General features: G+C 43.2%; 1 protein-coding gene across 3 annotated transcripts; it reads left to right on the top strand.

Annotated features, from left to right (window-relative positions):
• The first annotated feature begins 41489 nt into the window (after nucleotides 1-41489).
• Nucleotides 41490-69200, top strand: TBL13 (TRICHOME BIREFRINGENCE-LIKE 13). Of its 3 annotated transcripts, none has more exons than XM_087698479.1 (6): nucleotides 41495-42080; nucleotides 66832-67009; nucleotides 67762-67876; nucleotides 68171-68236; nucleotides 68403-68537; nucleotides 68632-69197. In XM_087698479.1, the coding sequence occupies exons 1-6, from the start codon at nucleotides 41606-41608 to the stop codon at nucleotides 68923-68925; spliced, it is 1263 nt and encodes a 420-aa protein (XP_087554605.1). In that variant the 5' UTR covers nucleotides 41495-41605; the 3' UTR covers nucleotides 68926-69197. The 3 variants fall into 3 exon arrangements, with proteins under 3 accessions (XP_087554606.1, XP_087554605.1, XP_087554604.1); XM_087698478.1 differs by having other exon boundaries at nucleotides 41500-42080; nucleotides 67762-67902; nucleotides 68116-68236; nucleotides 68632-69187; XM_087698480.1 differs by lacking the exon at nucleotides 68171-68236 and having other exon boundaries at nucleotides 41490-42080; nucleotides 68632-69200.
• The last annotated feature ends 2889 nt before the right edge of the window (nucleotides 69201-72089 follow it).

Here is a 72089-nt window from a genome sequence, read left to right as displayed (position 1 = left end):
ACAATAAGAGGTTGACATTTGATGAGAGAAATTTACAAGTGGAATTAAGAGAACTAATGCAAAAAGTGTTGAGAGCTGTAGCTTCCATTTGGAGGCCAATGGAGCCTTCTATATATGATGCCAGGAGGCATATTCCACGGTGGATTCCGTGCCACGGTGGATTCCGTGAGGTTTTACGGTGGATTCCGTAAACTTAGATGACCGGGGCTCATACACAAAGAGGATTCTTTGTGCGAGAAGTTGATGGGGACGCCTGTCCTTTTCGGGCGTTTCATTAATTTAGTGTGTACATGGGTGATTCCATAGCGGGTGATTCCGCAAAATGCATATTAAATTAATAAACGTTTATGAGTTTAGAGTGCGCACTCGTAATAAATTAAGGTTAGGATTTATTTCTAACCAGTTGATTTATTTATGTAGCTGAAGACTGCTAGGTATTCACTTTTGTCGATTTAATTGTATTATTTTACTAACGATTGTGAATGCTTCAGTTGATGTGTAGAGATAGCAGCAGTGGCGGAGGAAAGCATTGGAGTCTAGCGGGTATTCGACATTTGGACTATATTTTGATAGGCACCACGCCTATATTTTGTTATGTCTATTGAGACATTGATTATTGATTATTATTTTGTATGCGCCTATGCGCACGGATATGTTATTTCTATTTGGACATTGAGATTGGGCGTGCCAGACTCTATGGGCACCGTCCATTAGCTTTATTTTCCTATTTTTGTAAAAAGCAAACTCAAAAGCTAAAAGCTTGTCATATTTTTGTAAATTGGGCTATTATTGAGCATGAAGATTGGAAATATACATTAAATACATGCTTTGTGAAGCGCTCACACAAGGCATGGGGGAGATTAAACCCAATTTGTCTCTTGCCTCTTGTCGTGCATGCTTTTACATTGTTTTTTGTGCAAAAAGGTAGAGTTCTTTGTTCTTGGGGACCTTCCGGGATTCACCACGTGAGCTATCTGTGACCGATCTGCGCACCAGTGGTATCAGAGTGGAGCAGAGATCAAGAGCTTCCAATCGCTACCAATCTCGGGCGAAGGCGGAGCTCCAGGAACAAACGGGCTCTACAGTCAATCTCATCGCGAACCGTCGATACAGGCAGACTTCTGGCGATCAAGAACCCATGTTTCCACTGTCAGATCGCGAAGGACCAAGCTCTGCAGGCGGAGGACCACGCATACATCTCCTTCAACAAGTCGTTGAAAAACAGTGAGACAATTCTTAATCTTCTCAATTAAAAGCTTAATTACAAAGCTTTAAAAGCTTAAAGGAAGCTTAAGGCTTCTTCAAATCATCTCGGCGTGTCAGAGAGTGGCCCGAAATTTCCGCGTGAAGAAAAAAACGGACCCCCCCTCACGAAATCGACGCTGCCTGTTTAGTCCTTCCTTAAGCTTAATAAGCTTAAGCTTAATCACTCAAGCTTAAGGCTTTCTGCAAGTTACACAGGTCAGACAAGTCGGCAAACTCCGGGTCTCGCACTTCTGAAGTTAAGTTCCGCAAGTCGACGGTAATCAAGTTCTGCAAGTTCTGCAAGTCGGCCTAAGTTCAGCAAGTCAACAACTCTGCAAGTCTGCTAAGTCTGCAACTCTGCAAGTCAGACTAAATCAGAACTGACTAGTGTTTAAAACTCCTAGAAGACTTGTTCGTATGCAAAAACTCTGAACTGGAAAGTTGTTCGCAGCAAGCTGTTCTACCTATTTACAAGTTCGTTGAAGTACTTTCAGCAAACGGATACAGAAATATTGCAGATTTTCTGAAAATATACAAAGAAATACCCAAAAATACATAGCCTTGTAACCCCGAATTTGAGCTACGCTCATCCCGCTAACCTGATTTTGAGTGAGAAAGGTTTATTGAGTTTTACAGGATGACTACCCCACATATGGATGATCCTATGGCTGAAGACGACTTACCTGAGCCTACCATGGAACAAAAGCTGGATCTAATCATGCTACAACTGGAAGAAGAGCGAAGGGCTAGGCAAGCATTGCAAGCGCAATTGACAAAATTACAAAGAGCGTCCACCGATAAAGAAGAACCTCAAGCTGAAGATTTGATTCGACGTACCATCGACGCCACTCTTGAAGCACAAACCATTCGCAAGGAATCCAAGATAAGTAAACGAAGTTTCAAGTTTCGCACTTTCAATGGCATAAGAGAAGGAAAGACTGTTTTATCATTCATTAGCCAGTTTGATGACTATTTCCATGAGGAAACTTATCCCGAAAAAGATAAAATCAAGTGTGTTACTAATCATCTGATAGACAGAGCATCACTTTGGTGGACTGTAGTCCGCAAGAGCATAGAATGTCCTGCTACATGGGAAGATTTCAAGAAGAAGTTCATGCAGAATTTCCTTCCACCGCAATTTCATGAGAAGGCTATCAAGCAATGGGATTTACTTCAACAACGGGATCGCGAGCCTATTCCACAGTATACAGAGCGTTTTTGGAATGCACTCCTACAGCTACGCATGCTTGAAGATGTACCAGAGACGACACTTAAGCAGAAGTATATGTCTGGACTTCTTGGACATTACTACGCTGAAGTGAACATGTTCAAGCCTGCTACCCTTGAAAACGCCATCTCCTTAGCTCACGACACTGAAGATAAGTTACGCGGAAGAGACAGACAACCACAGCAATTCCAAGCCAACGGTAATTATGGATCTAAACAATTCAATTCCAATTTTAGAAGGTTTAATTCAGGTCGTTTCTCATTACCATCTTTCCGCAAGAATTGGCCTAAATCACCTGCATTACCATCCACTGCCAATCCAAATCCTAAACCTATTCCACAAGCAAATCCAAATGTACCCAGACTTCCAGCCATTGCAAATAATGTAACAAAAGCCAAGCCAATAGTATGCTACAAGTGTCACCAGCCAGGGCATCTCGCAGCAAATTGTCATTCAAAGAAGCCATCAGCACATATCAACTACCTTGGAGCCATGGATGAAGACGAGCATGAGGATATGCCGGATTTCACTGAAGATGAGGATGATCCTACTACTACTTCCGACACTTTACCAGGTATGCCTACTCCACATTCATTGTTAACTATGAAATGTATGGTGTATGGAAAAGAAAGAACTATATTGCATGATGACGGTAGTACCCATGACTTTATTTCAGCAAAATTGGTAAAGGAATTGAAATTACATACAGTACCTACGCATTATCGCATAAAAGCTGCATTTTTAGGCACTAGGTACAACGGCACACAAGAAGTTCAAGATTTAGAAATTCAAATTGGTTCATATATTGAAAGAAGAAATTTCTTAGTTGTCCCACTACAGTCAAGTGACATTATTCTAGGAATGCCATGGAGACACCAGCATAATCCAAATATAGATTATTCTACGCACACAATGAATATTAATTTTCAAGGAAAATCTATTACATTATACGGTATGCATGCATCACATATTTTTCCACTGCTTTCGCATACTCAAGCAAAACGTGCATTACGCAAGAATACTAAATCATATCTCATTTGGGTGAATGAATTGCACACAAAGGAAAATCATATGCATCCTAGACATAAGGAATTTCTTGCATATTTTAAGGACTGTTTTGCAGAAGACCTACCACCAAGTTTACCTCCTTCACGTCCAAAAGACCATAAGATTGATCTAATACCTGGCACACAACCACCTTGCAAAGCACCATATAGGCACAATCAAATAGAGAAAAAAGAAATACAGAGTCAAATTGAAGAATTACTAAATAGAGGCTTAATTCGACCTAGCAGTTCTCCATTCGGTGCACCTGTACTCTTAGTCAAGAAAAAGAATAATACCTATCGTATGTGTATTGACTACCGAGCATTAAATAAGATCACTGTCAAGAATAGGTATCCTATACCTAGAGTTGATATATGGACAAACTGCAAGGATCTTCTATATTTAGTAAAATTGACCTTAAGTCTGGATATCATCAGGTGAGGTTAGATAAATCCGACATATTTAAGACTGCATTCAGGACACAATTTGGCCATTACGAATTCTTAGTCATGCCATTCGGATTAACTAATGCACCTGCTACTTTCAGTAGAATGATGAACCGTATCTTTCTGAAATATCAATATTGTGTGATTGTTTTCTTTGATGATATTTTGGTGTTTAGTCAAAGTGAAAAAGAGCATTATGAGCATTTATCATTAGTTTTTCAATTACTGAAAGAAAATCAATTGTTTGCAAATCCTGAAAAGAGTGAATTCTTTAAGACAGAAATAGAATATTTAGGTCATATTGTATCAAAAGAAGGAATTAAAGTTGATCCTAAGAAAATTGATGCAATATTGCATTGGCCTATTCCTAAAAATGTACATGAATTACGCTCATTCCTTGGTCTTGCTAGTTTCTATAGGAAGTTTGTACGTAATTTCTCATTACTTGCTTTACCATTAACCAAACTTCTTAAGAAATGAATTGTTTATCAATGGACTGAAACTCAGCAGAAATCCTTTGACTTACTGAAACGTGCATTAACCAATGCCCCTGTTTTACAATTGCCTGACTTTAATAGACCATTCTTTCTAGTTGTGACCGATGCTAGCGGATCAGGAATAGGAGCCGTATTAATGCAAGACAACCATCCAATAGCATATTCTAGTTCTAAGCCGAAACCCTCTGAGCTCAAATATTCCACTTATAACAAGGAACTATTAGCAGTTGTACAAGCATTAAAACAATGGAAGCATTATTTAATGGGTTCAGAATTCATGATAAAGACTGACCAGCAAAGCATTAGACATCTACTTAGCCAACCCCAAATTTCTGACCGTCATATCAAATGGGCTTCCTTCATTCAAAGTTTTCATCCTATCATTCAATACCAACCTGGAAAAGAAAATGTAGTTGCTGATGCATTGAGTAGAAGACCTGCAATTCATAATATTTCTATCATATCTTTTGATTCTTTGATTGCTATGAAAGACACATATCACCAGGATATTACTTTTCATTCTGATTGGCAAAAATTAGTTCAAAATAATTTCATTCCTGTTGATTCATTGTCATATAATGATGGATTTATGTTCTTTGAAAAGAGACTGTGTGTTACTATTCCATTCCGATCTTTTGTTTTGAATGAAATTCATTGTCCCCCATATCAAGGTCATAGAGGTATCATTTCTACATTACGCATGTTAACTGAAGATTTTTATTGGTCGCATATGGATGCAGATGTATCTAATTTCGTTTCTGAATGTTTGATTTGTCAAAGAATAAAGAGACATCATGGTAAACAGTATGGATTATTAATGCCTTTGTCTATTCCATCTAAACCTTGGGAACATATATCTATGGATTTCATTACTGGTTTACCAAATACTAAATCTAACCATGACATGATTTGGACAATTATAGATAGATTTAGTAAGCAAGCATATTTCATTGCATGTAAGAAAACTTTAACAGCATCACAAGCAGCACAGTTATTTTTGAAAATTGTTTTTACTAATCATGGATTGCCAAAAGTGATTATTTCAGATCGTGATTCTAGATTTTGTAATAATTTTTGGATTACACTGTTTGCAAATCTAGGCACAAAGATTGATTTTTCATCTGCATTTCATCCAGAAACAAATGGACAAACAGAAGCCACAAATAGTACTATTTTAGATCTTTTACGTGCATATACTATCTCTAAACCTCAGACATGGGATACTCATTTGCATTTATTACAGTTTGCATATAACAATACACCGCACACATCTACAAAGAAAGCACCTTTTGAAGTTATTTATGGATATAGATTATCTACACCTGTTGCATCTTTGTCTAATAGAATTCAGAGTGCTGATGATATTGCTGTTATGCATAATAGTATTTTTGATGAGGTTAAGGATATGATTGCTAAAGCCCAACAATCATATACCAAACAAGCCAACAAGAAAAGACAAGCTATGAAATTCAAAGTTGATGATTATGTTTGGCTTAGAATAGAAAAACGTAGACTGCAAAGTGTAGATAGACATCCAGTTGTCAAATTAGCTCCTAGATTCTATGGACCATTTAGAATCATTCATAAGATTAATGATAATGCATTCAAGTTAAAATTGCCATCTCATTGGAAAATTCATAATACATTTCACATTAGTTTATTGAGACCATTTAGAGGCCAATTACCTATCCACCCTGTTTATGAAAACCCACCTTTATTAGAAGAAGAGACTGAAATACTTGAACCAGAAGCCATCATAGACACTAACTACATGACCACTAGAACTGGCCGAAGGTATTCTAGATATCTAGTAAAATTTAAGAACCATCCTGTAGAGGAAGCACAATGGATGCACGCTAGAGACTTAAATGCTTTCCCCACTCTGTTAGCTCCACATTGAGCTAATAGCAATTGAGGTCAATTGCTATCCCACCCCGGGGGTATGATGCCAGGAGGCATATTCCACGGTGGATTCCGTGCCACGGTGGATTCCGTGAGGTTTTACGGTGGATTCCGTAAACTTAGATGACCGGGGCTCATACACAAAGAGGATTCTTTGTGCGAGAAGTTGATGGGGACGCCTGTCCTTTTCGGGCGTTTCATTAATTTAGTGTGTACATGGGTGATTCCATAGCGGGTGATTCCGCAAAATGCATATTAAATTAATAAACGTTTATGAGTTTAGAGTGCGCACTCGTAATAAATTAAGGTTAGGATTTATTTCTAACCAGTTGATTTATTTATGTAGCTGAAGACTGCTAGGTATTCACTTTTGTCGGTTTAATTGTATTATTTTACTAACGATTGTGAATGCTTCAGTTGATGTGTAGAGATAGCAGCAGTGGCGGAGGAAAGCATTGGAGTCTAGCGGGTATTCGACATTTGGACTATATTTTGATAGGCGCCACGCCTATATTTTGTTATGTCTATTGAGACATTGATTATTGATTATTATTTTGTATGCGCCTATGTGCATGGATATGTTATTTCTATTTGGACATTGAGATTGGGCGTGCCAGACTCTATGGGCACCGTCCATTAGCTTTATTTTCCTATTTTTGTAGAAAGCAAACTCAAAAGCTAAAAGCTTGTCATATTTTTGTAAATTGGGCTATTATTGAGCATGAAGATTGGAAATATACATTAAATACATGCTTTGTGAAGCGCTCACACAAGGCATGGGGGAGATTGAACCCAATTTGTCTCTTGCCTCTTGTCGTGCATGCTTTTACATTGTTTTTTGTGCAAAAAGGTAGAGTTCTTTGTTCTTGGGGACCTTCCGGGATTCACCACGTGAGCTATCTGCGATCGATCTGCGCACCAATATATAACCATGAGAATACATTTAAAAATTACCTTGAATGATTTTTTCAATCATGCAACCATTACTAGAAAGCAAAGTGAGGGAATAGCAACCCATGGCCTCCCCTTTTTACCTTTCAAATACCAAATCTAGAGTTTGGCATGCATGCAATCCTTTGGTTCTTCCTCGTTACATGCCCAAATCTTAACTTAGAGTCTTCATATATATGTTGTGCATTTGTTTAATATATTTTCTTTTGAAAATGTGCATCTAATAATCTAAGATGGATTGTCAAACACACGAGGTTGTGCTTGATTGAGATGAGCCAACCAATTTTGACCTTGGAGTGTCTCAATTGATCAAGTGGAATGGGAGAGCATCCCAATTTATACCATAGATACCTTTGTCTTGCCCATGCATCACCTTCAAAATTATGTATTAGGGGAATTGAGCAAAAGTTGGATGATAAAAATCAATTTGGATCAATTTCACTCAATGTGTATGATAAGGAATCGTGCATATTTATGCTTTTTTTTTTAATACAAGAAGTCCCGAACCTTAAAGAATCGCTATACACTAAAGATTCTCAACGGAGACATTCGAATGTGTTCCACGCCTGTGGCATGACATTGTCACTTGACAGTTCAAAATTCAAAATTTCGAAGATCTGCAACCTTCTTTTCTTCCGGGCAGCTTGAAAATGTGTTGTTTTTATCAATTTTTTGGAATCACTATTGACCATGTGGTAGGACGTTGACCATGACTGTGTCGCGTACTATAATAGGACGTCACGAGTCTCGATTGTAACAGGAGCTCTCTCTCTCTCTCTCTATGCAGCGCGCGTTAAGGCCTCAAGCAGCTAATGGCTTCCTCACTCGCCACCCGCCGCTCAGTTCCAATCCTACTGCTGATCAGCTGTCTTCTTGTAGCAGCGTCGTCTATGGGAGCTAGCGCAGCAAGAGCCGCCATGAAGAATGACCAATATTATCATGGTCGACTAATTCAGGAAGGAGACCTGATGCACACGAGCCTGACGCTCTACTTCCGCGACGTGCTCAACACCACCGACTACCAGATCCTGCAGGGCATCCCCAACACGGCCTCCCTCACCCCCTCCACCTCCACCTTCGGCAGCATCTTCTGCGTCCCGGATTCCGTCACCCTCTCCTAGGACTTCGATGACGAGGATCAGGTCGTGGGCACCCTCATGGGCACCTTCACCTCCCTCGCCTTCGACAGCCTCACATGGTTCCTCTAGCTGGCCCGCTAGAGTGGTTAATACCTGTTGCTGCTCATTTGATAAAAACCATAACTGGTTTCTTTCTCTTAGTTTCTGAGCGAGCTGTTCTTCAGCGATCCCTCTTGCTTGATCAACAATGATGAGCCTGTGGTGCGCTTCGGCCAAGATTTCTGATTTCTCTTGTACCAACTGTTCTAGGCTCTGGATTTCAGCGCGGAGCAGCCTCTTCTGATTAAAGGTCATGGTCATGAGGGCTTCCACGTCTTCCTGGGAGGTCTCCAGCGCATCTTGCAATCTCTGCACTTCATCCTGTAGTCATTTTACTTCAGCTGCTGCTGAGACCCCCGGCCCTTCATTTTTCAGGAATTCGATTTCCTTGATTAGTCTGTTCTGTTCTTCTTGCTCATGCCATGACTGGGGCTCTGCTGCATGTTCTTGTGGAACAATGGCTTTGCCTTCCTAAACCTCCCGGTAGAGCTTTTCCACTTGGGCCACCCTTTGTTGGAGATCGATATATTGCTGCATCAAGAGTTTTATGTTCCTTTGTTCCGCCACCAGGCTCTGCTCCTCATCCTCCAGCCTTTGCCTAAGGCGGCTTTCATTGGTTTGGGCTTGCTTCGTTTTCTCTTCTAGCTGGTCTTGCAGGGCCTTTATCTCTCTCCATCTGTCAGCTTCCTGCCTTGAGACCTCTAGCCTGAGGGCCGCTGATGTCTCCTTTTCTTTCTCTAGTTCCAGCAGGGCCACCTTCTTTTCTTCTTTTGCCTTGTCCAGTTGTGTCAGTAACTTGGCCACATATGTGTCATAGTCTGCGGCAGGTATGGGAGTGTTGGGCATGGTGGTCGATGCCTCCAGCCTTTGTCGTTTGGGGTCGTTTGGGGTCTTGCCATGGCATTTTCAATCGAGTTTCAGGGATAATTTCGGCCACCTTGCTCACGAGCATCTGCATCACGGTCATGAGCTGTGCCGCGTCAAGAGGAGGCGTGGTTTGTGCCGCAGTTGCGGTCGTAATTTCAACTGTTGTTGGCACAAAGGAGGGAGGGAGTGGATGTAGGAGGGACTTGCCCTTGCCTACGACCACCGGTGCTGCTTCCACACTTGCGCTGGCTTCGGCTTTATGGCCAGGGCTTGTGGGTTTGAGTTCTCCGCCGCCATGGATCTCTTCCACCGACCTTCGGGTAGCTTCCGCCAGTTCGGCTAGTTCCTTGAGTCGCTACTCCTCGGCTTCTTCCTCTGCCCTCCTTTTCATGTCCTCTTCCACCTTCTTCGACTCTTGTCCTATTCTGGCGAGCTCCTCCTCCTCTTTCCTCCTCCTTTCTTCCTCGGCCCTTCGAGACTCTTTTTTAGCTTTTTTGATGTCAGCCCGTTCTTCCTTACTTAATTTCTATTTTTTCTCCTTCTGTCTCCTATCACTTTTGCTTTGTTCTGCGGGTTTGGTCACTAGGCGGCACTTCCTGCCCTTCCTTGTCGCTTACTGTTCTTTCGCTTGATTCCCCTCCTTTGTGGTGAGCTGAGCTTTGATGCGCCGCTTCCTCCTCCATGACGTCCTCATTCTTTATTGCTTCGTCTATGATGGCTGTCAGGATGCTCCCGTATCTGATTGTAGCTGCTTTTGACGCAAGTTTCTTCCTTGCGGAGCGCGCTGTTGAGGCAGGGGACTCTCCTTCTGCTGGTGCTTCTGCCGGAGTGAGGAGGGCAGCTGAACTTTGAATGGTCTTCTGTACGAATCCATTCTAGTCTATTTCTTCAGGGGCTCCTGCTACTATGCTTTCCAACAGTGGGACCCCGATCCTGTTCATCAGCGCATTGTAACGTTGGCCCAAGAAGAGGGTATGGATCATTTTTGCTTGTAGTTTCACCACTGGGTCCGGGATGTCAGCTAAGCTGATTCCATCCACAGTATGCACCGCTTCTTTCTTGACCCCCAGCATGGTGTAAACGTCTCGTCTCGGCATTCTCTCTTTCTTTGGCACAATCCCCAAGGCCTTTTCTGTGATCGTTGCATTGAGGGGCACTTCGAATCTCCTTTCTTGCTCCCCTGTCCTTACTGTGACGGTGCCACAGTTCCTGCTTTTGTCGAAATTCCTCAGGAAATCTGCGCACATGCTGTAATCCACCGCCTGCCCACCTTCTCCACGTACTTGTGGAGATGGAATCTGTCCACTAAGTCTTTGATCGCGGGTTCCTCCATGATGTCTTCGTCCAGATTCAGTGTGTGCTTGAAAGTGAAGTGATTGAATCTGCGTGTCTCGATGGTGATGCCGAATTTGGTCATTTCCTCTTCTAAGAATGGTAGTTTGCCTCCTTTGTCCTATCCTGCCATGGTGGTGAGCTGTCAACACACCATGCCAACATTAATGCCTAACAATCGGCCTATTTCTAATTAGAACTAAGTTTGAAAGAAAAATATATGGGCCCAAAGTGGGTACACTTGCTTAGAGGCTTGACCATTGCTATTGTTTTATTCTGCAATATTCTTCCATAGAAACTTTCTTAATTATAACAATCTGCTAGCTAGATAACATAACTTTTCATGTTTGCTCTGCCCTTGCTTACCTTGCTCTGATCTTGCTCACCTTGCTCCCCCCTCCGTCAGGAATCTTTCAAAGAATCCTTCCTAGGATTAGCACAAGAAGGGCGAGGTAAGCATTGTTTCGCGTGGGTTGACTTACCTAGCCAATAGCCAATCATAGAAGTTTGGGTTGTATTCGAGTTGGGCATGACAATCCAAAGTAGATGGTTGGATGGAGACTTGGGAAATGTAGGTCAAAACGTCGTGGAAGAGATCTCTAGTACTGAGGCGACTGGCAACATGTAATTCCTCTTTGGTGAGGAATTGGTCAATGTAGGGGTGGGCGAGTACATGGTCGTCCAAATGCTAATCATGGGTGATGGCCAAGACCCTAAACGAGATAGGTGCCACATAAGTGGGGTCATATTTGATAGTTTTGATTGCCCTGCATTGCTCAGCATTGGTTATTATGCGACAACCTTTTTTCTCCCATTGGATCCTTAGCGTAAACCACTGTTGCAAGAATGTGGAAGGTGAGCTTGCCATCTGTGTGAGCTCTTGCAGCTCCTGTTCCGGAGTAGAATGCAGAGGCTTACGATAAGAAGTGATAAGTCTTCTGAGTGTAGCCTGATCCTTCGAGATTTCATCGTTTGCTATCAGTTCAACAGCAATTTTGGGAACTTTAGTGGTCATAAGTTCGTATTCCTCCCAAGTGCATGGTAATGCACGAACATCCGAAGCAAGCATTTCGTCAAGAAGATCTAGGTCTAGCCTCTCGTAGCTTCTAGCAAATGTAGTGAAAGTTTCATCTAACATTTTAATGCAGGTTATTAAATCATCCCCAGAAGTTGCGGCAAGGTCCTTAGCCAAAGAGAGGAAAGGTCGTATTGCGTATGAAGGTTTAAGACCCTCTGGTGGGGCTGGTGCAATTGGACAAGATAGTTCTGACTTCCTCATCGGTGTCATGGGTCGGGCGTCACAATGGGAAGCACTTTGAGATGTTGTAGGAGGCTCTAAAGGCATGGGGGTTGTACTCGGTTCTGAGTGAGCAGTCATCGTGGTTTGTAAGTTCTCAGGATTAGATAGGTTTAAGGCCTTGGGCATTTGCTTTGGTCGATAGATGAGCTGAGGCTTGCTAGCCACCGCTGGCCCTGGCCTGCTAATTGTGTTTTGGGCGCCACTTATGCAAACCTCTCTCGTTAGGGTGAGATTGCTTCTAGATGAGCTTCTTAGCTGGCCATTTTTAGGCACCCAAATCCAGGGATTGCCCTTGTGGTATCCTTGTGCCCGCAAGAGGTCTTTGGGAATCCAACGCGGCGTGGTTGTGTGTCTACGGCGATAGCGCCTAGACTGCCTCTTGGGTCGGGACAATTGATAATTTGGACGTCTAGGATCATACTGGGGTGGTGTACTCGGATGTGGTTTTTGTCGTTTCAGCACCCATAGAAACTTGGACTCTTTGGCCTTGTGAGTGCTCCTGGTGGGCGTGGGTCTGGGGTTGAGAATTCGGCATGAGGCCGTAGTTTCCGTCTGTTCAGACTCGGGCTGAAACGTGGTCGTAGGGGTTTCTACCAGTGGCTTCGTAAAAGTGGGGGAGTTAAGACAGCCCTTGCTGAAGGTCGTCACTATGCGCACATTGCCGATAGCAACATGTATGCGATTTAGGTTGTAATCCAAATTACAATTGTTTTGTTTCTTGAAAGTGCGACCTAATAGAGATATATTACCAGCTTCCTTAGTGTCAGGTAACACATGGAAGAAGGCTGGTAAACTTTCAGACTCGATGGAAACGACCACCTTGCATTTCCCTAGGAGTGGGTATGCGGTACCCCCAAACGGGGTGAGTTTAGCGTTAGTGGACTGTAGTTGCGGTTGACCCATGCGTGTCCAATGGTCATGTGTTAGGATGTTGTAGTCAGCACCTTCATCAATCAAGGCGTCGAAAGAATACACCGCTCCTGCTGCAACTATGATCCGCAGGTATGCCGGTGCCACTGCTTCTTTGTCTTGATCTATCAGGTCAGTTATCATAGCCATGCGGGCGTTCAGTGGGGGTTCTAGCATGGGTGGCTCATGTAATGGATGTGAAGGAGGATAGTACTTTTTAATGCGGCTGCCATTAAAAAAGCCTATTCCCTCACCGTCAAGTGCCTCCAACTCGACATTCCCGGTCCTACCGATCACGCGTACTCTAAAGGGCCCTAGCCCCCGAAACTTCATTTTTTGTTTATGTCCTTTTACCGAGTACAGCAGAACAAGGTCCCCTTGTTCGAAGTCTCGCTGCGTGACATGCTTGTCAAACCACATCTTTTGTCGAGCCTTTTCACAAATCAAAGAGTGAGTGGCGAGGAGTTGGGTCTCCGTTAAGCGCTCAAGTTCTACTAAGCGGTTGGTCCAAGCCTCTCTTCCCTCCCAACGCTGCTGGACTACTAGCCTCAAACTAGGGATGAAGAATTCTACGGGCAAAATGGCTTCAGTTCTGTAAGTCAGCCTAAAGGGCGTCTGTCCTATAGCCGTTTTATAATATGTACGATAGGCCCACAAGGCTGCCATTAGCTTGTTGTCCCTGTCACTTCTCGAAGTAGGCATGACTTTTGTAAGCACATTGACTAGGATTTTGTTTGTGGATTCGGCTTGGCCATTAGCCTGAGGGTAATAGGGAGAGGACTTCCGATGAATTATTAGGAAGGTAGAGAGCAAGTGGGCAATCACTTCATTAATGAAGTGTGTGCCTTGGTCGCTTACAAGTTCGATTGGACAACCAAACCGTGAAATGACCTGCTCCCACAAGAACTTTGCGGTGGTCCTAGCATCGTTCTTCCTCGTGGCTCGCGCCTCTACCCATTTCGTTAAATAGTCGGTCGCCACTATGATGTATCAAGCTTGGGAATATTGTGCTGCAGGACTGACATGCCCAATTAAATCGATGCTCCATTTTTCAAAGGGTTGTCGGGCTATGACAGGGGTCAACTCCATCTTGTCCTTTCGCACAGGCACTCTAGTCCTTTGGCACTCATTGCAGTGCTGTACAAATTTAGCTGCATCGCGGAATAGGGTGGGCCACCATAGCTGGGATTGTAGAACCTTTCGGGCTGTTGTGTCCCCACTAAAGTGTCCTCCAGCGATTCCGCCATGTGCTTCGTTTAATGCGTCGTGCATCTCATGCTCACACACGCATCTGCGTAATAAACCGTCTTGTCCTAGCCTGTAGAGTTGGCCAGCTATCAGTTGGTAGGGCTGAATTTTCAGGATAAGTCTCTTCAGCCTGGCCTTCTCAATGGGTCGCTCTAATAGTCCATTTTCTAGCACTTGCACTATGTCATCGGCCCAATATGGCGTCAGATCCGCTCTAAACAGTTCTCATTCACTAGACAAGTTAAAAAGATGGGCGTCCGGTAAATCATCAGGTACGCCTTGTCCAGCGGCTTCTCCTATGCATATGCGGGACATGTGGTCAGCCATGTAGTGCTGCTTTCCTTTGCGTACAACCACAGAGAAGTCAAATTCCAGTAAAAGGAGTAACCATCTAGCTATGCGCCCCGTAGCGCAAGGCTTGTTCACAAGATACAGTAGGACTTGATGGTCAACGAAGAAGACAAAGGGAGTGGCCAACAGGTAATGCCTAAATTTCTTTACCGCAAATACCATGGCCAACCCCTCCCTTTCTGTCGTGGAATAGTTCATCTCAGTTTCTGTGAGCTGCCTGCTGGCAAAACTCACCGGGTAATCCAAGTTATGCTCACCAGGCTGGCATAGCACGGCTCCAATAGCGAACTTAGAGGCGTCTATGTGCACATGGAACGTTACTTTCCAGTCTGGGGCTCTCAAGATTGGTGCAGTCGTAAGAGCCTTTTTCAATTCTTCATATGCGCGCTGGCATTCCTCCGTCCACTCAAACACTATCAATAGCTTGTACAAAGGTCTAGCTATTAATGCATAATTTAGCACAAATCGTCGATAATATCCAGTGTGTCCCAAGAAGCACTGAACTCCCTTGTAGTTGTCGGGTGGCGGTAGGTCAACAATGACTCTGACTTTGGAAAAGTCAGTGGCAATGCCGTTCCTTGACACTACGTGCCCCAAGATGCATCCGTGTTTTACACAGAACTGGCACTTTAAGGGGTTTAGCGAGAGGTGGTACAACCTACACCTTTCAAAGACAGCTCTCAATTTCTTCAAGTGTTCGTCCCAACTAGAGTGTAAACATAAGTCGTCTACGAACACTTCCAGTTCGCGCCTAAGCATGTCTTTAAAGATAGCACATTAGGCACTGGAAAGTTGCAGGTGCATTCATTAGCCCAAAAGGCATGACAATGTAGGCGAATACGCCCCATTCCGTGGCAAAGGCTTCCTTCCCTGCTACCCTCCAGAAACCATCCAGAAAACTGTAGGCTTCCTTCCCTGCTACCCTCTCCAACATGTGCTCGGTGTAAGGTAAAGGATAATTATCCCTTTTCATAGCGGCATTCACTTTTTTGTAGTTTACGCACACTCGGATTTTTCCATTTTTCTTCATGACAATCACGATAGGTGACACCCAGTCCGTGTGCTCGATCTCATATATGAAACCTGCCCTCATGAGTTTATTAATCTCCTCCTTCACTGCATGGGCGTGTTTAGGATTCATAGGGTAAGGTCATTGTTTTGTTGGCATTGCATCTGGAATCATTGGTATTTTATGAGTCACGACCCTAGGGTCGACTCCCTTAAGTTCGTCCAATGTCCAGGCAAACACGTCAATGTACTCTTGCAGGAGCGCAACAAGTTTGGTCTCTTTCTCCTCCGCCAAGTCATCTGCGACGAACACCGGTCTTGGTTTTTCGTCTTTCCCAACCAAATTAACCTCTTTGACTTTGGCGGGTCCCTCTATCGGTTCACTAGTCTGACCTTGTCTTTTTGCGCCTAGCAGGACCACCACTCTGTCACCCTTTTTAAATTTTGTAAACCGTTTGGGTAGATCCTGTGGTTTCCTTTGCCTTTCTGCTTTCGAGCCCCTTGCTTGCTTCCTGGCCTCCTCTTTTAGCCTCCTGCGCCTCAGGTGGACTGGCAAGTCTCCCTTGGTGCATTTGACCTCAGAGGGTTGCGGTATCTCGGGATCACTCTCAGTGCTAACTTTTGACTCTGAGTTGAACTCGCATCCTTCACTTGAGGAAGGTGTTTCCCCAGGGGGTCTTAGTTCCGTAGGTGAATCTGTCTTGAGAACTGGGACTACCCATCGGTGTGTTACTCCAGCTCGCTCATAATCTATGGCTTCTATTCATTCCAGCCAGGATCTGTCACACTCTATTAGTATGACTCCTTTTTCGTTTCGACTGAGCCCTTCTTTCCTAGGCCTTAAGTCTGCCCTGATTTGCTCTATTGCTTTTCCCTCCGTGTCGTACTTTATCGTGTCTACCTCTTCTTTACTCTCTTCTCCCGTAGAGCGATAGTCCTCATACTCCTCATCGTCCGGGTCCTGTCCTTCTGACTGCTCATCATCCCCTAAGCTTCCCTCTTCACTCTCCTTGTCGTCAGTAACTAAAGCCCAGTTATATAACAAGTTCAGGTCATGGACTTTGTTCCATTTCCATTCTGGTTTAGCTAAAAGGTCACATAAAGGTTTTAAGTTAGCGGCCAAGTTGCCGTTCAATTTATCGGTCAAATACTCTACGATCTCCTGAAGCTCTAGTTTGTTGTTGGGGATGCGGGACGAGGCCGGTTTGCCTGGGTTGAGCGAGCCTCCTACCATCATGCAAAGCGGCATAACTGGCTCCTCAGTTGGCACGGTAGCGGTTTTAGCAGCCTGCTGATGTGGTCCTTCCTCATTCGAGAATGGTAGGTCAATGGTTGCCAGCACGTGCATCAAATCCCTCTCATCCTCAGGGCAAGGAATATATCTAGCTAGCGATCCATAGGGCTTGGTCGTTTGAGTATTGCCTTTTAGCATGGCTGAGATGGCAGCCAGGTCAACAAGCGCCGTCCTCCAAGTGTCCATCTCTACCCTCACTGCACTAGTTCTGTTCCCTAGGAAAATCAATCCATTGCCCCAATCCTCTATGACTCGTGCATTCCTCATCCAAGGTCGGCCTAATAGTATGTCGTAATACACTCCCTTCATGACTATGAAGTTTACCGAGAATTGCACACCGGCAATCTTTACCGGCCAATTCTTTAAGACCCCAAATGGTCTTACCTTCATTCCCTTTGCTAGCGTGACATTGAATCTAGTAGTCTCTATGGGAGGGTTTCCCCATGCCTCTAGGACCGCATGGTTTAGCACACTAACACCGGTACCTGTGTCTACAATTCCTTTCCGAGTCATGTCTCCTAAGGCTAGGACGGGCAAAACTGCGTGCATTTCAGTGCCTTCCCAAAAAGCATTGATGTGCAAAGACTTAGGATCTGCGTGTAGAGTTAGACTTGGGATCCGTGTAATTGCGTCGTGATCTTGCGGATCAGTATCCGCAAGTTCCGCGTGTCCCTCGATCGAGTCTTTTAACTCCTGCCACATGGAGTGATTTTGCCTAAGCAGATCCTCCAGGCTTAGAGTTACTGGGGTGGACAGCAGAGTTGTGAGGAGGCTATTGGACCCTTGTCTTCCTCTGAGACTGGCAGTTCTAGGCCATGCATTCTATCTGCCCTGGTAAGCTTCCCCCCGGCCTTACTGTTGAGACGCTCCTAGTGGTGCAGGCATGCTCCCAGCCTGTGGTTTTGAGGGTGAGACTGGTGTGCTAACACTGGAGAAGTCGTCCATAGGGTGGTCTTCCAATATGGGTTCAGCATCTTCGAGCTACTTTTGGGCATCCTTGACCCACTCCTTGACCTTGGCTATAGCTTCGAGTTGCCGTTTGGGATGGGGATATTCCCCTACCTTGGCACTCCCTAGCTCTGCTGTCTTAGGAGCCGAGGTCTCTACCTCTGCGTCTGTAACCCTCTTTCCCGTTACCAGCGTAGTCATTTCCTCGGTTTTAAGGGTTATCTTCGCATCAGTTCTCTTTTTCCGTCTCCTCCGGCTTTTCTTCCCTATCAAGGTTGCATCAAGGTTACTTGGCCCTGGCAAGGAGATGCCTGCTTGTTTCGTTTAAGCTCGTGTCATAGCATGTAGTGGGATGGGGTATCCTCACTACCAAAAGTTTCAACTCCAAAGAGCCCCAAAGGCACCGATGGCATGTTGGCAGCGCTCGTTGATGGCTTCCGCCTAGGACAGTCAGGAAACAGATGTGTGACTCCACACTCTGTGCATCGGAGATCCGCTTTGTCCTTGTTAGCTTGTTCTCGCTCTGGGCAGCGTGATGAAATGTGGCCTAGGTGGCCGCAAGTCCAGCATGTGACCGGATCCTGGCTTGGCCCTCCAAAGCCTCTGCCTAAAGCCATCGCCGGCACTGGTGGCCGATAGTCCATCAGGACTGGGTTGCCCTCCTCGTCGTAGGATACATAAGGATTGGGTATACCAGTTGGGTTCATCTCCAGCCTAGGCACGACAGGTCTTGGGTCAGTTGGTGCTGGGAGAGCTAACTGGGTTCCCCTGCCAAAGAAATTAGGTGGCCTATTACCTAAGTATGGAGGGTTGTACTGCTGCGTATATGGGAGTCTCCTCGGCATTTTGCAATGCGCTGCATCATGTCCGAATCACGGCCGAGATCTAGGATCTTGGCACTCCACTGGGAGATGATTGCCACCACAGTACACACATTGTACATGCGATCTCACAGGCTTTCTAACGAGCTCTTGCAATCGTGCAATCTCCATTCTCATCTCTGCCATCCCTTGGCCGTGGTCTACACTCTTCCCCTTGTCCTGCGCACTAGCAATTACTTTTTTCCCTAGGATGGCTGATCTTTCAGGGTCCCTCTGGCTCACACTATCTCGATTGGTAATCCTCATGCTACGTTCCCTGAGTTGATCATCTACGCGTATTGCCTCCTCGAAAACTCGAGCTAGCATGTCTCGTTGTAAGGTGGAGTTACTGGCCAAAGCCTTGTAGAGCTCCTCGCTTTGAATCTCGTTCATAAATTCTATAGATACTACCCTCTCGGTAGGTCGCTCATTGGCAGGGATTCTCTTATAGAGACTGCGCACCTGGGTAACTTAATCCCTAACGTCCTCCTTCTCCCTTTGACTGATATTCATCAACCTAACAATGAGGTTGTCCGAATACCCTGCCTCCGAAAACCTCTTGATGAAGAGGCCCTTAAGACGAGCGAAGTTTGTACGTTCTGCGTCATCCAGACTAGAGTACCAGGTCCTCCCCTTGTCGCCTAAGCACACGCCGAAGGCTTGAGCTCGCTGCGCAGGGTCAGTAAGACCGTTCGCCTCACATACTTGCTCGAACTGCTCCATGAAGCTGTACGGGTCACTGCTAGGTTCGTATCGAGCTAGTTGTTTCGCTACTATGGGGATTCTAGCCTGCCCTTTAGCCCCTTGCGTGACTCCCAATCCTGACAGTAGCGCGATGGCTAGGGCAGTAGCACTTTGCTCCACGGATGTATTGTCCATGAGTTGCTTTGCCACCAATTCACTCAATGTCATGCCAACCTCTACTGCCCATTCCCTCTCTACATTCGGTCCGGACTTGGCTGCCCCAGCTAGGTCTAGTACTCGTCTAGCCTCGTACATGTCCACGTCCTATTCTCGTACATGTCCACGTCCTGTTGTAGCCTTCTAGCCCTCTGCTCATGGTTGTAGGCAATTATGCCTTCCAACGCTCTCTTGATAGCTCTTCTCTCTTCTTCCAGGTTAGCCACCACTTCCTCTACAAGTCTACCTTAGATCTCAGTCCTGGTGAGTAGATCGTAGTCGTGTACCAGTTCCTGGACCGAAGTTGGAAATTCTCCTAAGTCTAATTGGTCTTCCCCTTGATGGCCTCTTGATCCTGATATTGTTTTTGCTTCCAGCTCCACGAGATTGCCGATGAATCCAATCAGCTCCGGCAGCTTCCACACCTCTATCTTGTTGCTTCCCGTGTCTTTGTGTTTTCTCCAAGTACTACTAGTAGGGTGCTCATGCACCTGTCTAAGTCTTGGGGTCTCCTCCTACTAGTGGGTTCCTTAATGTTATTAGGTATCCAGATGTGTTTCTTGTTATTTGAAAGCAGCGTCGATCCTTACTCAACGTTGTGCTTAGTGCTTTCATGGTGCTTGGTGCGAAAATAGGCTTTTCTCTTTTCTTGCTGTGCAGGTTTAGTGGAGCACAAAAGTGAAATGCCGATGCAGAAAGAGTTTAATGCAAACTCCACCTTATTTCTACCCACGTTCTTAGCCTAATTTGAGTGTTCAACTCGGTTCCTGGTTATTCTATGGTCTTTCCGCACCCTGAGTTCGATTAATCTTTGAGGTTCTAATGGCCAAATTGGGTTCTGGGGGTGTTCAGGGTTGCGTCCTGGGGTCAGGTCTGTGGTCAGGTCAGCAAAAGATCCTTATCTTTGTGTTCTGGCAAGATGGTCCGATTATGGGAATCGGACCGAGATGGTCCGACTCTGAGAGTCGGACGGTCCGATTCTGGCAATCGGACCAGTCTGGTCCGACTCTAACAGTCGGACGGGGGTTGGTCCGATTCTGGACTGGTCTGATTCTAGATTGGTCCGATTCGGACAGGGGTGGGTCCAATTTCTTCGATCGGACAAGGTGTCTGATCGGACAGGTTGGTCCGAGTGGTCTGATCGGACAGGATGGTCTGATCGGACGGTTGAGCGACCGATTATAAGGGGCAGTCCGAGTGCCACGTGGCACGTCCGATCGGGGCGGTCCGATTCTGGGAATCGGACCAATCTAGTCTGACTCTCTCTCAATCGGACGGTCGGACTCTAGAATTCGAGTGGTCCGATTCTGGGGATCGGACCACTGTGGGTTGGTCCGACTGCGTCGGCCGGCGGGCGCGATTCCAACGCATTTGAATCCTTCCTAATGCCTGCTACACTCAATCACCATAGACTTCCCATGACCGATTAGAGAGCCAATGGAACACATCGGACTCACCTGAAGCAGCACGAATCGAATGCGCCCAGAATCGAAGTCGCGTTTTCTCGTCCTGTGAACCAGAAACTCTCTCTCTCTCTCTCACGAACAAAGCCAACTAAGAAAATGAGGTCTGTCCTGGCCTCCCAAGCCTCTTAAGGTTCTTTCCCAGCACTGCAACACCTTACAGCCAGTTCCCTGTCCCTGTTTCACCCAGAAACTTGAATCTGGTCCCCTGTTTTCCTGTTTCCAGCAGTAGCCAGAACCTCTGTTTTCTCTGGTATTACCCTAATCTAACCGTAATCTAGTGCAGCCAATATGAAAAATAGAAATGCAGAACAATAGTCCTAATCTAATGCTTCCAACAAACCCAAATACTTACATGTTCCTCAGATTAAAACCTCCTAAGTCTCCTAGTTATCTCGAGCACTGGTTCAGGCTGCAAACCCTACTTCCATGCTCGATCTGGTGCGCGCGGTGCTCAAAGCTCGATTCTGTCGGTCCCGGCAACGGAACCAAAATGTGGGAGCTTTCACTCAACCGCCAAGACCCACGGACCACTTATTGCTCAAGTGTTTCGAACCGAGCACCCATGGCTACCTCTCACATAACCGACGCGCAATGCCTACCTTACGGGTGTAGTGAGCTTGCCTTGATGCTCGATCGAGTACCCTCCTCTCTCTTGCACACCTGCAGCTCCACAATCCTTGAGGCAAGCTCAAGCAACCTCAATCCCTCTCCCATGAGCTTCATCCTCCATAGCCACACGCGAGACAAGAGAAGGGAAGAGAGGAGGAGAGGATGAAGAGAGAAGATGGAGAGCTTCTTCTCCAAGATCCCTCACTCTCACACAATCATTCCCTCACTCCCTCACACTCTCTCAATCCCTCTCTCAAGTGCAAGCAAGAAGGCAAGAAACAAGAGGAGAAGAAGAAGAAGCTTTCTGCCACAACGAGAATGAGCTTCTCATTCACTTTTTAACTTTATATACATGCCCTAATTTTCATGGGCGAATTGCACGGGTGAGAGCCCGGCGCTCTTTTACAAGATTTCAGGGTGCGCCTTTTTTATTTTAAAATGCGCCTTTCCCCTTCTGCATTTGCCTTGGACTTTTAAGGTTGCCCTTGCGCTTTTGGTCTTTTTTCCTCTTCTTTCTTTAGTCGGGCTACCTTTTTTCTGCCTTTGCCCTGCGTCTTCCGCTTTCTTTTGCTTTCTTCGTGTTGGGGTTAACAGGAATTTAAAAAATCATAATTTTGTTGCTTAAGAGTATCAAACCTTCATTTCTTACACATCACAATATTAACTAGATAATACGATTTTTATTATGTCAAAGAAGAGGGATATCTAAATAATGGATTTTATGAACTTTATGCCATGGCAAGGGTACAAAAGTAAATGTTTTTTGATATTTTCAAAGCTCTATAGGATGTACATAAAGGAGGGCACTCGTGACAATATATCCATTTGAGGCATGTCTCCCATTTATCACAATATGGTTGAGAGGTATGACTTGAGTGACTTGATCGTATGCCCAATGATGCAAGATCATCGTCTCCCCCTCAATGGTTATAGTACCACTAGTTCTATGTTCTTTGAATGGGAAGCAATAAACTAGCTTTAGTTCTTCCATCCACTAAAATCTCTTGAAATACATTTGGAGGTTTCCAATGTGACCTAGATTTATTATGAAGAAGTTATGTGATATTCTGCACAACATTCTTTGAGACCATCCCTGATGGGTTCGAGTATAGTGTGAGTCTAAAAGATTCTCAAGAATGTCATCATAGCCTCATAAAGCTCAATATCTAGGGATTGGAAATAGTTTGGTAGATTATTTTGAATGCCAAAAATTGATTGTAGACACGATCTATATCTTGTAAGGAAATAGCAAACCCATTAAAAGAAGTAAATATATATATAGTTTTTAGGGATAAGTATAAGAGCTCAATAGTGTATTTCGTCAATCTCTTTCATTACAAAGGTATGCAAATTAGACTTAGTTTCTAATAATTGATAATGATTTGGAAAATTAGAGTATTTGAAAAGTTTATAGTTCTTGGATTTACTTCGTCCAATGAGTACAATTCCATTAGGTTGGGTAATAGTGGTATATTTGTCATAAACCCACATATTCTTCCATACAAATTTTCCATCACATTTTCTCTCTTCAAAGAGTATCACACTTATAAAATCGGATAAATTTAAAATCGGATAAATTCAAAATGACCCAACTATTAAGCATGCAATGCACCTCATCACTTGTCAAAATGACCCAACTATTAAGCACATGTACATCTTATAGGTTTTCACAAAATAGCAAGGGTTTCCTTTATTAATGCAATATGGTTTATAGAAATTTGTCAACCTATGGTTGATTTACAATGATTTATGAATTAGTTCACAAATTCTCTTCATGGAACTAATATCAGGATCTATATCCTCACAAGTTGGTGGTTTTTCTCAAATGTGACAAATAGCATATCTCTACATCTAGTTTTGAACATGGGTGCCCTTGGCACTATAGCCACTCTTTTGCATAGTATTATATGTGCTACTTGTAGGACCCATAGTAATTTAGGCACCAATTCATTAGCAATGTTAAGTAAGTGTTCATCATATGAAGCACACATGATAGTGTTCAATCTTTTCACCTAGTAGATTCTCTATCGTTCATATTGAAGCAAGAATTTTTGACTTGCATAGATATCCATGCATGAGCAATTACATGCCAAAGATCACTCATATGCCACCCACCTTGAAAAGATTACAAAAAAACTAGTGGCATAAGCATCTTCTCCATAATATCAAATGTGGCTATACAATATGAATAGTCATTCGAGCCTAGGGCCAATTAACACATATGGAAATATCTCTCTCAATCGGATAGCCTCTTCATCTCTTTGATTTTCTATTGGTCATGGTGCATGTAGTAAGGTTGGTGGAAAGGAATTTGTAATGGTTCAAATTCAAACAAGTTTTGTTATCTTAATTGATTTCTTTTATTAATTGGTTTTCTATCCTTTAATCATTACTCTAATACCATGTGTGAGATGCCTCCTCTAAAAGTCTACAAAGAGTCTTCTAATAGTTGATTGAAACGTGAGTCCATGCACATCCCCATCCAATCTCCCTTAGGAAATTGTCAAATTAGTTGGATATGAGAGTTTTGGTTTTACTTCAAAAGGATGGTTACCCCTTAACAATAGTCTAACACCCACCTACTAAGAAGGGTCACTTTGCAATCAAGCAAAGGTGAGACTGGGCTAACACCAACTTAGTTTAAAGAGAGTGGAATCGTATTTAAAACTTTCATGGCCATTAGGACCTACACTCAACCATACTTCAATCCCTTAAAATGGTGTTATGCTAGTTCTATCCTATAAATTTTGGGGTTATGTTCTAATAGAGCTAACTACTATTTTGGCAAAGTTACTTGACTTATTAGATCCACCAAACTATAGGCGAATGATTAGTGGGACCCACTCCTACCACTTTCCTATCGCAAGTTTGTTCTAATGATCTAACTATGGTTGTTGGATGGTTCTATGGCTTCCATTTTATTATATATCCTTTCGAATGGAGTTGTTGGATTGTTGTTGTTTGTCTCTTCACTTTTGAGGAGATAGTTCCTTAGACACTTTTGAGTTTTCATGTTGATTGGCAACTATTTTAGCTTGTTGCACTTTAAAGGTAGTTTTAGGATTTGGTATCTTATTTTGTAGGCCATTACTTGCTTTTTGGGGATTGGCTTCATTGATCTTGACTCCTCAATCAACTTGGCTCTTCTCTTGGATTTGCACTCTTTTTTCTTGAATTGGTCAAAGTGGCTATGGTTTGTGGAGATGGTTTTGGTCATTTTGGCAATCATATCCAATAGTTTCCCACATAGTACCCTTGAGTATGCAATAGGGCCCTTGGGGCTTGTTGTTGCTTTGTGCTAACTCTCTCCATCTATGCTTATGATTGTTAACCCTTAGTATCCTCTTCCTTCTTTTTAGAGCAGCTTGATGAGTTATAAAGTCATAAAATTGGGATAGAGATGATTGGGATGAGCTTGATGAGTTATGCAAGTCTATTATCATACGATCTTTGTCTAAGAAGGTGTACTTCAATGTTATTTTGACTAATGGTGGTGGTTCATATGCTTTATGGAAAAAGATATGTAATCTTTATGATGAGAAAAATCATGCATATCACTCATATTAGTTGAAGAGACTTGTGGATCTTCTCATGAAGGAGGGCACCCCTATATCTACTCATTTGAATGAGTTTCACTCTATTTTTAGCTAGTTTATCTTGTAGGGCATTCGGTTTGAAGATAACATAAAGTCTTTGTTCTTGCTTGTCACACTATCAAAGTCATGGGATACATTTTGTACTACTATAAGTGATAATTCTCTTGAAGATGGCTTTAAATGCAAGGATGTAGAGAGTGCTTTACTTCAAAAGAAGTGAACATGAAGAATATTAATGTTGCTTATGCTTTTTATGCATTTACAATTAGAGGTAGACATTCAAAAATGGGAATAATAACCATCATCAAGACTCGTAACCCAACAGGGGTAAGTCTCAATCCCAGATAAGCATACAATAAGTCACGTGGCTGTTAAGTCCCCTTTGACATGTCATTATTATGGACAACAAGGTCACATTAGGCCATAGTGCCATAAAATGCATAACAATAGGTGCAATGAAAAAGGCAAAGGGAAAGTGTAGGATAATACTAAATCTTTTGATGATTGCAACATTATGCCTAAGTCTAGTGGGAAGATAGAGAAGATAAATGCCTTGGAGTATAGTTCCAATGATTACATACTTGTTGCTTCATCACTTGATGTTACTCAATTGAATGATGCTCCATCTTTTTACTTTTAGTATTGGCTTCTTTATTGAGGGGCTTTATTCCATGTTAACATGTATTTTCATCAGTCTTACAGCTATTATACTATTATGGGTTCTATTAGACTGGGAGATGACATTACATTGGATATTATTGGCATAGATGATGTGAGATTGTAGTTTGGGACTGGTGCTCTATTTATACTTCATGATGTACATTATGTCTTGGCTTTGACTAAAAGCCTTATCCTTACTGAATAGTTGGATAATGATAGATGCCATGTTTCTTTTGGTGATTGTGCATGGAAGACTACTCGTGGTAGTCTTGTTTTCACTCAAGGTGCCAAGGTTGGCAGCCTCTACTCTTTACTTGTCTCTGGGTCTATTGACCATATTTTGGGTTTACAGGAATTAACAATTTTAAAGAATGTGTGAAAATCTTTATTGGATATGAAATCATTCCGTTTGATGTTTAGTCTAGTGGTATTTTTATGGGGATTTTATTCATGATAGGGTTTTCATTTAAAATTATTATAGTTTCTTTTAGGGTAGCTATGAGATGGTTTATGGGAAGATACTATAATGAATTTTGGTACTATTAGGGAACTTCGTTTGTGTATTAGGTCATGGGACTATCATTGCCTCATAAGCGTATGAAATTATAGCATGTCACAAAAGCATAGTTGGGGGCTTAAAGTACCACTACAAGGAATTGGGCAATTAGCGATGCCGATTAGCGACGGTGGATATCGGCGTCGCTATTGGCGTCGCAAGTGGCATCGCTATTTGCGTCGCAAATAGCGACGCAAATAGCGACGCCAATAGCGACACCAATAGCGACGCCGCAGGGGAAAAAAGCGCGGCCGAAACCAGAGCGCCGTTTTCATTTTCTTTTCTTCGTCTTTTGAGAGCGAGAGCAAGGGAGAGAGCGAGGGAGAGAGCCAAGGCTTTGTGAGAGAAGAAGAGGAAGAGACTTGCTGCTGCCGCCGCCGCCGCCGCCGCCACCGCCGTTGTTCATGAAGGAGAGGAGGAGCCCTCGTTGCAAAGAGAAGTCGCCCACGCTCACCATATCTTATTGGTGAGTCTCCCTCTCTCTTTCTTTTACTTGTTGAAGGTTTAAATCATTCTCTTTTGTTTGTTTAGGAGAGGAAATGAAAGAGAAGGAGAGAGAGAGGGAGAGAGAGGGAGAGAAAGAGAGGGAGAGGGAGAGGGAGAGAAAGAGAGGGAGAGTGCATTCTCTCTCTCTCTCTCCCTTTTGCTTGTTTAATGTTTAAATTACTTTCTTTTTTGCTTGTTTAGGAGAGGAAACGAGAGAGTAAGAGAGAAAGAGAGGGAGAGGGAGAGGGAGAGGGAAAGAAAGAGAAAGAGAAAGAAAGAGAAAGAGAAATAGAGGGAGAGGGAGAGGGAGGGGGAGGAAATAGGAGAGGGAGAGAAAGAGAAAGAGAGGGAGAAGGAGGGAGAGTGCATTCTCTCTCTCCCTCCCTCTCCCTTTTGCTTGTTTAATGTTTGAATCACTTTATTTTTTGCTTGTTTAGGAGAGGAAATGAGAGAGAAAGAGAGTGAGAGGGAGAGGAAGGGGAAGGAAATGAGAGAGGGATAGAAAGAGAAAGAGAGGGAGAGTGCATTGTATCTCTCCCTCTCCCTTTTGCTTGGAGGATGTTTAAATCACTTTATTTTTTGCTTGTTTAGGAAATGAGAGAGGGATAGAGGGAGAGATGTTTAAATCACTTTATTTTTTGCTTGTTTAGGAAATGAGAGTGAGAGGGAGAGAAAGGGGAAGGAAATGAGAGAGGGATAGAAAGAGAAAGAGAGGGAGAGTGCATTGTATCTCTCCCTCTCCCTTTTGCTTGGAGGATGTTTAAATCACTTTATTTTTTGCTTGTTTAGGAAATGAGAGAGAAAGAGAGATAGAGAGGGAGAGGGAGAAAAAGAGAAAGAGAGGGAGAGGGAGAGGGAGAGGGAGAGGGAGGGGGAGGGGGAGGGGAAGGAAATGAGAGAGGGAGAGAAAGAGGGAGGGGGAGGGAGAGGGAGGGAGGGAGAGGGAGAGGGAGAAAGAGGGAGGGAGAGGGAGAGGGAGGGGGAGGGAGGAAATGAGGGAGGGAGAGAAAGAGAACGAGAGGGAGAGGGTGAGGGTGAGAGAAAGAGAGGAAGAGAGGGAGAGGGAGAGAAAGAGAGGGAGAGGGAGGGGAAGGAAATTTAAGATAATATACTTATTGATAATGGTATGCAATGTGCTTTGCATATGGCCACGTACTTCATCAAAATGAACCCAAAATTATTGTTATAGAAGAAGAAACCCTTAAATTGAGTATAGGATAATTTCTCTCAGATCTTATGACTATGAGTAGAATTGATTGAAATAAATTTTATTACTATAGTTATAAAATTTCATAGATGGCGCGCATTAATTTTAAAATGGATTACTTATACTCAAAACCGAGATATAACAAAAAATTATCTACCGGGACAAACAAATCGTTGAGCATGATACAAGGCCGAGATATAACATCGGAAAATCTCTCGACTACTATATACAATGCAAGGTTTATGGTCAACTTGCAACTTGGCGTACATCTCCATACAGCTATCCATTTAAGCCTCGTTTGCTGTAATGTAGATAAGATGGCAAACGAAGAAGGTCTTATTGTTCAAGACCGCGAGTCGTATCTTAATCAGTGTGTCCCATGTCCTTGCTCTCAATACAAGTTGGCAATTAGACGAAAACGTCGATTGTCTATAGAACACGTACGACGATTTAGCGAGTTTCAATCTGAGATCATTGATCAGGCGATTGCAGATTTTCAGCAAACAGTAATTTGAAGTTAGCATTTTTCATGCATTGTACTCTCAAGCTAATTGAAAACCATACACAATAAGATTGGGTCTTGTTGGCAAATTTTGTATCCAGGGGGGTGATGTCTCGACCCAAGGGGGAGTGCACCCTTTGCGGCCAATTAGAAGAGTTCGTGGACGTGCGATGGATGGATTGCAGGAGCCAATCGACCACTCGCAAGGCCCATCTATACCCTCAATGCCAGAGGAGACAGACAACCTTCCCGACTTGCCTACAATCTTGGAGCCTGAGATGGAGGCAATGATCGATGCATTGATTCCCATGGATGTTGAGACATCTGACCCGCTTAGAGAGGAAGCATCCATACCATTATATGATGGGTGCCGAGTATCTCGGTTGAAGACATTGCTTGCACTCTTAAGTGTGCAAGCAAAATACGGTTGGAGCGATACGAGTGTGACTGAGTTATTCAGGTATCTTGCATACAGACTTCATTGTTTTTTTTTTTTTAACAGTATTATTGCAAACATGGATGGATTTTTCAAGGTGTTTTATGATTTTTTCAGGTTATTGAAATATCATATATTGCCACCTGCAAACACCATGCCTGAGTCTCGTGATGATGCACGACATGTTTTACGAAAGCTTGGCATGGACTACAATAACATCCATGCATCTCGTGAGGATCATGAACTCAGGGAAGGTTTTCTTGGACGACCTCCAGCACGTATGAATGCTGCAAGCTGGTACGAGCTGAAAATGGTAAACCCGGAATCACATCCAAATGGAATGCGACAATTCTCAGTTTTCTACGAGTTGCCATATTGGACCCACTTACAGGTCAACCACTTGTTGGATCCCATGCATATTTTCAAAAATGTGGGCAGCTTGCTATGGGACCACATCACAGGAAAGAGAGACACTATAGGGTCACGAATGGATTTAAAGGGGGTAGGTAAGATGGAGGCGCTTTGGCCGCAGTCGAGTGCTGAAGGGGGAGTGCAGCTTCCTCGCGCTCCCTGGGTTTTGTCTACCAAAGAAAAGCGCATTGTGAAGCAAGTAATCAAGTCTATCCGCACTCCGACGGGTATGATGCGTTCTCTCAGGTCCGCATTTTCTAAAGATGACCAAATGTCTGGGCTAAAATCCCATGATTGGCATAAGATATGTCAGGTTTGTGAACAGAATGGATTTTAATTAGCGTGGACATTTTGAAATTTGAAAAGTGACCATTATTCTTAATGCTTTCTCATTTGTGGCAGTTTGTCCTACCGATCGCGATCGCGGGATGCCTAACTCCAGAAATTCGCGGGGCCATTTACAAGTTGTCGACTTTGGTGCAATGGATCTCACAGAAAGAGATTAAGACATCCTCTATTGAATCTGCAAGGCGGGGAGCAGTTGAGACGGTCTGTCTCTTTGAGAAATACCTGCCCACTAGCATGCTCACGATACAAGTTCACCTTCTTGTGCATCTTGTGGACGAAGTGGAGATTGCTGGACCTGTCCATACGCGATGGATGTTCTTCTTGGAGCGCTTCATGAAAACCCTGAAAGGCTTTGTACGACAACGAGCTCGTCCGGAAGGTAGCATGGCGGAAGGTTGGTTGGTGTCAGAGGCGTTAGTGCATATCTCACAATGGCTACCAACAGTGGAACCAGACAATGAAATGCTATGGACGCTGAAGGACGATGACAGGCTGACTGGAGATGTGGTGGTTGGAAATGGGGTAGAAAAAAGAATGGATGCCTCAATGGAAGAGAAGGTGAATCGCTTTTGTATGTTGCACCATGCCTCCATGGAGACGTGGCTCGCCAAGTACCAGATTGCAAGGCAAGATCGAGAGGAAGCGCGAGCTGAATTTCGACGCAGTACGCGTCACCGACCGATTCGATATCCCGAAGGCATGGAGGAGATGCCGCGGTTTATGTCAACACGATGGTTGCATAGAGCCTTGACCGCAACATCCAGCGAAGGGACAGAGGTCTCAATGGAGGAGTGGGAGTTCTCGAGGGGATGTAGTCCAAAGGTAATGAGGGGTTTAGAATGTGTCGTATCTAAATTTGCTTGCTACATCTAATTTGAGTGTTTCAATGTGCAGTGCAAAATATATAGTGCAGCGTGGTCGCGCGGACGGCATTTTCGGGTGGAGCGTATTGACCAAATGCGCTCCACAATGGACTGTGGTGTCATGGCAAGGTTTGAGCAAGAGAGCCGACGACGAGCAATGGATCCGAACACGGTTGTGGATGAGATGGAGTATTTTGGGAACTTGCAAAGTATTATTACGGTGGATTACCGTAGCTTCTCCATGATAATATTCGATGTGCAGTGGTTCAAAGTGGTACTTGGAGGAGCTGGCGCAACAGTTCGACGAGGTCCATCTGGATTTCTCGAAATAGATTCCGAAAAAAAATGGATGGATTTGCGCGACACCTTTGTGTTGACGGCCCATTGTGAACAGGTATAAATAGTCATTTGCTTGCTAATTGTAATACGATATGGTTTATGTCACAATGGTTTGAAGCCGCTTTGTAAGTGTTTGTGAACAGGTAATCTTCTATCCAAATCCCCGACAACCTCGATGGTGGTATGTTATACCTTCAACTCCTTGAGGTGCGAGAGTATACGATCAAAGCAATGTTCCAGGCATAGATGAAGAAAATATGCAAATAGAGGGATCGAAATTACAAGGGGTGGAGGCCACCACAAGCTTGGAGCCCGCATCAGCTAACAATGATGGAAATACAGAAGTCGTAGAATTTTTTGAGAACGAGGCAGACTCGTTCTTTTGTGGTGACATGTCTATCGACCTTCCAGTGTATGCAGAGTTGTGTCAGGAGATTAACATGGGACCATAGAATACTTCATTCTTGGAGAATTGTATTACTCAATTCGTTGTTTAGATCTTCCATAAAGGTAGATAAGATATGCATTTTAAGAGGGATTTTTCAAAAATGATTTATATTAATGTGCTTTGTATAGTTTAAATTGATTATTCTAACATCATTTTTTATCTGTGCAGGTATCGACATTTTCAGGATGAGTCGAGGGATGAGCGATGAGGAGTTTCAGGAGATGATGGCACGCATGTCTCTAGATCAGCTTGCGAGATTCAGAGAGATGGCAGATCAGGAGCTGTCTCGTTCTTCGTCAGGGCGCTCTGCTAGATCAGCTTCAGCGCGATCAGATGCTTCAGCTTCGAGCAGACGATCTCGACGCTCGCGACTTGGGCCAAACGGAGGGACTGCGACTGCAGGAGGATCAGGGGGGTGCTGCTGTGGAGACACGGACGCGGTGTCTCCGTCTCGTTGTTCAGCTGGAGCTCGGTCACCTCCAGGATTTGTCACACCTGTGGGGACGTCCACTCCAGTTACTCCGGCTTTTACGCAGCCGTCGGCAGATGGCACGCCTTTTGGTGGCACTCCTTTTGGTGGCACCCCCTTTGGTGGCACCCCTTTGAGTGGCACTCCGAGAGAGGGTACCCCCATCGGTACACCGGATATACAGGGGTCTCCTGGATATGCCCAGGAGCGTGGACGGAGATGGGAGAGGGCCCATACAAGGCATACTCCTAGGGATTATGGATACCTAGTGGATGGCAGGTCAGGAGCCATCATCATGAATGATGAGGGGAGGAGGGTGATGGCTCGCATGAGGGAGTTGTGCCAACAAGTTTTTCGGCACAACGTCCCGGATCATTGGAGGAACATACCGGAGGGGAGCAAGGAGTACATAGTAACATCCTTGCACGAGGAGTTCCCGGTGCCAGCCGCCGCAGTGGATAGATTCTCTACGGGCTGGATGATGGATTGCATGCGTGCATACATGTCACATAGACGATCCGACGCACGCAAGGCAATCAAGAGTGGGGCTCCAAAGCCCGAGTGGTTAGATGCAGACGACTGGCGCCGACTGAGGGAGGAGGCTACAAATTCGCCAGGACGTTGGAGTCAGCAGCGGGAGGCGGCGAGGGCACGAATCGAGGCCGGATCAGTACATCATCTTGGGAGTGGCGGCCCCAGGACATATTTGGAGGACTTTGTAAGTTTCTCTTTTGTTTTGCTTATTTGTTTTTTTGAGATATTCTTTGTACTGACAATCATGTTTCTAACAGTTAGCATTTTGTTTTCTTTGCAGCACTCCATTACAAATCGCGATCCGCAAGGCCTTGAGACTCGATATGCAAAGAGGCACGGTCTCAGATCATCGATCGACCGATTGTATAGACGCGGCGGCCCAGTAAGTCACTCATCTTTCTTGTCCGTAGTTACCATGAGATATTTGAATGCATTATTGTATGGTGGATTGATATGTTGTTTCTTTTTCTGCAGAATCTGTTTGATGCTCCTTTGCAGTGGGAAGAGCTTTCGGGGGACGAGGATTTGTAGCTCGCCCTTGGATCCTTAGAGCTCACATACCTTTAGTTTTTAGTCGCCCGATCTATGTAGACATTTTCTATGTATTAGTGATATTGTTTTATGATTGTACCAATCGCATTTTATGCGATATCATGTATTTATTTCATCTATCAGTTTTATGATTTCAGTATACATTCTTTTTGTTTGCAAACGCTTTGTATGCAGCAGTGCAGAAACTATTTTGTATGGCTCTCATACAGCACACAGTGCTATATGTGGCAGGGCAGCTTGCTGCCCTGCCACAAAAAAAAAAATCTCTGTTACCGTCGCTATTTGCGTCGCAAATTTACTGCACGCGTCGCTATTGTCGTCGCTATAAGCGTCACAAATTCTCTGTAACCGTCGCTATATACGTTGCTGTAGGCGTCGCTATATGCGTCGCAAATGCGACGCATATAGCGACGATTCTATGGCGTCGTCAATAACGACGCTTTTTGCGACGACGGGGGCAAATTTTGTTGTTTGTATTTTCGTCGCTTTAAACGTCGCTATAAGGTCTATATCTTGTAGTGTACTTACTACACTTGATGTTTAGTCTAGAGGTATTTTTATGGGGATTTTATTCGTGATAGGGTTTTCATTTAAAATTATTATAGTTTCGTTTAGGGTAGCTATGAGATGGTTTATGGGAAAATACTATAATGAATTTTGGTACTATTAGGGCACTTCGTTTGTGTATTAGGTCATGGGACTATCATTGTCTCATAAGAGTATGAAATTATAGCATGTCACAAAAGCATAGTTGGGGGCTTAGAGTACTTATTACACGAGCTTTATTGTGTTATATGAGATATGCTTGTCTACATGGCAGATCAAATTTCTCTCCTTTATCAACCGACTATCCAACAAACCATTGTTTTAATCACAATAAAAACATGTGAAAAAATGATGATGCACCTTTGCCTTGTCGAGGTAAAATGGCATTAAGGTATAAGTTAGAAAATTATAAGTATCTCTATAAATGCCAACTCCTTGCTTGCTTAAAGACAATCAATGAAACATGATCTCAAAACACCAGGACAATAGGTATATCGATAAAATCCAAGGGTAAACTAAATTCCCAATTGGCAATCATAGGACTACTGGTCAGAAACTTGCAGTTTAAAACATTATGCATTTTATGGATTATTATAAAGTTGACATATAGTGCTTACTAAGGGCTTCCCCCCTTACTGGCAACAATAAAAGAGTTTCTTTAAGGGCACCCAAAAAAATCTAATAGCACCTTGGAGTCTCTATCTCACTTACTTTGGCAATATAAAGTGGTTGTCTAGTGTCTAATCTTATTTCCATTTTCTCAAGCTCACTGCATGCAAAACTTAAGATTATTTGTTTCTAATATTACTTTCATAAAAATAAAAGTGCACAATAGGTCAATCCATTTTTAGTTCCTCTTTTCTTAGAATATAAGCCATAATAATGTTGCCCATATCATGGTCATAACTCAATAGAGAGACACTAGGTCAACCTCAAAATATCCCAAAGAACAACTACACAAGAATATTTGTATATGTGAGTAGATTCATTTATGTGCATACATATACATTTGTGATTAGACATTTCTTTATTCATGTGTACGCATGTAGGTGGGTTGTACCTTTGCTTTCCATAAAAATAGATGACAATTTATTTTCTTCGATTACAAGTTTGAATTGCATTTCCTTTTCATTTTATCACCATATCCATTGAGTCAAGTATGGCAAGCTAACCAAAATAACTTTCTTATGCTTAGCCACCATATCCATTTAGTCAAGTATGGCAAGCTAACCAAAAAAACTTTATTACGCTTAGCCACAAAAAGTTGTTCTTGGGTCCTAAGATTCCAACCTACTTGGCCACAATTAACATACTTGCAATGGTTAAGGAAAAGCCACCCACCACAAATTCTTAGTTTGGACATTTGCAGCAAGCCACCACAATGCCATTGTAAGGAGACCCTAGCACTCAAAAGGCATATACAATAACTCTAAGGATTTCCTTAAACCCTAACTCCTCCATCTACTATGAAGGGAGGTCTTACTTTTCTCCTTTTAGATCTTGGAGCTAGAGATCGCTACAAATGTATAAAAAATAACTCAACTTTTTATAACAATAGCATATTTATAGATAGTGTTTGAGTTATTACCGACAAACATTTGGGTGCTACACACATCATCCGATGGCAAGGATTATCCATTTGATGCTCCCATCCAAGATCTTTGCATTAGCATTTACCATTAGAGGCTTAATAAATCAAAGCAAGCAACAATGGTGCCACAGACAAACTTGCCTAATTGATCTCTTTAAGCCAAAGCCCTATGTCAAGTAGCCATTTAGGGAAACCCTTGGAGAGGCATTAGAGGAAAGAGCCCTTTTAGCTTTATCTAGATCATCTCCAAAAATATATAGTTCTTGTCTTTCCAAAGCATAATCCATGCCAAGCACTAAGTTCAAGCTAGCATCATGGATGTTCCTTACATGCACAAAACCATAATGTCCCTCATCATTGACCAACTTTGGTAGGAAACACTTGATGTGCAAAGCCAATGCTTTAGCTCTAATTTTGCAAGAAACATTCAGCATTGCAAGAGGCCTTATCTTCCTCCTCTCCACACATTGGAGCACTAACTTGTGAAGGGAGTGAGCCCGAGTGGAAACACACGAGTAGAAGCGAGAGCTATGGTGGGGGAGAGAGAGAGAGAGAGAGAGAGAGAGAGAGAGAGAGGATGTGGGAACTCCAATAGTCATAATGTGTGACCGGCCTTCCCTTTATTCAAATGTCACTAAAAGAATAAAGAATGAAGTGACAATGATGTGCGCACGCTACCTATAGTATACAGGTGTGCGAACACTATCAGTGCAGTAATATAATGGCAGCTAAGAACAGCCTCCCATTTAGAGGCGAATGTGACCCTACTGAGGAGAGAATGAGAAAAAGTAACAAAGTATAAATGTACATAAGTACAACAAGATGGGGAAAGACATCATGTCATCCAATGCCCATCAACTTCCTAAGGAAGGCAAAATGCTTTGCTGAAAGACTTTTATGAACAGATATGTAGGACTTTGGTCAGTTGAGATATTGACAAGGTCAACAGACCTGTCCTCAACAACCTCTTTGATGAAGTGGTAATGCACCTTAATGTGTTTCGTCTTCGCATGAATGATTGGATTCTTGGCTAATTGGATAGCACTCATAGAATCCGAATGCAGTGTGGGAACCATATCAATTATATCGATGGCCTAACTAGAGAGTCTCCTTGCAAGCCTCAGTGGTTGCAATATACTCAACCTCCTCAGTAGTAGAGAGGGCCATGCATTTCTATACCCTGGACATCTAAGAAACAACACCTCCAACAAAGGTGAAGACATGGCCAAAGATGGACTTTCTACTATTTGCATGTCATGCATAATCAGAGTTAGTGTACTCTATGACTCTTGTATCCTGGGCACCATAACATATGCACATAGCTATTGTGCCCTTCCCATACCTCATGATACCCTTGACAGCATCCCGATGCCATTTGCTAGGTGTAGCCATATACCATGTCACAACTCCCAATGCAAATGCTATAACAAGACAAGTGGCTATCATGGTATACATCAAAATACCCATGGCAGAGGCATAAGGTTTCTTGGCCATCTTGGCCTTCTACTCATTAGACTATGGAAATTTGGTGTGACTAACCTTCACATGAGAAGGTAGAGGACAACCAATAGACTTACCATCTTGCATATGAAACCGCTCAAGGACTTTCTGGATATACTCTTGTAATGACATATAAAGAAGCCCCTTACAACGATAGCACATGATGTGCATTCCAAGAATATGTGAGGCCTATCCCATATCCTTCATCTCCAAGCTCTTCTTAAGCTGAGTTTTAAGGCATTCAACTTATCATAAGCTCTCCTAACAATAAGCGTATCATCAAGACTGCCATCACGAGCCTTCTTTGTGTATAAACATGGATCCATGGCATTATGGCTATATCCTTGTGTATGCATAAAATCATCAAACTTGTGGTATCATTCCCTAGGTGCCTACTTAAGGCCATAAAGGCTCTTTCTCAACTTGCATACTATGTGCTCCTTGCCTTTTCCTTCAAAGCCTTGAGGCTACTGATATAGATCTCATCATACAAGTCCCCATGTAAAAAAACCATTTTTACATCCATCTAATAAAAGATCTAGATCTAGCTAAGCAACCAACGTTAGTACAGAGTATAGGGCTATCATTTTAACCATCGCGGAAAAGACTTTATCAAAGTCAATACCATATTATTACTTGAAACCCTTATCTACCAATCTAGCCTTATAAGCGAGCTTAGGATGTCCATCGATACTTTTTAGCTTGTATATACACTTGCATGGAAATGCCTTCTTACCGCTAGGCAAAGGAACCAAATCTCATGTATGGGTAGTCTGTAAAGAGTCAAAACTCTGACTGTATAGCCTTGTCCCATGAGTGACTATCATCTCTATGCATGGCCTCATCATAAGAGAGAGGCTCACCTATATCCGTCACCATAACATAATCCATGGACAGCGTAAAGCACTTAGATTGACATCTAGCTCTAGTAGAGTGTCTCAAAGTAGGTTAATCCCATGCAATAGGTGGGGCCTAGGCCACTAGATCTAGTAGAGCATCTCAAAGTAGACTGATCTTGCACAACGGAAAGGCCTAGGCCATTGGAGTATCAGTTGCTGCAAGCTGTCTAGCTAATTGTACAGGAGTAGGAGGCTCCTCTTGAAAGATCGCCCTATGTACCTGAACCACCTACTCAGGTTGGCTATGCATCTTTTTCTCATGGAAAATGACATCATGGTTGTGGATAACCTTGTGAGCCTGTGGATCCCATAGGCGATAGCCCATCTCACTTGCATCCCCATAACTAAGAAAGATTCATTTCATGAACTTAGGATCTAGCTTATTATACTTGTCTTTGGGAACATAGCATAATGCCTCACAACTAAAGATGTGTAAATGAGCATATGATGGAGGTTTAGTCCAGATCTCACCGATTGATCAAGTGTATGACAATAGTAATGGCCTTAGTCTAGTGGGGAGATAAGCTTTCTTGGCTAAGCATATTGTGAACTCTCTTCTCAATCATCCTATTCATGCATTTGGCAATACCATTCTAGGGAGGGGTGTAGGGGGTGGCTAACTAACACTTAATACCTTGCTCATCACAAAATCACTCAGGAGATTTTGAGACATACTCACCCCCATTATCTAACCTTAGGCATTTTAGCCTATACCCACATTAGTTCTCAACAAGAGCAAGCCAACATTGAAAGGTAGACAAGACATCCAAAAAAATTTTAATAGGGTAAGCCCAGACCTTGTATGAGTAATTATCAATGAATATGATAAAGTACTTCACACCACCTAAGCAGCTGACAGGGCATGGGACCACGTACATCTAAATGAACAAGAGCCAAAGGCTCATCCATGCGCATCATTCCACACTTCTTATGCATACTACATGTTTATCTACCATATAAACAATGATCACAAGACTCAAAAAACTTATAGTTTAGGGGCAAAAGATACTGCAAACTGATAAGCATTTTTATTCCTTTCAAAGACATGTGCCCAAGGCAAGATGCCAAAGAGATACATGTGGAACTACAGTCACAGCCAAAACATGGTTAACGGACCAAGATACAAGCAAAGGATAGAGGTTACTAGACTTAGCACCACGTGCAATAATAAGATTGCCGTGGGTAATCTTCCATGAGGAATCACCAAAAGAGACAACATAACCTGCATCATCCAAGGTACCAATAGAGATAAGACTCTTTGTGAGTTGGTACATGACATACATCGTGAAGAGTGAACATGCTGCTTAAACCAAAACACAACTAGATATCACTAGTACCAACTATCTACAATGCCAAGTCATTACCCAAATGGATAGATCCAATCATACTGCAATAGGAGTGAAACCACTCTTTATGAGGGGTTACATAAAAGGAAGCTCCTAAATCTATCATCCAACACTAAGTATATCTTGACAAAGCATCAGTCAGTTGTAAATCATCCAAAGAAAATGCTGCCAAGATAAGATCATCAAATATATCCAGCTACACTACATTAATCTTCTCAATCTTGACACTAGACTTATTAGGCACAATGTTGCAATGATCATTTTTGTCCTACACTTTACCCTTTCCCTTTTCCTTGTGCTTGTCTTTGTGTATTTTATGGCATTGTGGCTAAATATGACTTGCTTTTGCACAATCATGACTTGTAAGACCTAACTTGCGGTGATGAGACTTATTGCAAGACTATCCACATGTCCTAGACTAAGACCTAGTAGAGTCTCTACCATGGCAATTTCCATCCTGTCGCCCTCTCACAATCAATGCATGTGATATACGAGAAGCATCCACATTCTTTCTATTCACCTCTTTTGTCAAGAGGGCACTCTCAACATCCTACAATTTTAGTATTTCCTTAGCATAGAGAGCTGTATGAAAAGTATCCTATGACTCATGTAGAGTACCATGTAGAAATAAATGATGATGGAGCGAAACTCATTCAAGTGTGCAAACATAGAAGTCCCTTCCTTCGTGTGAAGGTCCATCGACTATTTTAGCCAATACATTTGAGATGTAGGACTTTGCTTGTCATAAAGATTCTTAATATGTGTCCAAAACTCATATATAGTTTGATTTCCAGTTACAGTATTGTCGTGAACTTGAGAGTGATAAAAGGATTATGGACTTGCATAGCTCATCCAATTCATCCCAATCCTCAACCGCAATGTTTTCAAGTTTGGCACCCCCATTTTCGAGTGGTCTAACTTGCAAAATTTGCACTAAAACCTACCATATATGGCTCTTCCAATAGCTTTAATTGATCCCATCTAGTTTCTCAATATTGAAGATAGCACTATCATGAGAAGCACTAGCCATGATGAGACCAAGAAAGTACACAGAAGGGCAAGATGGGCTACTATAATATCTTACAAATTATTCCCAAAACCATTGCTAAATCAAGGAGGAGACAAGAGATATTTCCAAAGTAATGAGTTGTCCACAACCTGTAAACAAAAGATAAAATTGAAATGACACGCTGTTGTAATGAACTAACCAATTGTGAGCAACCAAGAGGGAAGAAACTAGGAATAACCGGCATAAAAGATTGTCACAACTGCATTGTGTCAAAAATCATATATGCAATAGGCATACACATCATGCACAGGGTAGGTTTCAAGGATAAATGAAGAGAACTACCAGATGTATGATCCATTGATCAAATCTCAATACATAACCTAGAAACATATAAATACCAATGACAACACCCTGGTGGACTTAAGTACCAAGTCCAAGCCTAGAGATCAAATTCGCACACAATAGGATAACTGCATCCAATAAATATCAAGAGAGCATTTACATGTCATAGTGAGTCCCATTGTCTCACTATGATAAGCTCAAGCTCAATTGCATAAACCAAATGCTCTATAGTACATCCAAGTGCTAATGTGGCTCAATACACAAAGTTGAGTAGCTCCCATTGAAGCAAAAGTCAAATGCCAAATGAGCAAGTAAAGCTCAGAACATCATGGTGATGACATCTAGACATCCAAGATCCATATAGAGCATACATTTTGAAGCATAAACCCAATATATTCTTCAAGTTCATAACTGCATAAGCCATTGAAGCAAATAAGGCTTGAACCACATTCAATATGAATATTGCCAAGCTCAAAATCAAAGCTCAAGAGTATCCCATAGCCTATTTGAGTGCATAGACCAATGGCAAGCATCAATACATGTATATGAAACACCCAAATGACATTCAAGAGCAATAGGCATTTAGTGTTCTCTGAGAAAAGCTTGCTATCCACTGTATTACAACAGTGAAATCTTTGATAAAACTAAGCCAATGCAAGCTCAATTGTCGAAGCCCAAAAGCATTCCAAGTCATGTAATCATGCATCTCTAGAAGTGTCAAGCTAACATTCGGGCGACCAATACCAAGCCCCAAAAGCATCAAATGACAAGGGAAATATACTTTTTCCAGATAAATGACATTCAATCCTATTATTACAGCAATGAAATCTAAGAGAAAACTGAGCCAAATGTGTGCTCAAATCATCCCAATAGCATCTCACATCAATGCCATATCATTTGCCAAGTATTCAACATCCATACATATGCATATAGGCATATTGAGAGCACGTACAAGCTCCAATGATTGAGAAAACTCTGTTCAAATATGTATAACAAAAGGTTTGCTGTATATTTCAGCAAGGAATGGAGGTTGGGAGCTCCAATACGCAAGCAACCAATGTCAAGAAGAGTCCAAGAGGTTGCCCAAGTGTTGGGGGATATAAATGACCACGTGGGAGGCAGCACACCTAGCTAGGTGTGGGAGGGAGGGTGAAAATTAGTCTAAAAAGGGGCTGGCAACCCTCCACCCCAACCCAAATTGCATAGCTTGGTGTGTGATCCCTCTTGGGAGAAGATTGTGCTCAAGTGGGAATCCGTCTCAAACTTAAGGACTTTTGCCTCTTGTTTTCATTTTTGAAATTTTCTGGACGCTAAACCTCGGTTCTTTTAGTAATAATCACGACAGTTGTGCAAGAGTAGCAGAATATGATACGCTAGCCATGGCTGGCAAAGACACGCCGAGGCGATCGCACTCGCTTCGCCATTGCTACCCGCTGTGCGTCAAATTTGTGCCGCCTGCGGTCTTCGCTTGCATAGGCTTATGGTTCTTCTGCTTTCTTGTGAACCATTCCGCTCCAACTACACCGCAAGAGGCAGCGACAAATCCATCTTCTGCAGGGCAGCATCGCATAAGCTCAGCCACTGCAGAACCTAAACCTGCTGCGGGCATTTCCACGCCAGAGGGAAAAATTGAGCGAGAATGTGATCTATCTGCAGGAAGATGGATCCGGGATGAGCACCGAAGGAAGGCTTACGAGGCGAGTTGCCGGGACATCTTCAAAGGGTGGAACTGCCTGCGAAACAATAAGTCTAACTCCGCGGGCCTCCTCACTTGGCGATGGCAGCCTTGGACATGTGACTTGCCCCGGCTCAATGCAAACCTCTTTCTGGAGCATTTCAGGCATCAGCGCATTGGTAAATGCATTTTCTCAAAATATCAGAAGATCATAATGTTATGATTAAGATAGGTGCTTACTGGATAAAAGGGCACTTTTATATGCATTTGCTCGAAATCTCAGAGGATCATACTTATGATTAAGATAGGTGCTTACCGTAGAAAAGGTAGCAAGTAACTGAGGCAGTACTGCCATAGTTTCTATAAAGAAAACCATGCAAATACATCTCTCTGCTTTCTTGGTGTTTCAAGTTATGCTATCGAATAAAAACAAGGTTTGAGGGGGCAAAGGCTCGAGAGTCAAAGCATGGTGCCTGGCCCCTGTTCCTTGATGGATCCAAAATGTTAGTAGCCAACTGCCTTGAAGTGATTGGTTTGATTTACACCTAAACAAATGGTCCCTTTTTCCTGTGCTGCTTGGAATTCCCTCTTCAGTTCTAAGTCTCAGACTATGAACTCAGCTTGGGTCCAACGTCATGTAACAGACTAAACCATAGCTACACAGATATATTAAATGCAATGGTAACTCATCATGCAATAGACACGGATAGCTTGCCATGCAAGGGGTCTAAGCTAAGCTCCTACACACACCATGATTGTAGCCTACTCCTTGAAAAAGTTCCAAGTGCCAACCCCCCAATCTAGAGACCATCATACTTTATATGTTATACAATAAATAGCTCTCTAGCCCTCACGTAGGTACCCCTAGTGGTCCTCTACAAACCATTCCTACCTTCTTTCGTCCTTGAAATTTGCATACAGAAAAAATGATAATGGATAGTGGATACAAAAAGAGGCTATTGCTCAACCAAGACTTAAGATTCTAAGGTGGTCACTTGGAAGGCCCACTAGGGTTACTTTTTTTTTTGCAAATAAAATGTGGCTGATTATATTACTCAAAGAAAATGATTACAACAGAGTGCTCATGCTCGACAGACTAGCTGGAGTTGAAACACAAATACATCATGATTATAGGCCTCTCAGGGCGGTCTGGGGGGAATGGGGGCAAGAAGCCATGGAGGGGGGGGGGGGGTATATCGCCATTTGGGGCTGGCTGGCTGCTTGCATCACAAAGAACAGGTCCTGGCCGCCCCAGGTATGCATAAAGTGGCCACGGAGCTCCCGGAGAGCCTTGGACTCGCCCTGCACCTGATCCCAACGGTCGCAGAGGGAGTGGATGATGGAGGTCCAGAGCTCAACTAGGGTTGCCTGTGCTGAAAGTCTCTCTTCGCCAAAAGTCTCCTGACACTGTGCCTTCTAGATATGCCATCTAGTAAGACTCCCTATGATCTCCCATACCTCAGAGCGGTCTGTTGTGGGCTCCAGTACGTAGCGGATGGGTAAAGCCTCCAACCCGACCCCACTGCGCATGATCCTACCTCAATGATGAATATCGTGTCCTGCATCCCGACCTCATACAGAAGGTGACGGCCCTGGCTGACTGCTTGTCAGCAGAAGGCACCCCAGGAGGAGCAAGGTCCATCTACTAGCACCACCGGATGGACCAAACTACTATTTCTTCTTTCAGTCCTCTCACTCAGGGGATTGGACGACGACACAGATAGAGGAGGAGTTGAAGAGTCAGGTGGCGGACCACATCTCCCAGTGGATGGGGAAAGAAGGACAAGCACTGTTTGCACAGCAATGGCCTGTTAGCATGATGGACATTAGCTGGTGGGTTGGTGCCGAGGTCCCACACTTGAGCATTATCTTTCGAGCCCCTCCACAATGGAGGGCTCTGAGGGATGTGATCGAGTGGCCCCTGGCACAGGCGGCCCGTTTCTACCAGTGCACGGAGTCACGACTCTCAGCGTGACTGATAGATGCACTGATTGTACCACCTGGAGCATCTATCACCCCTATGGTCCAGTCGAGGGCCACCATAGGGGACTGGAGTTTGTCGTCCATACCTGCAGCAAAGCGTACTTGCATGCCCCATAGTTTCTCATTCTCATCAGCAGCTTCCACACCAAACAGATGTCTGTTCGGTCAGTCGCAGGTTTTCCCATTAGCTTACACCTTGCATCCTGGAATGTGAATAGCCTCCACTACAATGGGGCACATGGATCCAGGAAGTTGATTGTTCGGCAGGAGCTGCAGCTTGCCCTTGTCGGATGGATCGACATTTTACTTTTACAGGAGCACAAGCTCACCCCCTCCCAGGCCTAGCGGGTAGGGAAGGTACTCTCAGGAAGCTCGCACACTTACTGGGAGCATGCCATAGGCGCCCACGGCAGGAGTGGAGGCGTATGCACCTCTATTGGCCGGAGTCTCACCGCCAGCGTACGAGACCACGGGACAATAGTGGCAGGGAGGGTTCTATGGATCAGACCGGATATTGGGGACTCGTGCTTGGGAGTCCTCAACGTCTATGCCCCTACAGAGGTTAGGGCACGTAGCAGGTTCTGGGTGGAGATCACGGATGGATTCCCAGAGGTCGACTCCCACTAGGGTTACTAGTATTAGAATTTGTAAGTTGCCTTGTTACTTGGGAACCATGGATGCCTCTCAATTATGCTAGGCTTGTTGTTTAGATCCCAAATTAATAGTATACATGTGGAAGAAGTATCATGATATGTAGGTCTCTTGGGTCCTAAGTACCCTTGCATATTGTTATTTCACATTGGACCTGCTGCCGGATCTAATGTTGTGACTACATACTCTTGTAACCCTCTAAAAGCTATCAAGCTAAAAAAGATTCATTAACATTAATATGTCAATGAGCTAATTTTAAACCACCCCAAAACTCAAAATGCTACAAAGTTTCCATGTCTCATAAGTAAACACATAAACTTTGGTTGGTTTCTTATCTATAAATAGGTGGGCTGCATAACAACTTGCTAGTGTATGATTTCTACTATGCTATCAAGCTCTTCTTTAGCTTGGTTATGTGATTAATCGTGTCGTACAGCTTGTGTTTGTTGGTTAAGACCTACCTCAACCTACACATGCCATGATGGACTGGAGCAACCAAATGATGGGCCTTAAATAGGCCGAGGAGAAGAGAAAAAGAGATCAATTGGCATGTTCACATTATGTTGATTGGGAGGTCTTGTCGGTTGCCACATGGTAACTATGTTGGATAGACTCCCCCTTTGCTCGTCCAGTGTCACAAGGATGTCATGAGGATGTGAAATTTTGTTACTTTGCTTAGCATTTGATTAAAGAGTTTATCAAATGTGCAAATGCATTGCACATGAGAGGTGTAGGTCAATTATTTCACAATGTGGGACCTAGGATCCCAAGATATCAGTGATGCCAAAGGCAAAATTTACAACAAGGTATATCTGGTAGGTACTAGGTGGTAGTTGGTGTTAGAATTTGGCTTGACCATTAGTGTCAATAGTGACACTAGAAAATTATCTTTAATTAATTGATTAATGCTAATTTCGAGGCTAATAAGTACTTAAGATTACTTGGGTGATAAATTGGTCTAGCCAATTTAATTATCGATCAAGTAGATTATTTTTCTAAGCCATAAATAATCATTAAATTAGTTTTTAGAAGTAATGTTGGATTATAATTTGTTAATATTGAAAAATAGATTGGGAAGGTTGCCAGTTGGCAAAATTTGCCTATGCAAGTGAGGTAAGGCTATTTGGAGGCTATGAGAGAGAGAGAGAGAGAGAGAGAGAGAGAGAGAGAGAGAGAGAGAGAGAGAGAGAATATATATTAAGTTTGATTAGATTGAAAAGAGGCTTGCAAGCGTTAACTATTAGGGGGCAATTCTAGCAAGTTAGAGAAGCCTAAGAACCATGCAATAGCTGCAAGAGAGCTCTAATAGCGAGGCAATAGTGGTAGGACAATAGGCAACATCATTTGGAGGGGCTCTGGTAGTAAGTGATTGTTGTTTGGGTTGGTATAGTAGGGCAGTAACCATGGTAACCATGAAACATGTTTCGTTGGTAATGAAATGCGAAATGCTTGAAACACTTGAAATGTTTCATTGAAATATGAAACATTTTGAGTGAAACGATTGGTTGAAATAAGATTTTTAAATGGAAAACAATTGTTTTTCTTGCTTTTTTGAGAGTTTTTAGATGCTCTACATATAGGATAGACATCATTTATTGATATGAAAGAATTTGCATGGTATAAGAGTGTAAGTTGCAACTACTTGGTTAAAAAGAAAACTATCTAAAATATGTATTCAATCATTTAAGGAAAGGATTGGAAAACAATCGCACAATGTAGGGAATTAAGAGTTGCAAATAGATGCTTTGTTTTGTGAATAGGAGGGTCACATGGCTAAGGATTGTCTCAATAGGTAGGAAGTTTGAAATTAGAAAATTATAGAGATCCCAAGGGAAAGAAGACCAAAACATTTGTCATTTTGGTGCTTGATGTTGTTAGTGATCAGCCCAATGATGATGCATATTGAGTTATGTAGAGGATGGTGCAAAATCAAAGATCAACACGAATTAATCTTCTTTGATAATGGGGCATGAGTCAACTTTATCTCCATGGACATAGCAGCCTGTCTAGACATTAGAGAGAATGAGATGGGACCCATGGAAGAAGTTGATATGGTACATTGAGGCCATGTATAGCCCATCCCATCGCTCATTAAGAAGCTTTGCTTGTACATTCAAGGATATGTGGTCAGTGAAGAGTTTTTCATTGCATCCTTCTGTTAGCAGTCATGTTTGTCATGCCTTGTCATCTCTTGCTTGTGAGCCTCAGTCTGAGTCAGACAAGGACTTTAGGAGCTCTGACTTGTCTATCACTTGTTTTGACGGAGGAGGTAGCTCATTCTAGAGCACTCAGTTTATTGCATTTCAGTGCATTTTCTCCTCTAGTCAGGATTTTATGTGCATTTCCCGGGGCAGTTTCTGCATTCTTCAGCTTGCCTCACCTGCTGGACATTGTCCACCCTTTCTGGGATTTTTCTGAGCATTCCTGGCATTTTTACTAGCATTAAATGCTGGTCGGATCACCATTAAATGCTGGTCGGACATATTTATGGCCTCAAATTTCAGGTCGGCCAGTTTTTGGGTTTTTTGGCTATTTATAGCCATTTCCCACTTGGCAGTCAGTTGTATTATCATCTTCCCTCCTTCTTTGGCAGGTGCACACTCCGACTCCGTCATCTTCCTCCGTCTTCGGTGCTGCCGTCATCATCAGCCTGATCTGGTGTCCTCATTGACGCTTCGGGCTGCGTGCAGGGACTGATCAGTCAATTTCAGTGTATTCAGCATTCATTTCAGTCAGTGCAGATTTTCTTCCTTCATTCCCTGCTTTCTCTCTCTCCTCCTCTGTGTTCGTGTTCTTCCGTTGCGCACTCTCACACCTTCGAGGGTAGCAATGTCTTGCTTGGTATACCTTGGTGCCATCAGGTGCATCCAATGATTGATTCACATGCTAAAGCGTTCACTATTCAGCATAAGGACAAGGCCCATACTTTGAATGTAAAATCGAAAGGGGATCTTGCCCTTATTGTGTTGGTTGCTATCATTTTTAAAGTGATGAAAAGTCACCTTTTAACATACTTGATTTTCACTAAGGATAAGGTTGATAATGACAATGTTGGGAACATATCTAAGTTAGAAAAGGATTGTATGTCATTTTTGAAAATGTATGTTGATTGCTTTTCTTATTTATTTTTGGGATAGCGATATTAAAAGGTCGAAAGATCATGGCATAGATCTTGTCCTTCATAGTAGCCCTCCTAATAAGCCACACTACAGGGTAAGTACAGCCCAACAAGAGGAGACGATAAGTTAGGTAAATGAGTTGTTAGAAAAAGGACAGATTTAGCCGAACTCATATCCCTTTTGTTCTCTAGTGCCTTTGATTCAAAAAAAAGGATGGATCATGGTGTATGTACATTGACTATTGTGCTTTGAATAAAATCATGATAAAGAATCGAAGTTTCTTTTCATATCTTTTGGACTTATAAATGCTCTTGCCACATTTAATCAAATGATGGATCACATCTTTAGGTCAAATAGGGGATTTGTGGGCACCTTCTAGGAAGCATTTGGACATTGTGCTCAATGAGTTATGCAAGTAGATGTTGGTTATAAATGATAAGCAGTGTGAGTTTTTCTTGCATGAGATCTAGTTTTTGGGATATATTATATCACTAACAGCATTTGTATGGATTTTATAAAAGTTGAGGCAATACACTTATGGTATATTTGAAGAATGAGCATAAGATCCACATTTTCTTAGGTTTATGTTTCTATTATAGGAAGTATGTTTCTATTATAGGAAATCCACAGCCGCTCATTGAGATTGGTCCCCCCTTGGAAGGGATGGAGAATATGAAGGAACCATTGGAAGAGAGGGTGGGGGATGGGAAGAAATTTGAAGAAAAGAAGTGCCCAAGTAGGATGGGTGTAGCAATAGACAATTGCCTTGGAGGACCTTGCATAAGAGAAGCGGAATGGAGCCTATTAAGTCTGCTCTCTTGTCAACTTGTTGCAATAACAGCCCCTGTAAAAGAATCCTCAATACAAATGGCTTACTCAGTGAAGACAACTTGGGTACCAAATCTAGTAAGGCCATAAACTGAGAGGAGTGGAAAGCCTAAGTTCGAAACATAAAGGACCTATGAAAGGGAGCTTGACTGTTATGGGAGCACTAGATCGTGTTCAAGAGACTAGACTAGATGCAAGATTTGTTATAAGAATTCTGATTTCAAGATAATTCCACATAGGGGCACAAGGTACATTGGTATAGAAAATCCCACAACTCGAAACCATAGGTATAGATAACAAGACTCTATAGGATATAAAGGATCCCACAACCTAGGATTGTAGGTATGAATATAAGATATCAGAATTACAAGATCTCCCTCGAGGAGGATGAACAAGATACAAGACTGTACGAGACAAGATTTCGTACTATGAGATTACAAGGTGACAAGATAACAAGAGTATAATGGAAGACAAGACAAGACTATATACCATGACTAGACAAGAACTAGTACTGGAACTCGAAGTTACTTACTTGGAGGTCTCGACTCCTTGAGCTCCTAAGACTAGCATTGGCAAGATTGAGGAGCTCTATGGTGAGCCTCTACTTTTATAGGTGTTGGAGAGTAGCTAAAGATATTCTAGAATGTTTCATGATGACATTATCGATGATGAAAGTGATAACATGTCATATCTTCTAGAAGGTTCTATGATGACATCGCAAGGGTGGGTTCATATGGTTGGCTTGAGGATGTCCTATAAAGGGTGTATTCACGTGGGGTGTGGATTTATATAGCATGAGTAAGAATTAATCCGTACACTTGATCATGGCATGTTTGTGACATCACCTCCTTCTCTAGCGATGAGTTTCACGAGAAGCTGCTTGGTGGTTTGGTCCAAGTTTTGTTGGATTCTTGTTGTGAAATTCTTTAACTTTGAGAGATGCTCTTTAGAGATATTTTGTAGGTTTCCAAGTGTGAACATTGATGTCATATCCTTTTCAATAAATAAGGTATTTCAATCGACCCCAGGAGATCCTTGAGTCTAAGATATGCTCAACCTCAAATTCTTCATGATCTTTAATTTATACAAGTGGTGGGGAATTAGATCTCTTTCCTCCCAGTTGTGAGCTATGGTATGGCTTAAACAATGAAACATGGAAGATTGGGTGGATCTTCATGGTGTTGGGGAGTTGGAGTCGGTAAGCAACTAGATTGATTTGGATTATGATAGTGAAGGGCCCAAATCTTTGGTGGTCTAGCCTAGTGGAGAGCCTTGTTGTTTGGAGGTTATGCCTGAGTAAACATACTTTATCACTGACTTTGTATATTGGATGTTAGAGACGATGCTGGTCCGCATAGTGCTTGTACTGATTCTAAGCCTTTTGGATTTGTTGCTTGAGTTCTTGGTGTATATCTGCCAGGTGTTGAGCTTTATCTTGGGCGGCAGGGTTCTTTACTTGATTGGAGAGATGTACATCTGTCCTTGGATGCTGACCATAGTTTGCGAAGAAAGGAGTTTGTTTGGTAGATGCATGGATACTATTATTATAAGCAAACTTTGCAAAGGGTAAGAGCTCAAACTAGTTATCCTGATGGTAGTTGATGGTGCAATAACAGAGATATTATTCCAAGACTTGATTTACCCATTTTGTTTGACCATTAATCTTTGGATGATTGGCCATGTATGTTTACAAAAAATAATATCCAAAAGATTAAAAATAGTCTAACTTGTCCAAAAATCCCATATTTTGGAACTATCCATACTATGGACACTAACACTAATGACTAATATGACATTGACTCTCTAGATTAATATTAAAGATGGTTTTTCACACTGTGTCCACATAGCGGCAAGACAACAGTAACCTAGTCAAGCTTGAGATTCATTCTTGCAAGCTAATCTCTATCTAAACTCAATATTTAGATGACAATGGTCAATGTCTAAAAGTTAGGGTCAATGTGCACTGGACAAGGAGGTTGCAAAGGCTCTTCCAAAAACTAGATATGAATTGGGAACCTCGATTGCTAATGATGTTGTTTGGGAGCCCATGTAATCTAAAAATGTATACGAGGAATAATTTAGTGATAGTTGCGCTTATGATGGTCTTGGTGGAAGATCTATTATAAAATCCACGGAGAGAGAAGACAATGATCGCGCTAAAATGAACAAGGGTTGTAGAAGGCCATGTAGTTTGTGACGAGGTACCTTGGCCCTGTCGCAAGTATCACATGATTTTATATATTCTTTAACTTTTTTCCACAGTTGGGGCCACCAAAAATATATTGAAATAAGCTCTAAGGTCTTATCAACTCCAAAGTGTCTTGTTGTTGGGGTGTCATGGCGTTGTTGGAGTACTTGGAGCCTCGACTTTCTTGGAGGGATGTAAAGTAGATCCTTACAGTATAACAATCCATTAGTTTCTTGAGACACAAACTTCGTTTCCTTTTCTCTCTTGATTTTTTCTCTTCACATTGTTGGCCAAGTCATCATGCAACAGGGCTTCATGGATTAACTGGATCAAGGTAGGGTCGTCTTGGTGACAATTGGAGATGGCTACTAGCTGGAGGTGCTCTAGCTTGAGTAGTGTTGCTTGTTGTTGATCAAAAGCTTCTTCTCCCTTCTTAGGTGCCAGGTAGGATCTTCTTGATAAAGCATTTGATTGGCATTGTTGGTATCCTGGGAGATAGGTAATGACAAAGTCAAACCTAGATAAGGAGTTACTCCAGTGGGATTGTCTTCAATTGAGGATGCGTGTTGTCATAAAATATTTTAGATTTTTGTGATCTGTATAGACGATAACTTTATGGGTTGCACCCTCTAGTTGACGACGCCAAGTATCAAAGGCATCTAGAATGGCAATGAGTTCTTTGTCATGGATCTCATAGTTTATATTTGGAGGAGAGAACTACTGTGAGTGGAATGCAATTGGATGCATATGCTCCATGTTGGGACAAGATGGCTCCTAAGGCATAGTTTGATGCATTGGTCTCCAAGAAAGATGGCTTGGTAGGATTTGGGTGGACTAGGATTGGGGTAGTGGTGAAAGTGGTCTTGAGGGTTTAGAAGGCCTTCTCGGCTTCTGGGGTGCATGAGAACTTTGAGTTTTCTGTGAGTTTGGTGAGTGGTGTGACTAGCTTTGAGTAATCCTTGATAAATATCATGTAGAAGTTGGCAAAGCCAAGGAAGCATTGGACATCGTGGACACGTGGGTGTTTGCCAGTCAAGAATAGTCTTGATCTTCTTGGGGTCCATGAAGATTCCTCTCTGGGAGACATTGTACCTCAAGAATTTCACTTCTGTCCGATGGAAGAAATACTTTTCAAGTTTTGTATATAGTTTTTTTTCTCTGAGCTTTTTCAAAACTAATTTTACATGGTGCTCATGCTCCTTTGGATCTTTTGAGAATATCAAGATATCATCCAAGTATATTACTACAAAATCATCTAGATACTCTTGGAAGATATCATTCATTATATGTTGGAATACTGCAGGAGCATTGGTGAGACCGGATGGCATAACAACATACTCAAAGCGACCATACCTTGTGTGGAAGGTTGTTTTCCATTCGTCCCCTTCTCTGATCCATAGAAGATTGTTAGTCCCTCATAGATCAATCTTTGTGAAGATCTCGGCTTTTTCAAGGCATTCCAAGAGCTTTTGTATCAACGACAAAAGGGTATCAATTCTTGATTGTTATCTTGTTGAGTCCTTGATAATCCACACACATTCAAAGTGACCTGTTTTTCTTCTTCACAAACAGAATTGGGGCTCCAACATGAGACTTTGAGTGCCTAATGAATCCCTTGGCTAAGTTCTCATCAATGTTTTTGCGTAGCTCAACTAGTTCATAAGGGGATAGCCTATAGATGGGTCCAAAAGGTGATTGAGCCCCCTCATGGAGTCCTATAGCACAATCATATGGTCGGTGTTCAGATATAAGATCTACATTCTTTTCTTCAAAGACATCTTGGAAATGTTGATATTGGCTTGGTAGCTTGACTGACTCATCCTTACTAGATTCTTGAGCTAGTATATGATATATCATGTAGGCCGGTTCTTATCTTGCTGTGCGCATAAAGGCTTTGGCTCCTAGATATACTGACTTTCCTTGATTTTTACGACATGTAATCTTTTGCTTAACTCAATCAATTTCTGGATTATGTTTCTTTAGCCAAGGCATCCCAAGGATGCTTGGATTTGTGGGATTGAATATGACATTAAAGCATATACGAGATTTGTGATTGCCAAGAGTTATCATGAGTGGTTAGGTCAGGTTTCCTTCATAATATCTCTAGATGCTAGAGGTCTTCCATCCACGACTTCAGCTGGTGCAAGATTGGTCTTTTGGAGTATTGGAATTTGGTATCTATTCACAAAACCATCATTAATGAAACATGTAGAGGCCTCGGAGTTGAGTAGGGCTTTGAGGGAAAGGGTCTTTCTTGGCGGGATCATCTGGATTGTGACAAGGAAAGTTTCCATGGGTGTGGTTGGGATCAAGAGACCCTTTCTTAGATCAAGGTCCGCTTATACGGTCTCATTTACAATCGGACATTCTTGTTTTCTTGCTTGAGGATGGTTTCAACAACTCTTGGGGTTCTTGCTCTCATATTTGGGTAATTTAGGGTGATGTGTCTAAGGTTTTCACAATATAGGCATAGATGATTCTCTCTTCATCTTTGCTTTTCTTGTGGGATCAATGGTTAGAATTTGGTATTATCTATTTTCATCAGTTCAGGCTTGGTTTATTCTCTGATTGGGACTGTGTTCCATTGTTGAGGCCTTAATTTTTCTCGCTTTTCTTGCTTCCTCTTGAACAATCTATTATCACACTGGATGGCTTGCATGATATAATTGTTGAGTGTTTTTATCTTAGGCATAGTGAGCAGGAGATCCTTGATGTCATCACGAAGATCCCATCTGAATTGGCTGATAAAATACTCCTCATGCCAAGTGAGGTCATAGATTAATTGCCTAAATTCAGATGCATAAGCAAAGGCAGGGGGGTTACCTTGTCGTAGCTTTTGAAATTTTGTTTTTGCTACTCGACGAGTGTTTGCATCTTCAAATGTGGAAGTGAGCATGTAAAGAAATGCCTCATAGTTATGAAGTATTGGCATATTCTTTTCCAAGATTGGAGCGAACCGTGATAAAGCTTGACCACAAAGCAGAGTTCCGATTAATCCTACCTTGGAAGCATCATTTGGATACCTATCCGTTTGCATGCAGATTTAGAGCTTTACTTGTTATAGTGTCACCATTGAACTTCTCTAGCATGCTGATCTTGGGTTCTCTTGTTGGTAGTTGATAAACACGCGGAATCATTTGATCACTTCCTCTGCTGTTCTGCAAGTCTTAAATTTGGTCTTGCATCTCTTGAAGCGCAAGGCCTAGATGCATAGGGTGTTCTATTTGAAGTTGCGCTTGTCGTTCATTCAAGTCTTGAATTTGTTGTTAGAGGTTTTGAAGGGAGGCCATGATTCTTTCAAGGGTCGCTTCCATGGTGCTCAGTAAGGCTAGAAAGTAGTCTTGTCAAACTGTTATGGGAGCACTAGGCTGTGCTCGAGAGACTAGACTAGATGCAAGATTTGTTACAAGAATTTTGATTACAATATAATTCCACATAGGAGAAGAGTGTGAGAGGAATCACTCAGGAAATGTGTGGATCAATCGAGGTGTGTGCAACTATTCAATGGTGAAGAGTCGAGAGATGGGTGTGTACTAGTGTGGTAGACAAAGAATAAAAGAATGTATTTATACTTAGGGCAGGGTACACTTACACCTGCAAGGATGTGTTTACATGTGTAAATTAATATATACACGGAAGTAGCGTAAGGCCCTTTACACCCAACAACCTCTCACTTAAAGGTCCTAAGCGAACGTTTAACCAACTCCCACTAGTCGAATGGAATGCTCATGTTGAGCCTTTGCAAGACTTTTAGTGAGACTATCTGCAGGGTTATTCTGTATTTTGATCTTAGTCAGTGTGACTAGACCATCATCCAGAACCTATCTGATAAAGTGATACTGCATATCAATATGTTTGGTACATGCATGTAACATGGCATTCTTAGCTAGGCATACAAGACTTTGGCTATCATATCCAATGAGAGGTGTTTTGATGGGCAGCCCAAAATCCTTGACCAAATAACCAAGCCAAATAGCTTCTTTCAAAGCTTCAATGGCTGAAATATATTCAGTCTCAGTGGGAAAGTGCTACTATCTTTTGGAATCTAGAGCACTAGGAAACTGCCCCACCAGTCAAGGTGAATATGTACCCGCTAGTAGACTTGCGAGTATCCAAGTCACCTATCATGTCTGCATCACAATATCCCTGTAGACCTAACATACCCTTTCCATAGCAAATGCATTTTCTTTGTGTGCCCTTAAGGTATTGGAAGTTGCATTTCAATGCTTCCCAATGTGCTTTGCCAGGATTTGACATAAACCTGCTTACAACTCCAATTGCATGAGCAATGTTAGGTCTAGTGGCAACCATAGTATACATGAGTGAACCACAAGCTGAAGCATAAGGAACACCCTTCATAGAGGTGGCTGCCTTATCATCTTTTGGGCAATCTGCTTTGCTAAGCTTAAGGTATGGTGGTAAAGGAATACGAAGTGGCTTAGCATTTGCCATAGAAAAACGATCAAGAACTTTGCTGATGTACTTTTCCTGTGAGGGAAACAAGAGCTGTTGCTCTTTATCTCTTGTCACGCGCATGCCCAAGATGTGTTCAATTGGACCCAAATCCTTCATGGAAAAGGTTGAATTCAACTGTCTTTTCAATGCATTAACGTGGCTTTTATGCTTACTAGCAATAAGCATATCATTCACATAAAGCAGCAGTATTATAAGGCTTCCATCATCAACCTTTTTTATATATAAGCAGTGATTTGCATTGCTTCTTTTAAACCCATGTGAAAGCATGAAGGCATCAAACTTTTTATACCACTGTCTAGGAGCTTGTTTCAAACCATACAAGCTTCTCTTGAGCCTACACACTAAGTGCTTCTTTCCTAGCATAACAAAGCCTTTTGGTTGTTTCATGTACAGCTCTTCTTCTACATCACCATGCAGGAATGTAGTTCTAACATCCATTTGATCAAGTTCAAGATCCATATATGCTACGATAGCAAACAATATCCGAAGAGTGGTCATTTTGACAGCAGGTGAAAAGACTTCCTAAAAGTCAATCCCCTCTTTCTATGTATAGCCCTTAGCCACAAGCCTAGCTTTGTATTTGGGTTTGCCATCCATATACTTGATTTTATAGACCCATTTGTTAGGAATAGCTTTCCTATCTTTGGGCAATGGAACCGAATCCCGAGTATCATCTTGATACAATGACTTCATTTCTTCTTGCATAGCTAGCTCCCACTTTTTCTTTAACTCACATGATAATGTCTCTTTATATGTGAGAGGTTCACCCTCATTTGTGAGCAAAATGCTGTCCAAAGAGGGATCAAATCTCTGTATAGGTCTCTTGACACGTGTAGATCTTCTCATCCAATGATCTGTGTTACGGAGGGAGAGAGAGAGAGAAAGCAGAAAATAAGGAAGAGAAATCTGCACTGACTGAAATGAATGCTGAATACACTGAAATGGACTGATCAGTCCCTGCACGCAGCCCACAGCGTCAGTGAGGGCACCAGATCAGGCTGATGATGATGGCAGCACCACCACGGGGGAGAAGGAGTGTCGGAATCTGCAAGAAGACAAGTGACCAAGTGGGGAGGGGGGACTGCCCATAAATAGGCAAAGGACAAACCCTAACCCTAACCCTAAAATGGGCGCAAACCCTAAAAATGCCCTAAAATGGGCGCCCCACAACAGTGACCAAAAAGTGGCCGGGTAGCCAGTGGCTGCCCACTAAAAGAGACCAAAAAGAAATACACATCCTAAGACAGCCAGTCAAGAGTGACTAGCCTCCCCCATCATAACACATGACAGACATGTCAGAGCTCCTAATGTCCTCGTCTGACTCAGACTGAGGCTCACAGGCAGGAGATGACAAGGCATGACAAACATGACTGCTAACACCTCCTCTCAGATCCTGGATGTGGCTGAAGGCCGAAGAGGAAATAGATCCTGGGGTGGCAAGAGGAATGCCAATGTCGATGAAGTCCATCGATGTAGACTGCCGCTGAAGGAGCTCCTCACGATCCTGGGAACCCCCCTCTAAAACACTAGGGGCCAGGGAATCCACAGCCGCATCACCGATATCGTCCCCCTCTGAAAGGGATGGGGGGTACGAGGGAACCACCGGAGGAGAGGGTGGGGGATGGGAAGGAACCTGTGGAAAAGAGGGTGCACAAGTGGAAACGGGTGTAGCAATAGACAACTGCCTCGGAGGTCCCTGCATAAGAGAAGGGGAATGGAGCCTATAAAGCCCGCTCTCCTGCCAACCTGTAGATAAGACAGCTCCTGTAAAAGAATTCTCAATAACAACGGCATGGTCGGTGAAGATCACTCGTGTGCCAAGCCTTGTAAGGCCATAAACTGAGAGGAGGGGAAGGCCCAAATCCGGAACATGTAGGGCCTGTGAAAAGGAGCTCGAAGGTTGGTCGGTAAACAAAGGCAATGTGCCAACACCACTAATAGGCACCGATAAAATGTCACCAACAGTGACTGAACCCTCTGATGGACGGAGATCCTGTAACAAATCACCTCGGGGAGTCATATGACTCGAAGCACCATTGTCCACTAACCAAGGCTGCGCAGAAGACACTGCAGCCACCGAAGAAGGATCCTCCTCCAAAGCATGGATATGAAGGAACACTGACTCATGGGTAACAGCTGGTGTAGAGGTAGAAGAAGGCTCCGATGTAGATCCATCCTTCGCTCCCGGACGAAGGTGAGGGTACTTCTTCCAGCATTTCTCCTTTGGATGTGTCCCTTTCCCACAATGTGGGCACTTCGGTCTCTCTGAATCTGAGTCAGAGCCTGAAGAACTGTCCTTCTTCGTAGCCTTTGACTTCTTCTTCTTCTTCTTCTGTCCTCCCGAACCTGCAACAAAGGCTCTAGTGGAGTCGGATCCACTAGCACTAACCTCTCTGAGTCGCTCGTCATGCTCCAAGACAAGCGGGGATAGCTCCTCCCATAGAAGTTGGGCACGGGTCCTCGATGTAAGAAGGCTGGTGTAGAAGACATCAAACCGAGGCGATGGCAGCTGAGTCAAGAGAATCATAGCTATGTCTTCAGAAGATATCGTCCGACCGAGGGATGCAAGCTCATCCCTCATATCCTGTAATTTGTTGATGTGGTCCTTCATGGAAGGACTATCATCAATAGTGAGCATCCGCAACTTCTTTTCGAGAGATATCTGGTGGGCAAACGTCTTCTGTTGATAGAGAGACGCGAGCTTTCTCCACACGTCTGCTGCAGTCTTCAACCTGTGAACATGAACAAGGACAGAATCCTGCAAACTCAGAAAGAGGAAAGATGTGGCTCTAGAATTGAGCCGATCCCATAAGGCTGCACGATCCATAGATGTCCCATCTACGGCATCCACCTTAGGCCGGGGAATAGGAACAGAAACAAGCTCCCAAAGATCAAAGGAGTCCAAGATACACTCCACCTTGTAGGACCACAGAGAAAAGTTGGAGCCATCCAACCGGTCCTCTTTGGGCAGCTGAGGAAGTACGGGTACCTGTACAGGGGGTACCAAAGGCTGCATCTTCGGCCCACTGGAAGGGGCTCGCCGAGATACATGAATAGAAGGGGGACGGGAAAGAGGAATAGACTCCGGACGATGGTCCTCGTAATAGAAATCACGCATCCGTTCAGATGAGTGTCGAGACAAAAGCTCGTCATCTGAGTCATCAAAGCCCGTAAACTGATGAGAAAACATCTTTGATATCTGCAAACACCAAAACACAAGGGAAGGTTGCTGGTGCCGAAACACAAACACCAGAAGCTCTTGAGCTGGCCGCCTTGCACAGAACGCAAGGATGATGTCAAACGCAAATGCTAACGATGCAATCACCACAGAAAAACAGCCTCCTGCCTCAAAACGCCAGTAAGGAAGATGTCGCCCAGCTGTTGGGGAGGCCGCCTGGCTGAAAACGCAAGCAGGAAGAGGTTGTTGATGACGTGGCAGCCACTGGAGAAGGCGCCAGCAGCAAACGCAAATGATTGGGACCTCCTAGAAGGGCCGCCTTGGCTGTTAAGGATGACGCCAGCAGCAAACGCAAAGATGTGACACCAAAACAGGCCGCCTTGATCAAGAAGATGGTGCAGAAGGTGACGTCTCAGCTGTTGGAGACGTCTTGACCAGCAAACGCAAAGTTGTGGGTGTTCTCCCGCGTAAATCTCAGCTCCGTGTACTCTCCTTCGGCTCTGATACCATGTGAGAGTGCGCTGCGGAAGAGGGAATACGAACACGGAGGGAGAGAGAGAGAGAAAGCAGAAAATAAGGAAGAGAAATCTGCACTGACTGAAATGAATGCTGAATACACTGAAATGGACTGATCAGTCCCTGCACGCAGCCCACAGCGTCAGTGAGGGCACCAGATCAGGCTGATGATGATGGCAGCACCACCACGGGGGAGAAGGAGTGTCGGAATCTGCAAGAAGACAAGTGACCAAGTGGGGAGGGGGGCTGCCCATAAATAGGCAAAGGACAAACCCTAACCCTAACCCTAAAATGGGCGCAAACCCTAAAAATGCCCTAAAATGGGCGCCCCACAACAGTGACCAAAAAGTGGCCGGGCAGCCAATGGCTGCCCACTAAAAGAGGCCAAAAAGAAATACACATCCTAAGACTGCTAGTCAAGAGTGACTAGCCTTCCCCATCATAACACATGACAGACATGTCAGAGCTCCTAATGTCCTCGTCTGACTCAGACTGAGGCTCACAGGCAGGAGATGACAAGGCATGACAAACATGATTGCTAACACCTGTGAGCCTCAGTTTGAGTCAGACGAGGACATTAGGAGCTCTGACATGTCTGTCATGTGTTATGATGGGGGAGGCTAGTCACTCTTGACTGGTTGTCTTAGGATGTGTATTTCTTTTTGGCCTCTTTTAGTGGGCAGTCACTGGCTGCCCGGCCACTTTTTGGTCACTGTTGTGGGGCGCCCATTTTAGGGCATTTTTAGGGTTTGCGCCCATTTTAGGGTTTGCGTACATTTTAGGGTTAGGGTTAGGGTTTGTCCGTTGCCTATTTATAGGCAGCCCCCCTCCCCACTTGATCACTTGTCTTCTTGCAGATTCCGACACTCCTTCTCCCCCGTGGTGGTGCTGGCATCATCATCAGCCTGATCCGGTGCCCTCACTGACGCTTCGGGCTGCGTGCAGGGACTGATCAGTCCATTTCAGTGTATTCAGCATTCATTTCAGTCTTTTCGAGAGATATCCGGTGGGCAAACGTCTTCTATTGATAGAGAGACGCGAGCTTTCTCCACACGTCCGCTGCAATCTTCAACCTGTGAACATGAACAAGGACAGAATCCTGCAAACTCAGAAAGAGGAAAGATCGGGCTCTAGAATTGAGCCGATCCCATAAGGCTGCACAATCCATAGATGTCCCATCTGCGGGATCCACCTTCGGCCGGGGAATAGGAACAGAAACAAGCTCCCAAAGATCGAAGGAGTCCAAGATACACTCCACCTTGCAGGACCATAGAGAAAAGTTGGAGCCATCCAACCGGTCCTCTTTGGGCAGCTGAGGAAGTACAGGTACCTTTACAGGGGGTACCAAAGGTTGCATCGTCGGCCCACTGGAAGGGGATCGCCGAGATACATGAATAGAAGGGGGACGGGAAAGAGGAATAGACTCCGGACGACGGTCCTCGTGATAGAAATCACGCCTCCATTCAGATGAGTGTCGAGACAAAAGCTCGTCATCTGAGTCATCAAAGCCCGTAAAGTGATGAGAAGACATCTTCGATATCTGCAAACACCAAAACACAACAAGGGAAGGTTGCCGGTGCCGAAACACAAATACCAGAAGCTCTTGAGCTGGCCGCCTTGCACAGAACGCAAGGATGATGTCAAACGCAAATGCTAACGATGCAGTCACCACAGAAAAACAGCCTCCTGCCTCAAAACGCAGCCTGGGAATAGGTCGCCAACAGGAAAAGAGCCGCCTGAAGATGGAACAACAGCCAGAACAGCAAGGCGCAGGCTGGAGGAGTGTCGCCAGACTTTGAACGCAGCCACAGAAGCTGAAAACGCAGCTTGGTGGAGTGTCGCCCAGCTAGAGGAGGACCGCCCAGGCTGAAAACGCAGATTTGGGGATGACGCCAGCAGCAAACGCAAATAGGTTGACACCAAAACAGGCCGCCTTGATCAAGGAGATGGTGCAGAAGGTGACGCCTCAGCTGTTGGAGACGTCTGGACCAGCAAACGCAAGGTTGTGGGTGTTCTCCCGCGTAAAACTCAGAAAGAGGACCGGTTGGATGGCTCCAACTTTTCTCTATGGTCCTGCAAGGTGGAGTGTATCTTGGACTCCTTCGATCTTTGGGAGCTTGTTTCTGTTCCTATTCCCCGGCCTAAGGTGGATCCCGCAGATGGGACATCTATGGATCGTGCAGCCTTATGGGATCGGCTTAATTCTAGAGCCAGATCTTTCCTCTTTCTGAGTTTGCAGGATTCTGTCCTTGTTCATGTTCACAGGTTGAAGACTGCAGCAGACGTGTGGAGAAAGCTTGCGTCTCTCTATCAACAGAAGACGTTTGCCCACCGGATATCTCTTGAAAAGAAGTTGCGGATGCTCGCTATTGATGATAGCCCTTCCATGAAGGACCACATCAACAGATTACAGGATATGAGGGATGAGCTTGCATCCCTCGGTCGGACGATATCTTCTGAAGACATGGCTATGATTCTTTTGACTCAGTTGCCATCGCCTCGGTTTGATGTCTTCTACACCAGCCTTCTTACATCGAGGACCCGTGAGAAGCTTCTATGGGAGGAGCTATCCCCGCTTGTCTTGGAGCATGACGAGCGACTCAGAGAGGTCAGTGCTAGTGGATCTGACTCCACTAGAGCCTTTGTTGCAGGTTCGGGAGGACAGAAGAAAAAGAAGAAGAAGTCAAAGGCTACGAAGAAGGACAGTTCTTCAGGCTCTGACTCAGATTCAGAGAGACCGAAGTGCCCACATTGTGGGAAAGGGACACATCCAGAGGAGAAATGCTGGAAGAAGTACCCTCACCTTCGTCCGGGAGCGAAGGATGGATCTACATCGGAGCCTTCTTCTACCTCTACACCAGCTGTTACCCATGAGTCAGTGTTCCTTCATATCCATGCTTTGGAGGAGGATCCTTCTTCTGTGGCTGCAGTGTCTTCTACGCAGCCTTGGTTAGTGGACAGTGGTGCTTCGAGTCATATGACTCCCCGAGGTGATTTGTTACAGGATCTCCGTCCATCAGAGGGTTCAGTCACTGTTGGTGACATTTTATCGGTGCCTATTAGTGGTGTTGGCACATTGCCTTTGTTTACCGACCAACCTTCGAGCTCCTTTTCACAGGCCCTACATGTTCCGGATTTGGGCCTTCCCCTCCTCTCAGTTTATGGCCTTACAAGGCTTGGCACACGAGTGATCTTCACCGACCATGCCGTTGTTATTGAGAATTCTTTTACAGGAGCTGTCTTATCTACAGGTTGGCAGGAGAGCGGGCTTTATAGGCTCCATTCCCCTTCTCTTATGCAGGGACCTCCGAGGCAGTTGTCTATTGCTACACCCGTTTCCACTTGTGCACCCTCTTTTCCACAGGTTCCTTCCCATCCCCCTCCCTCTCCTCCGGTGGTTCCCTCGTACCCCCCATCCCTTTCAGAGGGGGACAATATCGGTGATGCGGCTGTGGATTCCCTGGCCCCTAGTGTTTTAGAGGGGGTTCCCAGGATCGTGAGGAGCTCCTTCAGCGGCAGTCTACATCGATGGACTTCATCGACATTGGCATTCCTCTTGCCACCCCAGGATCTATTTCCTCTTCGGCCTTCAGCCACATCCAGGATCTGAGAGGGGGTGTTAGCAGTCATGTTTGTCATGCCTTGTCATCTCCTGCCTGTGAGCCTCAGTCTGAGTCAGACGAGGACATTAGGAGCTCTGACATGTCTGTCATGTGTTATGATGGGGGAGGCTAGTCACTCTTGACTGGCTGTCTTAGGATGTGTATTTCTTTTTGGCCTCTTTTAGTGGGCAGGCACTGGCTACCCGGCCACTTTTTGGTCACTGTTGTGGGGCGCCCATTTTAGGGCATTTTTAGGGTTTGAGCCCATTTTAGGGTTAGGGTTAGGGTTTGTCCTTTGCCTATTTATAGGCAGCCCCCCTCCCCACTTGATCACTTGTCTTCTTGCAGATTCTGACACTCCTCCCCCGTGGTGGTGCTGCCATCATCATCAGCCTGATCTGGTGCCCTCACTGACGCTTCGGGCTGCGTGCAGGGACTGATCAGTCCATTTCAGTGTATTCAACATTCATTTCAGTCAGTGCAGATTTCTCTTCCTTATTTTCTGCTTTCTCTCTCTCTCTCTCCCTCCGTGTTTGTATTTCCTCTTCCGCAGCGCACTCTCACATGGTATCAGAGCCGAAGGAGAGTACACGGAGCTGAGTTTTACGTGGGAGAACACCCATAACTTTGCGTTTGCTGGTCAAGACGTCTTCAACAGCTGAGGCGTCACCTTCTGCACCATCTTCTTGATCAAGGCGGCCTGTTTTGGTGTCACATCTTTGCGTTTGCTGCTGGCGTCATCCCCAACAGCCAAGGCGGCCCTTCCAGGAGGTCCCAAATATTTGTGTTTGCTGCTGGCGCCTTCTCCAGTGGCTGCCACGTCATCAACAACCTCTTCCTGCTTGCGTTTTCAGCCAGGCGGGCTCCCCAACAGCTGGGCGACATCTTCCTTACTGGCGTTTTGAGGCAGGAGGCTGTTTTTTCTGTGGTGATTGCATCGTTAGATTTGCGTTTGACATCATCCTTGCGTTCTGTGCAAGGCGGCCAGCTCAGGAGCTTCTGGTGTTTGTGTTTTGGCACCGGCAACCTTCCCTTGTTGTGTTTTGGTGTTTGCAGATATCGAAGATGTCTTCTCATCAATTTACAGGCTTTGATGACTCAAATGACGAGCTTTTGTCTCAACACTCATCTGAACGGAGGCGTGATTTCTATCACGAGGACCGTCGTCCGGAGTCTATTCCTCTTTCCTGTCCCCCTTCTATTCATGTATCTCGGCGAGCCCCTTCCAGTGGGCCGAAGATGCAGCCTTTGGTACCCCCTGTACAGTTGCCCGTACTTCCTCAGCTGCCCAAAGAGGACCGGTTGGATGGCTCCAACTTTTCTCTATGGTCCTGCAAGGTGATGGCTGCAACAACCTAGACAATTGCTTGATCAGAGGTCTTTGGGTTTGCATAATGCAGAAAGAGTGATTTCAACATAGCTATGGAAGTGATGCTGTGTTGGAATGGAAACAAATGAGGAAAGTGCAAACATATGATACCAATGATGAAGAGCAACATAAATGTGACGAAAAACTTAAACTAGTGTAAAAAAAGGTTGGCACAAGAATAGCCCTTGCATAAGCTATAGTGTTATGTAGCAACATTTAGGGTGTAAAGATATGCTAGGATTTGCTCAAAGAAGATAGAATGTACAAACATGGCTGAAACACAATAACTCATGTAGTAATAATGCAATAAATGCAAATCCTAAACACAAAATGCAAAAACACAAACACAAAGAGAGAAGAAAGAGAACTCTAAAGTGAATGAATTAATGTTGTAAATGAATGAGAAAATGTATAGAATGCTCTAGGGCAGAGCTGTCCAATAGCCTATGGCTCTCATGGGAGTGGGTTGAGGGAGATGTCAATGTGTGTCGTCGAGTGGAGATGGACCTTGAGTGCAGTAACCACTAGTTAGGTTGTAGGAGCCGGTGCCCTACTAGCCTTTGGTCAATTTCAGCCATTGTCAGCCTTTAGCTATTCTTGCCATCACATGTACGGCCGTGTTTTGCTTCTGTCATCATTTTCATTCAGTTGTTGTTGCAAGGCTATACATTGCGTGTGTTTTGCTTTTTCAAGCTGCATGTAGTGCTACATCTTGCATCCAACCTGCAGTCTTATTGTTGTTCAGTTGCCAGATATCATCATGTTGTAGTCAGCTAATCTTAACAGTGTTGCATTTGGCTTTTGTTTTCTGCTTTAGATTAGAAATTGGTGTATTTTCACTTTCTTGCTACCCTTGTAGCTGTCTTAGAGTCTTATCTTGTAAACGCGGGGAAGAATGTGAGAATGACAATTCTTTGAACTAACCAACTTAATTAACTTTCGCTATGAAAGTTAGAAGAGAGAGAGAGAGAGAGAGAGAGAGAGAGAGAGAGAGTCGATACTATGTTGAGAGGAAAACCGGTTCCTTTTCCTTTACAAGAATTTATTGAAACAAACTACGGGCATTGAGTGCTTGAACCATATACAAAAGGGCTGATTTGTTGCAATTCTGAAAATTAGGGTTTTTGGAATCCTAATTTATGCAAACTCCAGGTAGCAAGCCAATTTTCTTCTTTAGTGCTTGGATTAGATCAAGCTAAGTAGAAAGTGCTTCTTGAATGAGAGAGAGAAGAGAGTACAAAGCATGTGGTTGAAATTTTAGCATGAGAGCTTATTCCAAATGAAGAGAAAGACCTCCAATATATAGATGTGGGACTTGGGTACTTAAAAGTCGAAAATAGAGATTACAAATGATAAGTTTTTGCTGAAAATAACAAATGTAGGGACACTTGTCTCTTCAAAGTGACACATGTTCTATTCTAGATGCCACATGTTACTTGAAGCTTCCAAACCTTCTACTCTAAAGTTCTCTCAAATGATTAAGAATTTTGAGATAGTTGTTGAAAAACTATTCCTTACGAAAATTTGGAGCCTTTGACATGAACAAAATTTCCATTCGAGCAACTTCCAAAAATAGTAATGTCCTAAATTTTAGGAATCACCAAATTTAGATTCCGGAGAGCTTCAGGTTCACCAATTCATAGTTTGTTTCTTTGATCATGAGCATCTGATTTCACTTTCTGAAACCACTCAATATATGTGTTTCTAGTCAATGTGAATATCAAAGTATAAAAGTCTCAGTCATTTTGAGCTTTTTGGTCATTTTTACCGCCCGATTAAACTTTTAATTTCTCTTGGGCATTTTGTCAATGACAACTCGAGTATAATTTTAGGGCGTTTTGGCCATTGGCCATCCTTAAATAGAAAAATGAACATTTAATCATATTTTGAAACACTCACATAATAGAAATTGCCTTTCTAAGTACATGAGCATCAAATTAATTTGAATTATCGAGCCAATCTGTCTTGGTAGCTATTTATATACAAAAGGTTGGATACATATCCTCATAATTTGGCACTTGGAGGCTGGGATCTGTTTTGGAGGACCACGCTTTCCTTAGCATGATACCATAAGAGAGTGTAACTGTTGGAAAAACCTCTGCTACAACCTGATCGGACTGCCTGGATGCAAAATGTAGCAAGATTCAGCCATACAGGCATGGAGGACCAATGCACCAAGCAGGCAAAGTCACTTGGGACTGAGTCATTGGCACATGAATATGCGGTCACACTCAGCCACACGACTGCAATATCTGGTTAGAAAGGGACTGTATATTTATAAGCTTGTTTGACTCTCGTATGGCATTCTACAACTTTCCTTCAACTGTTCAGAAGTGCTCTAAATGACCTAACACTCTTTGACTTCCCCACTCAAATTAAGCAAAGCAAAAATATTTGGAGAGCTTTTTTGATTCTAGTTGTGCTACCTTCTTGCATCTCATTCTGTACATTTGAAAGTATTCTTTCAATGAAGGTTTTAAATGACTTAAAGCTCTTGACTTTAGTCCCTGTTCAAGTGCAATAAGGTTAACTGTAAGTCTATGCAAAACTTCAATTGGGTACAAGGAACTGATGATGTTTGGAGGGTGAAGGGTCATCTAGCCTGGCCAAGTGCACCACAAACTTAGTTGTGTCTGATCCACCTAACAGGGGAGACCTTTCCAATTCTTATCTTTTCAGTCTTGTCCACAGGGACCAAATGCCAATGGGCATGCGTGGCTCTCTCTGTTTCTATGTTAGGCTTCTACCAAAAATTCCATTAACGATGGTTGAAGCTAAAAATTTGGATGAAATGACTAAAGCAGTAATGGTACAATTTCAAAGATTTTGCTCTTGAAAAAATCTGCTTTTCATATGTGAATGGAACTAAGAGTAGTGTAGAAGTAATTGGTTCAATTTTGATGAATTTGCACTAGGAAAAATTTGCTGAGACTCACACTTTCTGCTTTTGGCCTGTTTCCATATCTGAAAATCTTAACCTGTTATTTTCTGTTGTCCTAACCCGGTCATTAGTTTTGCAGGTTTTGTTGGCGATTCCTTGAATAGAAACATGTATGTCTCACTTCTATGCTCTTTGAAGCAAGTCTCTACCCAAGTCAAGAAATTTCGCCCAGCAGGAGCAGACAAAGCAGTGACATTTCTGGATTATAATGTTACTGTGGCATATCACCGCACAAACTTGTTGGCTCGATACAGCCGGTGAGTACTAGCTTGCAACACAGGTACATGTTTGTTTTTTGTGAAATTTCAGAGTGCTTGAGGTTTAATAGCTAAAGTTGTGCCAAACCAAAATTGTCTGCCAAACTGAAGCATTAGTGTGAGTCAGTTACTGACTTCACATGTTAAAGATATAGTTGTTCCCACAAGGGCCCTGGGGCGTTGGGGGAGAAAAAGTGTGTGTATTCTTTTCCATAGGCCTACATGCAGGAGGCTGGGGTTGTGACTATGTCATAGATATGTCTGGGACAAAGTAGAGAACCTACTGCAGCCATTACAATTGGTGCTTTTTCTTTATCAAAGAATGGCTGGAGTGTTGCTTCCAATAACTGTACATTGATCTGAAATACACAAATGTGAGAGTTTCATAAAAGGAGTTGCAAGAAACTGCACAAGAGTCATGTTTGGGGGTCAAATAGGTGACCACACCACACAGTAACTCTCCAGAGATGTTCGGCTTCTCTTCATCACAGCTATCTAGCGAATAGGGAATCACCTAGGATGCAAAAAAAAATCGAATTTGAAGCTTTGAACAACAATGAACCAGTGTTGTAAAGCTCGGTACTAAAGGATTTTCTTGTAATTCCCCTTCTGCTTGTGATCTGAAGTTCTGAGAGAATATTAAGATCTATCACTTTCTACAACCAAAGGTGTATGGTTGGGATTCTGTACCTAGTTTATGAAGTAGAGGGTAAGGTCTTAGGAAACTTTCAAAGCTGATCTGGCTTTTGCAGGTGGGAGGCTAAGGCCAAGGGAGGAGCCCTTGAGAGTCGAGGATATACCGTGGGGTTCAGAGTGGATGTAGATGTGCCACAAAGCACCTGGACAGAGGCTCCTCACTTCCACAATGTACTGATTCTCAGCACTGGTCACTGGTAAAACCGTCATCATTTTGTAGTGAATCCTAGTCCATGCATGTGTTTGTGAATGCTTAAATATCAAATGTAACAGTTTTGATCAGACCATAGTAAATGGGGAGGATATCTGCTGCAGAATACCATCTTGAAGATGTGTGCTTTGAGAAGACTTGACCAGTTTGTCTGCAGTACTTCCAGTGGTTGATTGTGTTGTTGCTCAATTTATGTCAGGTGGTGGGCTCCGGATAAATTTAATCCTGTTAGTTCACCTATGCTCTTCTTTCAGAATGGAGAACCGATCATACCTACCAAGTCACCTGAGGAAGGCTTTGATTTGGTTCTTAAAAACATGGTACTGTGATAATGAGCACAAAAAGTACTGATCTATTAAGAAGATCCATCAGTCCCATTTCATATTCTTATGTACATGCATATGGGTCCGATTTGTTTGTTCTAAATACAGAGTACCGAGTACAAGAGTTAATTTTACATGTTTTTTTGTGGGATTCTGTTTACAGCTGGAGTATGTAGAGAAAGAGATGCCAGCAGAGGGGTTGAAATTTTTGCGCACGCAGTCACCCCGGCATTTTGAAGGTGGTGATTGGAACGAAGGGGGTATATGTCATCGCCCTAAACCGCTGACAGTAAATGAGGTATTGTAAGCACTTGTTAAGCCTGCCTGAAGTTTTTTGCACTTACTCGAGGTGTTTTGTATCAGTAATCAGGAGTTTAAACCTCTGGCATCAGGTGGATACGTTCTTTTCTGTAGAGAATCAAGGTCCCAATATTGAAATGAGCTTAGTGAACTGGCATTTGGAGAAGGCTGTCAAAGAATCAAGCTTCAAACTCTTGAATATTTCTTATATGAGCTCATTCAGAGCAGATGCACACCCATCAAGTTCTGGAGGAAAGTTGCATGAAGACTGCATGCACTGGTGTCTTCCGGGCATTACTGATGTTTGGAATGACATGCTTGTACTGCTGCTTATCCAGCACAAACAAGAAGCACCGAGAACTAAAAAACAACACATGCTTCTATGAAAAGCTTTCAGATCGCTGTCTGCCTTGCAAGAATGGCATGAGTGTTTTCTTTTAAGTTTTCATATAGTTTAATGGTTGTTATTCTTTTAAAACTTATTGAGAGGAAGGAAAGATGCCATGGCTTGTGTTGCTAGACTGCCAGTTTCTCTGCCAGTTTCTCAACCTACACCCTGCTCTCTTCAGTTTTTCAGGGCTCACCTTGGTAAGTTCATTGTTTTCTCCATTGGTAGGATGGAGTAATGGAACTATGGTTGATGCAACACATTTGAGAAGCTGCATCGCCAAGACAGCTTAGTTGACAGGCATCATCTTGAGAGGTCGATGCCAACCAGAGGATTACATCCATTATGAGAAGCCATCAGATTGTCTGTGGGCACATTCCTAGTTGGTACTAATGGTTAGTGTTGCCTCTTAGGGTAAATGCTATTACAACGGTATGGTGATAAGGTGGTTCTTTGAAAATTACCCCTGGTTAACTTAAGAAACCTACCTATAGCCTGGTTAAGATCTGATTTAGTTTAGCTTAAGTTCATTTGTTTGTTTAAACTTCCTCTTTCTAAAGCGAAATCTTGAGAAAGCCCTTGCTTTTTGGAATTAAAGTGGTACTAAGAGCTCTTCTTGGAAACAAATGGGTAATGCACTGCTTGCCAGTGCGGACTTGTTTAGAGTCCAACAAAAAAGTAGTACAGTAATGAAAATGCATACCACTTTCCCAAGTGTAAGGACAGTGAAGAGGTGATGCAGTTACAAGGAGAAGAACAAGATTATGAACAACAATTTGCAGGTCATGATGGCTGCCCATTGAAAATGCTAATAGTGATGCTCCAATATCGAGGAAGCAACAAGAAGAGTAGATGAAATGAGTAGCTGTAACATGTGTGCAAGTTCAGTGATATACATGTGCCTTTTTGGGATTATGAAGAAGCTGACTCAAGCAAGATAAGGTCGAGTTTATATATTATATCTTCGTGGCCTGGAGGATCAACTGCAAATAAGCTTCATGTGGCTCCATGTGCTTGCTTGCTAAAGAGTAAAACTTGAATAGCATTATGCATTTGACATGTACTTGCAAACTGCATACAAGTTTTAAGCTTGTAGGCGAGTTACTTTGTGGTATTCTTGCTCAATAAGTGTGGCAACTCAAAAACTGAATATATGCATTAACACAATACAAAGCTATGAAAATTTTGAGTCATTTGTTTTGGAGACTTCGTAGTGTGCTTGGAGAGTGTAGACTTTGTATCACCAGTAACTAGCACATTGGAGCTAGTTAATGGAAGTTGTTTGGAGGTGTAGGCTGTAAAGGGCAGAAGTTTTGGGTTATAAGTAACGAGTGTAAGGCTTTGGTGAAAGCATGTATGCTACAAGCGCAAGCGTAGGAGGAACAGGTTCCATCATGTGATCAATATGGTCCTGTTCTCATGTAAAAACGAAGATTAAGCTATATAGACATAAGTATCAAACATAGATGTCTATTAACTATATGTATAAATATTCAAAACATGATATGACATGTATAAATTAGTTCAATTAAAGGTCCATGTAGTTCAATCAGAGATTTCAAGGTTGTCAAAATATGAGACAAATATTAATTATGTGTACAATTTCTACATTCATAAATCCAAGAATATACTTATGATAATGGTGTCATAATGACATGCATACGAGCAAATCTATTATTATATGTATTAAGTGATTTATGTAGTGTTTGTTTTTTCAAAAATAGATCTAATCATAATTAAAGTTATCTTAAATTTTCAATCAATCAATTGTTTGAAGATGAGAAAGGTGTGTTTTGAATATATGACTTACGACATATTGTGAACATATTTGTCATGGTTTACAATCAATCATTATTAAAAGTCTGCCAGATATGTATTTGTAATGGATTACAACTTAATATTTTCAAACTTGTTTCCTATTACATTGACATGTGAATAGAATATCAACTAATATGTCAATCCTTTACTAAGTGCCAGCTACTATGTAGAAAAATTCTGTAGTCTTTCTTCATATGGTATGGCTTTGGAGTATTAAATAATGTTTTGTGTTAGAAATATCGTAATAAAGTGTAGTTTATATTTTTAACGTTGTACACTTATTCAAAGACTGGTTTTATTCTTCTTTCAAGAATTAATGAGAATTGCCAACTTTTACATCATAGCTCTATTATAGGTCATGACAAGCATGCAATGTAGCATAATGAGTTAAGGGAAACACATAAGGCCAAATATTTTTGTAGGCTATATCTTTCCATTTAATCACTAGATGGATTGATTCAAGAATCAATTCCAGCCAATGGGTTGTACAAATGGTTTGAGCATGTGGGTGTGTACGTGGATGTGCGACTTTAAACCTTGATATAAGGAGGCATCTTGCATCTTTACAATTTCAAGCCTTCTCACTTCAAAAGAAAAAAGGACAAGCAGTTTGATCATGGCTTCCTAGATAAAATGGAGAGTGGTGGTTGTAATCCTCTGCGAACTTGGTCCGTTTTTATATCATATTGCCGTTCATGCGTTCCAAAGTGCCGACTAACCTCTTCTCGCATTTCTCTGGCAATGCAGCCGTCCGATAATACATGCATCAGGCTGTTCTCTCTTCTACTTTCCCCTCGTCATGACGCCTTCACAGAAAGAGTCCCTCCTTGGAAGGAATCTTAACAGACCAATTCTCATCCATCAGGGTACTAGAGAGTTCGTTATCATGGATGTCCAGTCCCCCACACTTTCATGGCTTCTTGCTGCTTCACTTCCTGCCTTGGCTTTTTAAACAGTAGGGCCCCTCCAGCTCTCAATGGCTTCCCTGTCATAGACAAAAGCCATTGAGATGATACCCCACTACTTCCTGGCAGAGTAGAGCAGCTCTAGACAGATTCCATCTTCCTTTGGCCTACCTCTCGTGGCATCATAAGCAGGTTTTCCTTACAAGCTCCCAGCATCATAAGCAGGACATCCGCAAAACCCTTGAGCGATGCGCTGCCTACCTTAGGATCTCAGGGCATTCCTCTCAGCCACCTTCTCAATCAGGGCAAAGAAAGGGCGTGTCGCAATTGCGAAGAGATGGGGGGGGGGGAACTGATCGGTTAGCTCTGCTTCGCTCCCCTCCGAATGCAAAAGGGCTCCGGCAATCTGCCCTTTACAAAACAATCATCTGTGCCATCG

The sequence above is a fragment of the Lygodium microphyllum genome, chromosome 18, assembly GCF_053477565.2.
Source record: "Lygodium microphyllum isolate KBCC chromosome 18, Lygodium_microphyllum_v1.1.10, whole genome shotgun sequence".
In the NCBI taxonomy this organism is placed as follows: domain Eukaryota; kingdom Viridiplantae; phylum Streptophyta; class Polypodiopsida; order Schizaeales; family Lygodiaceae; genus Lygodium; species Lygodium microphyllum.
The sequence above is the reverse complement of the archived record's forward strand: the minus strand, read 5'-3'. Positions and strand labels throughout refer to the sequence as shown.

What these genes read in the sequence shown, in the direction of transcription:
- TBL13 (XM_087698478.1), top strand. Translation starts at nt 41,606, where the DNA reads ATGGCTGGCAAAGACACGCCGAGGCGATCGCACTCGCTTCGCCATTGC. An exon ending in TTGTTGGCTCGATACAGCCG is followed by an intron (nt 67,010 to 67,761) that starts GTGAGTACTAGC and finishes TGGCTTTTGCAG; the next exon opens with GTGGGAGGCTAAGGCCAAGG. An exon ending in ATTCTCAGCACTGGTCACTG is followed by an intron (nt 67,903 to 68,115) that starts GTAAAACCGTCA and finishes AATTTATGTCAG; the next exon opens with GTGGTGGGCTCCGGATAAAT.